General features: G+C 47.7%; 8 non-coding genes across 8 annotated transcripts; all 8 read left to right on the top strand.

Annotated features, from left to right (window-relative positions):
- Positions 1 to 42,738: 42,738 nt before the first annotated feature.
- LOC147111648 (U4 spliceosomal RNA) lies at positions 42,739 to 42,879 on the top strand. Its single transcript, XR_015079884.1, has one exon. It is a non-coding gene; the product is annotated as a U4 spliceosomal RNA (small nuclear RNA).
- A 462-nt stretch (positions 42,880 to 43,341) lies between these two features.
- LOC147111647 (U4 spliceosomal RNA) lies at positions 43,342 to 43,482 on the top strand. The gene has a single exon (XR_015079872.1). It is a non-coding gene; the product is annotated as a U4 spliceosomal RNA (small nuclear RNA).
- Positions 43,483 to 45,429: 1,947 nt separating this feature from the next.
- Positions 45,430 to 45,570, top strand: LOC147111646 (U4 spliceosomal RNA). Its single transcript, XR_015079868.1, has one exon. It is a non-coding gene; the product is annotated as a U4 spliceosomal RNA (small nuclear RNA).
- A 4,945-nt stretch (positions 45,571 to 50,515) lies between these two features.
- On the top strand, positions 50,516 to 50,656 carry LOC147111645 (U4 spliceosomal RNA). Its single transcript, XR_015079873.1, has one exon. It is a non-coding gene; the product is annotated as a U4 spliceosomal RNA (small nuclear RNA).
- A 1,926-nt stretch (positions 50,657 to 52,582) lies between these two features.
- Positions 52,583 to 52,723, top strand: LOC147111644 (U4 spliceosomal RNA). Its single transcript, XR_015079883.1, has one exon. It is a non-coding gene; the product is annotated as a U4 spliceosomal RNA (small nuclear RNA).
- A 462-nt stretch (positions 52,724 to 53,185) lies between these two features.
- LOC147111643 (U4 spliceosomal RNA) lies at positions 53,186 to 53,326 on the top strand. Its single transcript, XR_015079871.1, has one exon. It is a non-coding gene; the product is annotated as a U4 spliceosomal RNA (small nuclear RNA).
- Positions 53,327 to 55,239: 1,913 nt separating this feature from the next.
- On the top strand, positions 55,240 to 55,374 carry LOC147111642 (U4 spliceosomal RNA). The gene has a single exon (XR_015079869.1). It is a non-coding gene; the product is annotated as a U4 spliceosomal RNA (small nuclear RNA).
- A 462-nt stretch (positions 55,375 to 55,836) lies between these two features.
- On the top strand, positions 55,837 to 55,977 carry LOC147111641 (U4 spliceosomal RNA). The gene has a single exon (XR_015079870.1). It is a non-coding gene; the product is annotated as a U4 spliceosomal RNA (small nuclear RNA).
- Positions 55,978 to 71,614: the final 15,637 nt, after the last annotated feature.

Raw genomic sequence — 71,614 nt, 5'->3', positions numbered from 1 at the left:
CCGGGCTGCAAGCGGGGCTGCAAGGCAAAGCAGCGTCGGGGAGTGAGAACCGCTGGGGAGGCGAGAACAGCAGCAGCAAGGCAATCGCCATTGCAGCCAGCGAAGGAAGAAGGCAAACGCGGGAATCCGCCATTGTAGTCGGTGGGGGAAGAAGACGAGCGCGGGAAAGACCACCAAGCGCGGGAAGCCGCCATTTTAGTAGGCGGGGGAAGAAGACAAGCGCGGGAAGCCGCCATTTAAAAAAAAAAAAAAAAAAATTTTTAACTTGCAAGGATGCCTAAACATGGGAGCATTAATACCTTTGATAGTGATGTCGAAGATTGGACCACGTATGTAGAACGCATGGAAGTTTATTGTAAAGCAAATAAGGTACCAGATGATGAGAAAGCATTAACCTTATTAAGCTCAATGGGGGCGAAGACATACGGGCTATTGAAGCACCTTCTATCATTAAACCGGCGGATCAGACCTTCACGAATATTGTTACTGTCCTGAAAAATCATTTAAACCCCACGCCGCTGATGATAGCGGAACGATTTAAATTTTACAGAAGAACGCAGTTGAAAGACGAAAGCAACGCTGAATTTTTAATTGAACTACGTAAGCTATCGAAGTACTGTCAGTTTGGGACAGGACTAGCAGATGCGCTGAGAGATAAATTTGTGTGTGGATTGTTAAAAGAAGGAACACAAAAGCGACTGCTTGAAGAGAATGGTCTTACGCTTGATAAAGCTGTCACTATTGCAGCATCGCAAGAAGCCGCAGCAAGAGGCACTGTGGAAATGCAGCTATGGTCACCGGAACTCTGTACCAATCAAATGGTCTTGAGTACAGTAAAATGTTATCGTTGTGGAAAGACAACACACGATCAGAACCAGTGCTGGTTCAAAAATCAGGAATGCAGAAAATGTGGCAGGCTTGGTCACATAGCTAAAGTATGCCGGTCAGGAAAGAAGACCAGCAACAAAAAGTCACCGCAGGAAAAGTACAAAAAGGTACACAAGGTGACAGAGAACAGTTCGAACGAACAGAAGTCAGATTCAGACGCCAGCAGTAATGAACTGGGTAGTCTAAGAGTACACAATGTTGGTAAGGAAGCAGACCTCCAAACAATTTGGGTCACACTTCAGATAGCAGGAGTCCAAGTGAAGATGGAATTGGACACTGGATCGGCATTGACGGTCATGAATAAGAAAGATTACAAAAGGTTATTCCCACATATTCCCCTACGGGATACGGAGATTGTATTGAAAACATACACGGGGCAAAGAGTATACCCCATCGGGAAGATAGAGGTAAAGGTGGTCCACAAGGGCAAAGAAAGCCGAGGAATGGACTTATATGTGCTACCTGAGGGAGGTCCACCACTACTGGGACGGGAGTGGATTAGGAAAATAAATATGGACTGGCATTCCTTAAAAGCACTAACGGTAGATCCCGGTACAAAAGATGTCAAACCTAAACGATTGTCCAGAATATTGGACGATGCTAAAGAGGTGTTCGAACAAGGACTGGGAACACTGAGAGGAATTACGGCAAACATCAAGATTGAAGAACATGCAAACCCGAAATTTTTCAAAGCCAGACCGGTACCTTATGCAATACGACCTGCTGTGGAAGCTGAGCTGGAAGGGCTAGAACGTTCAGGAGTACTGTCTAAGGTAGACTGGAGTGAGTGGGCCACGCCCATTGTCCCAGTCATGAAGCGTTCATCGAGCAACAAGCCGGGGGAACCGGGGAAGGTTCGCATCTGTGGTGATTTCAAGATCACTGTTAATCCGGTGCTTCACACGGTGCAGTATCCACTTCCACGGATTGAGGATATCTTCGCTTCATTGTCTGGCGGGAAACACTTCACCAAGATAGACCTGGCGCAGGCATACTTACAGATGGAAGTTGAGGAAGAGTCACGCCAGTATCTCACGATCAACACGCATAGAGGCTTGTACCGGTATAATAGACTGGTTTTTGGAGTGGCATCGGCTCCAGCAATTTGGCAGAGGGCCATGGAGCAGGTGTTACAAGGAATTCCAGGTACACAATGTTACCTGGACGATATTCTGATTACAGGAGATGATGACGAGGAACACCTTGCAAACTTGGAACTGGTGCTCACCAGATTGAAAGAATATGGTCTTCGAGTTAATCGCCAGAAATGTGAATTCTTTCAGAAGCGGATCTCGTACTGTGGTCATGTCATTGACCAGGAGGGGCTTCATAAGTCTCCTGACAAGATCGAAGCTGTTCTGAAGGCTCCCGCTCCGGATAATGTATCCCAATTGAGGTCGTTTCTAGGGTTGATTAACTATTACCATAAGTTTCTGCCAAATTTATCCACGGTGCTGCACCCGCTGAATGCTCTTTTGCAGAAGGGAGTACCATGGAAGTGGAGCGAGGACTGTAAGAGGGCCTTTCGCAAAAGCAAGGCATTGATCGCCTCAGAGGAAGTGCTGGCTCACTTCAACCCAACGCTGCCTATTCGTTTGGCTTGTGATGCTTCTCCATATGGTATTGGGGCAGTACTCTCACACAAGTTGCCAAATGGCCAGGAGAGGCCAGTTGCGTTCGCATCCAGATCATTGACCTCCGCTGAGCACAATTATGCTCAGATAGATAGGGAGGCTCTCAGCCTTGTGTGGGGAGTAAAGAAGTTTAATCATTACCTGCAGGGCCAAAAGTTTACGCTTCTGACAGACCACCAGCCGTTGGTATCCATTTTTAACCCTAAGAAGGGTGTTTCGGTGATGACAGCACAGAGACTCCAGAGATGGTCCCTTTTCCTAGGGGCACATCAATATCAGATAGAATTCAAAGGTACAAAGCAGCATGGTAATGCTGATGGGCTGTTGCGCCTGCCACTACCTACAGAGGAGGAGGCACCGACGGTTGACCCTGTTGAGTTATTTCACTCGACCATCATCGAATGTTTATCAGTCACCAATGCAAGTATTGAAAGAGAAACCAGGAACGACCCGACACTGTCCAGGGTCTACGAAGTGACAGTGAAGGGATGGCCAGCACATGGTGATCCACTGTTACCGGCATTCTCAGCAAGACGAGAACAGCTGTCCGTCTGTCAAAGAACATTGATGTATGGAACAAGGGTGATTATTCCTCCTAAGTTAAGAGAGAGAGTTCTAAAGGAACTGCATGAAGGTCATCTGGGGGGAGTCAAGATGAAAAGCCTTGCTAGGGCTTATGTGTGGTGGCCGGGTATCGACCAACAGATAAAGGAGCTGACGAAAAGCTGCTCAGGGTGCCAAAAAGTGCAAAATGCACCTCCGATTGCACCGCTGCATCCATGGGAATGGCCTTCAACCCCATGGCAACGTGTACATATTGACTTTGCTGGTCCTTTCATGGACTCCATGTTTTTAATTGCGGTGGACGCACATTCTAAATGGCCAGAAGTGATTAAGATGACTACCACTACCTCGGAAAAGACGATCGCGGTGTTAAGAACGATATTTGCGAGAAATGGATTGCCAGAACAAATATGTTCAGACAACGGACCGCAGTTCGTGTCAGAAGAATTCCAGGGATTCATGAAGAAGAATGGGGTGAAACATTATACCTCTGCCCCATATCATCCGGCTACAAACGGGTTGGCCGAGAGATTTGTACAAACGTTTAAAAAAGCAATAAAGGCCATGAGCGAAGATCAGATTCCACTACAACACAAGGTGGACAAATTCCTACTGGCATATCGAAACGCCACTCATGCAGTGACAAACCAAAGTCCTGCCATGATGTTCTACAACAGGAGGTTGCGGTCCAGGTTGGACTTGTTAAAACCAAATGTGCGGAGGGAAGTTGAAAACAAACAGTTCCAGCATATAAATAACAAGACCACTCGGAGTTTCGAAATAGGACAACCAGTGTTAGCCCGGGACTATAAAAACGAGAAATGGCAATCTGGAACAATTCGGGCCAGACAAGGACCCCTGATGTACACGGTAGATATTGGTGAAAATGTAATACGGCGTCATGCTGACCAACTGGTAGAATCGAGAACAAGGGTCGAACCCATGGTTACGGCAGAGACAACCGTGAAAGAAGTTAGTGAACCTGAAGCATCTACCTCAGAAGTGAATGTACCTGATGATGATGTCCAATCCATAAGAGACCAACTAGATGAGTCACCCCAGCAACGAGAATCAGAGACCCCTGAAAGGCGTTATCCAACTCGAATCAGGAGGCCTCCTCAGAGACTGAATCTTTGAACTGTTTTGCATGAAGTTGTATATATATATATCTATATGTTATTATGTTATGTTAAATGGGGATATAACTGTTAAGCTAAAAAGGGAGGATTGTGGTGTATGTAACCTGTTCCACCTTAAGAGAACTACCTTAAGAGATGTACTACTTTCTCTTGGCTGCTGTATACTGTAATACTGTAATACCGGTGGTGACCACACCGGTATATAAGTGTTGTGCAAGGATTTGCTGGGCAGTTCAGCCCTGACCTTCGAATAGTAAAGACCTGTTAAAAGTTATTCTTGTTGTCTGTGTCCGGTGATTGATCCTAAACCTAACTGGAACATACAGACTCAACAAATGTTACAAAATATTTTTCTTTAGACTTCACGAGTAAAACAATGTCCTCTGGGGGGGGGGTTGGTCTGAGACACAAGCACTAATTCTCAATCTAATTAAAGTCTTTGCACAATAAAGCACTTAAAGTCTGGTCCTTGTCTTTGCTCCTGTCCTGTTCACGTCACTGGATAAGTTTTCAGTGGCCACATTACCGTGGGGTGCAGCCAGTACCTGGTTTGCTCAACATCAGAAATCCAGAGAGGCTTAATGCTGTGTGAGTCTTTTCATCATCCTGGCACAGTGCCAGCACTTGTTGAGTCTTTTTTCAGTTCTTGTGAGCAGTCAACAATAGTTCACATTCAACAGTCTCATCCGTCAGCTGCTCACGGATGCTGTTCAATTGTGCAATTACATTTAGAAACCTATTAGTAAATGCCAAGAATCTGTAGCTTGATACTTGGCTTTACACAGGATGGAAGGTTTTTAGATTCTTTGATTCTCAATTCCATAAATGGCAGTCTTTTCATCTGTAAAAATGTTTTGATGCAGGACCTTTGAAGGAGGGAAAAATGTGAATGCATTCTGCCCCCCTCCTCTCCCTCCATTAGATACATGAATACCCAAGAGCAAATTCATCAGAGGGAGCTGAAGAGTGGTGCCTATTACATCACTGTCACTACCAATGACATGTCTTAAATGATATCAGGCTAGGTAAAATTGTGCAAGAATTTGCTATACATCACTTTTGACTCATGATATAAAACAGGGATGTTCAGCTGCTTGGATTAAAATCAAAGATTGAATTCCAGGTGGTGATGTAATCTAGGATTATAAAGGGTAGATAAGAAAGGTCACACTGCCAAGTAGTTTGCAGAGTAATTGCAGTGCTTCCCTGATTAGTGCTATTAAAGTGTGATTGGATCCATCCTTGACACACACTGCTTCATCATCTATATGTTGACTCTTTGCAACAGCATCCAAAGCCACAGAATCAGTTTCGACATGTATGCTGCTTTGCACCACCTCTCTCCACTGCCTCTGTATTGTCATACTGCTTATCTGACTTCCAGCCTTGTATGAGCTGTAACTCTTCCTGTTAAACACTGGGAAACCTGTAACCATTGTCTTCGGCCCCGTCACAAACTCCATACATTTGCTACTGACCTCACCCCACTCCCTGACCATGTCTCAGGATGAACTGGGCTGTTTGCAACCTTGGTATTCTGTTCAATCCCAAGCTGATATTCCAGCCTCATATCCTCACCATCACAAAGAATGCCTATTTCCATCTGTGTAACGTTGCCTGCCTCGGAACATACCGCAGCCCATCTATCACTGAAACCCTCATTTATCTTTTTCACTTTCAGACTCCAATACTCTCCTTGCCAAGCTCCCATCTGTCACCCTCCATAAATTTTGGCTTATCCAAAACTCTGCTACCTGTATCCTACCTCACTCCAAGTCACACACAGTCACTGCACCCAAATTTAAAATTCTCACCCTTGTATTTAAATTCTTAAATGGCCTTGCCCCTCCCTATCTCTGTAACCTCCTACAGTCCTACAACCCACTTCCCCATACTTGCGCATCCCCTGGCTCTGGCCTTGTGCATTCCTAGCCCACCCTTCACCCTATCATTGGCGACTATCTCTTCTGCTGCCTGGGCCCCACACTCTGAAATTTCCTCCCTAAATCCTACCACCTCCTCACTTCACTTTCCTCCCTTAAAACTCAACTCTTTGACTAAAATTTTGATAATCTCTCCCTAAACTCTTCGGGGGAGAAATCGGCATCACCCCATTTGGGGCGCAATTATCGGCTGGGCGCAAAGTTTAGCACCCATCGCAAATTATCGCCGCCTACTGCGAAATTGGTCTGTTTCGCCCCTGGAGCTGATTGCAGCGCTAAATCAGGCGCTGCACGACTCTCTTAAGGCGCTAAGCCAGAGGAACGAGGCGCGGCGCAGCGCAGGTGCTGTCAATTAACGATTGCACACAGACACGCTGGCGCCGGTCAGCTCTTAAAGGGGAGAGTCAATCTTGATTTGCAGCCGCACCCTGCGCATCGGAGCCCTGAATCTTGGCCTGGACAGACCTATTGCCAAATCCTGCAGCCAAGGACCATGGAGAGGGCCAGGGAGCGAGCGCAGCGTTTCAGCGAGGGGGCCTTGGAGGCTCTGGTTGGCGCGTTGGAGCGCAGGCGATCTCTCCTGTACCCGGACAGTGGCAGGAGGCCGCTGCCCAGTGACTATCGAAAAGCTTGGAGGGAGCTGGCTCACAGAGTGACCTCCAGCAGCATGGTGCCTAGGACCCCTGTGCAATGCAGGAAGAAGTTCAACGACCTCACTCGGGTTGTCAGGGTGTGTACCTTTTTCAGAAACCTCTTCATCCCTCCATCTCGACCTCGCTTTATGGCCAAAGGGTCTTGAAAGCCCCAATACCCAGCACTCCTCCAACACCTTTGGCCCTTTCAGGAAACTCACACGCACATTCAGCACTTTGCATACAGTAAGGGTTATTTGACCATGGGAGGCATTTCAGCCAAGATCATGGCTGCACACAGTAAGGGCTATTCGACCATGGGAGGCATTTCAGCCAAGAGCATGACTGCACACAGTAAGGGCTATTCGACCATGGGAGGCATTTCAGCCAAGAGCATAGCTGCACACAGTAAGGGCTATTCGACCATGGGAGGCATTTCAGCCAAGAGCATGGCTGCATCTTTACTCAGACCCCGTCCTTTTTCTTGCAGGGCAAGCTGGCGCATAATAGGAGACAGCAGCAATGGATCGGGGGAGGCTGGCCTCACCTTCAAGCCCTGACCGATCTGGAGCACCTGACCAATCTGGAGCAGTGAGTCCACCAGATTGTGGCAAGCCGGATGCTTGGCCCCGTCGCCACTGGAGACGCCGACCTCGTTCTGGCCAGCAATGGTAAGGTCATCATCTTTTTGACCTCTCTCCTTCCCCTTGTTCCTCACAACAGCAACCTTTGACACTCTCGATCCAAATCAGTACATCACTGCACTCATGCCTCCCTTGCTGTCACCCTGTCCTCACGCTAAAGCCACTCTTGTGCCTCCCTGCTTTCAGATGCTGATTCACCAGGTGAGGAGGTGGGCCCTCAAGCTGTCACTGGGAGTGAATCTGAAGGCGAGGAGGAAGAGGAAGCCCAGGGCCATAATGGGGACACACCTTCCCTGGAGGGGAGCGGGAGGGAATGGTCTGATGAGGGTAAAGCTCCAGGACCCAGCGGGCTGCAGCAACGCGAGCGGGGTAGGGAAGCTCGGGGGCCTTCTCCCCGGAGGGAGAGTATGGCCTCGAGTCCTGCTACAGTGAGCGCAGACAAGGTGCGGCTCCTCACTGAAATGAGCGCCCAGGTGGAGCAAAGGCACACTGAGCTCATGGCTGCAGTGGCAAGGATGCCCAAATCCATTGAATCACTGGCAAGGAGTGTGGAGCACTTCGCAGTAGCACAGGCGGCTGCCACGCAAATGCTAAGTGCTGCAATACAGTCAGTGGCTGGTCTCATGCAGACGCAGATTGAGGCCACGCGAGCACTGACTGCTGCCGCCCTCGCTGGATCGGGCAGGTTTCCCCGGGGCCCTCCCCGCGCCGCAGCAGGCCAGCAATCTGTGCTCCCGCAGATTGCTCCGCATGCTGAAGTGCTGCCCCGTGGGAGTGCCAGTGTGTCGGTCAAGTGGGGAGTTGCTGTCCTCTCTCAGGATGACAGCATTCCTGCTGCCAGCACTGTCACTTCTCCACTGCAGTTGCCACCACCTGTAGGACAGACTGCTGCCGCCCATGCAGAGTTGGAGCAGTCAGCAGCCGGGCCCTCCAAGCCCAGAGCTGGTCCAGGCCATCCCTCAAGGGCATCTGCAGTCTCAGTTTCTGACACTCAGCAGCCTTCCCCAAGCCTTGCTCCAGCCACTGGGGTCCCAGTGCGGAGGAGCTGCAGGGTGGGAAAGGGGGCAATTTCGCAAGGGAAGCAGATCACCCTCGAAGGGCAAAAAGTAGAAAGTGTGGCAAAATGTTGTTCATTGTTTTATTGAAGGCCGAAGATCGTGGTCATATTTTTGTTACTGTTTTGGACATTGTCTCCAAGTTGTGAGAGCCAGTTATGTGATTGACTGGTTTTTTGTGTGTTTCTTTCTATTACTTTGTCATGCGGGAAGGATACACAGTTTTGTAAATAAAGAAGTGTCTTTATTCAAAATGTGCATGTTTGCTCTTTGCACTCATTGTTGCCTTGACCGGCTTAGGGGTTGCGGCATGGTTCCATTCAGGTTCTTTGAATGGCAGAAGCCATTCCCTCAGAGGGGGCCTAGAAGCGACTTGCTATAAGCCTTTGACGGACGGCCCTTGCACTTTGTGCCTCCCTCCCGTCTTGGTGCTGCTGCTCCTCCTTCTCCTCCTCCTCTGCTGGTGCTCCAAGGCCCGGTGGCATTGGCTGGGTCCTGAGGATTGCCAGGTTATGCAGCATGCAACACACAACAACGAAGTGGGAGACTCGCTCAGGCGAGTACTGCAGGGCTCCTCCAGAGTGGTCCAGACAGCGGAACCATTGCTTGAGCACGCCAATTGTGTGCTCAACGATGTTCCTGGTAGCTTGATGGCTCTCGTTGTATCGTTCTTCTGCAGGGGTACTGGCCGAACGGAGCGGGGTCATCAGCCAGGTGCACAGAGGATAGCCCTTGTCCCCGAGAAGCCAGCCTCCTGGGTGAAGCAGGGCCTCGAAAAGATCTGCCACAGAAGTCTGGCGCAGGATGAAGGCATCGTGGCTGCTGCCTGGAAAGTGGGCATTGACAGCGAGTATCAGCTGTCTGGATGTGGTGTATTTGGACTTTCAGAAGGCTTTCGATAAGGTCCCGCATAAGAGATTAGCATGCAAAATTAAGGCACATGGGATTGGGGGCAAGGTATTGACTTGGATAGAGAACTGGTTGGCGGATAGAAAGCAAAGAATTGGAATAAACGGGTCATTTTCCGAGTGGCAGGCAGTGACTAGTGGGGTACCGCAAGGATCGGTCCTAGGACCCCAGCTGTTCACAATATATATTAATGGTCTGGACGAAGGAATTGGATGTAATATCTCCAAATTTGCAGATGACACAAAGCTGGGTGGGAGGGTATGCTGTGAGGAGGATGTCATGAAACTCCAGTACGATTTGGACAGGTTGGGTGATTGGGCAGAAACATGGCAAATGCACTATAATGTGGATAAATGTGAGGTTATCCACTTTGGTGGCAAAAACAGGAAGGCAGATTATTATTTGAATGGCAATAGATTGGGAGAAGGGGAAGTGCAAAGAGACTTGGGTGTTCTTGTGCACCAGTCGCTGAAGGTAAGCATGCAGGTGCAGTAGGCGGTTAAGAAGGCAAATGGTATGTTGGCCTTCGTGGCAAGAGGGTTCGAGTACAGGAACAAGGATGTCTTGCTGCAGTTGTACAGGGCCTTGGTGAGACCGCACCTTGAGTATTGTGTGCAGTTTTGGTCACCTTATCTGAGGAAGGACGTTCTTGCCATCGAAGGAGTGCAGCGAAGATTCACCAGGCTGATACCTGGGATGGCAGGAATGACGTATGAGGAGAGATTGTGTTGATTGGGCTTATACTCACTGGCATTTAGAAGATTGAGAGGGGATCTCATCGAAACCTATAAAATTCTGTCAGGCCTGGACAGACTAGATGCAGGAAGGATGTTTCCGATGGCCGGGGAGTCCAGAACCAGGGGTCATAGTCTAAGGATAAGGGGTAAGCCATTTAGGACTGAAATGAGGAGGAATTTCTTCACCCAGAGAGTGGTGAACCTGTGGAATTCTCTGCCACAGAGGGCGGTGGAGGCCAGTTCATTAAATATATTCAAGAAGGAGTTGGATATATTTCTTAAGGCTAAAGGGATCAAGGGATATGGGGAGAAGGCAGGGACAGGGTACTGAATTTGGATGATCAGCCATGATCTCATTGAATGGCGGAGCAGGCTCGAGAGGCCGAATGGCCTACTCCTGCTCCTATCTTCTATGTTTCTATGTCTGTGGTCACAGACCAACTGGACGTTCAAGGAATGGAAGCCCTTTCGGTTGCAGAAATCCTCGGCATTCTCTTGCGGTGCCCGCAAAGCCACATGGGTGCAGTCAATAACGCCCTGCACCATGGGGAAGCCCGCTATTCTTGCAAAGCCCGCTGCGCGTTCTTGCTGCTTGTCCAGGGTCATGGGGAAAGAGATGTACTCTCGTCTCCTTTTAAAGAGGGCATTTGTGACTTGACAGATGCAGCACTGCACCGCGAACTGGGAGATATTGGCAATATCCCCAGTAGCAGATTGAAAGGAGCCGGTGGCATAAAAGTTGAGGGCCACTGTTATCTTCACTGCCACCGACAGAGACATCCTGCTCCTCAGTTGAGGCTGCAGATCTAGCTGAAGCAGGCGGCAGAGCTCAGTGACCACCTCCTTGCAGCCTTCGCAAACACTGCTCCTCAGACTTATTGATGTATGAGAACTGTTGTCGAAAAACCCTGGGAGGGTAAGGTCTCCTGTACCGACGCCTGTTGGCCCTCCTCCGTCTGGCCATGATTGCCACTCTTTCTCTGCGTCTCTGTGCCCTCTTAATGTGATGGAGAAGCACGACGTTCCCATCCATTGCAGCCCCCATAGTACCTGGCCAATCAAAGTTATGCTGGTGACAAAGCAAAGCAGCTACAAAGTTATGGTCAGAAGCCAAAACTACCTCAGACAGCGTTGACTCAATGCAGAAGTCTCTCTTTCTTCCTTTGTCTCTCTGCAAATCTCTCTCTCTCTCTCAGAATGAGTGGTCCAAAAATGGCTACCACACAGAAGACAGGAAGAGCCCCCTTTAAATAGCGCCCCCCCCCAGCCCCACAGTGACTGGGAAGCGTTCCAGTCAACCTGTCGTTGGTAGTGACAGGCGGAAAGGAGGGGGGCGCCACTGAATTTCCGGTCCGGGGCGCCCCAAGGGCGTTGCACTCTGGAATGACGTCAAGATCTGCGTGCGCAGGAGAGCGGGCGGTATGGTTTAGCTCCGCCACTAAATGTCCACTCAATTTCGCGAGAGGCGCAGGTATCGCCGCGCCCGGGCGCTAGTTGGTTAGCATCCCACTTATCACCCTCTTAAGGCACTAATGGGTGGCGCTAACAACTGAATTTCTCCCCCTTCTTCTTTGGCTCAGCATGTTTTCCTTACTTCTCCATGAAGCGTCTTGAGACGGATTTCTACATTAAAGGCACTATAGAAATGCAAGTTATTGTTGTTGATTGTAAGGCTACCCGATGTTCTAGCACTCTCCCAGCAGTCTGAAAACACACTAGACCACGCTCTCCCTAGTCTCATGTGAAGGTTGGTTAAGTTCTGAAAGGAAATGAAAGTCAGCACATATTATTTCCCTACTTCAAATACAGTGCTTTGAAATGTTGCCCTTCATTAGCAATTACAAACTATAGGTCTGGCCTGGAAGTCAGAACATAATTTTCATTAATATCCTCCTCTGTCCCATGGGCTTTTGCATAAGCTTCTCATGATTGATCTTTAACAAGAGCTTAACAAGCAAATTTTTATTTTCACTGATTTTCATTTAGTAGAGGTAAAAACAGAAAAGTTTGTTACTGGTTATATTAGTCTTGGTCCCACGGCACTATTTCGAAGAAGAGCAGGGGAGTTATCCCGGTTGTCTGGCAAATATTAATCCCTCAGTCAACATCATAAAAGCAGATTATTTGGTCATTGTCACATTTCACGTTTATCAATATTTATTCATCATTATCATGTTTCCTACATTACAACAATGACTACACTTCGAAAGTACCTTCATTGGCGGTAAAGCACTTTGGGACGACCAGGTCATGAAAGGTGCAATATAAATGCAAGTCTTTCTTTCTTTTTCTGTTATAATTAACACACAGAAAAATATAGGTCTTAGTCTTTATTTACAATAATAGCTTACTGGCTCAGTCATTGCTCCCCAACTTCCATAGAGACTGTTGCCATACACGCTTGCCACATTTCAGGATTTTTTGAGCATTTTTCCACAGAAAGGATTTGAAAAAAATGTTACTTTTAATGTTGGGTTGTTTAAGCAAAGTTTATTCGTGCAAGTTTTTAAAAAGGCACCTGGATGGAAGGTGGTTAATGTATTAAATGGAAGTTGTCTCCCCCAGTGACTAAACAATAATCAATTTGTTCATTTATTTAGGTAATCAAAACCTCAAACCTTTGTGTTGGAAAGTCATTTGATCTCTGTTGGTCTATGAACAGAAGAAAATAAAGAAAGAGAGAGAGACCAGATCAGCGACAGGCAGACTTTTAGCAACAGCCTGTGGCGGTCGTCAGGTTTGTAAAAGAGAAAGCTGTGAGGGCTTTCACCGAGGTAAAGAAGTTAAAAATGCTGAAAGATAACTAAAAACCATCATTTTTAAGTCAAGTAAGCGAACCCACTGATGTGGGCTAGTATGGCATGTTCTTTATTTTGTATTATTAAGTGAAGATAAATTATATGGATTGAATTAAGGGAGTCTAGTCATAATAGCTGTTCTTTTTATTTACTTTAGTGTGAAATAAAGCAGTTTAACAATTTGTATCTAGCCTTGTCGCACCAAGGGCCCGATAATAACGCAGAGGCTAGTTTTGAGCGGGTGGGGGTGGGGTTGGGGGGAGGGCGATAGCAGGCACGAAAGATCATGGGACACCTGGGAATGTCCGATTTCAACAGGCAAAGCTCATTATCATCTTACTTCCAGGTTTCGGGCCTCCAATTCGCATGTACGGGCGTGATGCGCACCCACATGATGTGATTTCACCTGGACTATTTAAAGGGCCAATACAATAATGGAATTTGGAGGAGTTCAGAGCATTTCAGTAGAGAGGAAAAAATTAGAAATGGATTCAGGACAGTCAAAGGCTGCACCCTGTTTTAACAATGCCTCACTTGATGTATTGTTGGGTGCAATCAGGACCAGGAAGGAGGTAATATTCCCAAGCAACGTCAAGAAGAAACCTGTTGCTGTCACCAAGAAGGCATGTTTATAGGTGGCTGCAGAAATATAGTGCTCCGTACCTATATCCAGTGCAGGAAGCGATTTAACCATGTCAGAAAAGGTGAGCACAGTTGAGAATTCATCTACATCCTATAGTGCATCTACCCCTACTCACTCTGTCTTGTCAAGTGTACTCTATCACATCACTCCTCACACTCACTTAAGTTTCAAGAGCACCCATCGTTCACTCCTGATGCACTTCCTCACATCCCCATTTATCCATCCATCACTGCCACTCACCCTAATCCTTATGTAGTGTGTTGCCACCTTAGTCAGCTCACCTGATTCTCAGCACATGTCCTCAAATGCATGCCAGTGGTACTCGTGGTGCATCTGCCAGATAGGCACCTTTACCAAATGCACTGCATCCATCGGGTGAACACATACCTTACAAACACTCATAGGTCTGTCACTCCTCCTTGGGGTGGGGGGTTTAAAATTACTCCCAAGTGTTTACTCAGTCCATCTGAGGAGAGATAGAAGAAGTATACATGCAAAAGACACAAGTGTTTGATCCAGGACACAAGGGGATATTATTGTTACACTTGCCCACCCACCCCTCCCGGTTCACACTATTGTGCCAGTCGACCTAGGGCAGTATGCGTCAACTTCCATAAAAGTAAGACGCTCAGACCACTTATGGCTGTGACTGATGCCACTGAACCTGGGAAGGTACCTACAGCAGTCCCGAATTATAACTACACTGTCTATACATATATATTCCATCTGTGCTTTAGACGGCTCTGTAATTGGAGCTGTTTTAGCCTGGCAATTTACTTTGCTATAGGTTTAGCAGCGTTTGTTAGGATTTGGTCTACTTGTGAAACTCTGAAAGGAAAAGTTACAGGAATTTCATGGACAGTTGTTGTACAACCTCTTCAATTACTTATTACATGTCAACTTAGCATGTGTTACAATTAAAAGGCAGTGACTATCATAAACACCCTCTGTGTTTCCCCAAATGTCACTGGATTTCCACAATAATCCATTAATTTGTATAACTAATCTTCAGTTTCCACAACTATGCCTGGATCTCCTGAACTGCCCTCAGATTCTCACAATTATAACAATAACCCCTACATTTTCACAAAGTGAAATTGTTGCACCGTAATTTGGGAGAAGAACATAATGACTTGCGGACTGTGCACCAGAATCAAAGGTTTCAACCGGAAAATCAGAAGTTACTACAGAGGAAGTTCAAAAGTCAAAACATCTGCATTAACAATGCACATATGGGTGAAGCTGAGGAACTTACAGAACTTGCCGCTGCAAGAACACTGAAATAGCCCAGAAAGGAAATCCTTCACATATTGAAATAAAACTACTTCAATTCCGTTCAGTATAAGAAGGAGAGACTAATACAACTCCTTCATTCTCTGAAATAAGTTACTACCACCATTTTAGAAGCGGCAAATATTCTTATCATTTCATTAAGTGTTCAAAATATCTTTCTCTCAATAATATTTCCCAGTGTTGATCCTTCTAACAGAAAAATGACCTGTGGTCTAGTATGAAAGGAAACGTATTAGTACTGATGGCATTTTTTTTGGTCTGGTGTTGCCATGGCATATAATGTGTCTTATGTCATTGGCATGTGTTGGCATCCTAACTGAACAATGTTATCTTTCCTTCTGCCTATTTTGTGGGGTGAGAATGGAGAATCAGTGTTGCACTTAATCCTATACTAATTCTCTCAATGTACCTGCAAATGTACTTATATTACTTTGAAGTACCGTGATTTGTGTAGGCAAAACTAGTGACATATTTTACAGTCGTTAATGGAATTAATTTTATTAGGCTGTTTTCTCTTTTCTACTTTATCTTACGTGTCCACATTTTTAAAAGATTTCCACAGATTTTTTTACTCTAGAGAAGAAAGCTGGGTACGCATTAGGAAAAATATGCTACAAATTTATGACTATTGTTGGACTGTAAAGTCGGAAAAAAGGTTTATAAATCAAATTCAGAAGTTTGCAATACAAAATGATTTTCCAGACATACCAGGGGTTGAAAATTCCACAGGTCTGAGGTGCAGGACCTGTTTTTTTGAGAATGGGCCAAGGAATCATCTTTGTGCTGAAGTTTCTATTAACTGCCACTGGAAGCCGCTGTGTTATAAAATGGCTCACTCGGTGCCTCTCTTGGCACAAAGCCAACTGCAGTAAACAGTGTTTGAAATAGATCCCAGCAAAAAAAATTCAATCCTCTGCACCTTTCAAAGGATTCATTGTTCATCTTAATATATGCATTTCTTTTTGTAGTGAAAATACCCAGAAAAATAGAAATGTTACTTATAACTATGTTACATAATTGTTTCTTAAATTAAATCTTTAATAAATGACCTATCAGCACAAGTTTACAGAAAATTGTAAAAAAAATTTAAACACATATTGTAATGTTTTATTTTGCACTTTTACTAAACTGCAATAATAGTTAACTGCACCATGTAGTGCTTTGAGGCTGGTGACAGATTTAAGCTTAACCCTTAGAGTGCTATTTTTCATGGACCTATATATGCAAGTTCTGCTATTTAGGACTTGTGTGTTTGTATATCCATACTGTAATTTTATAAATGTATGCAAATATTATAATACAATAGAAATGGTAGTACACAGTGGAGATCAGCCGTGTGGTCAGTTGGTAGCGCCTCTGAGTCAGAAGGTTGTGGGTTCAAGTCTCACTCCAGAGACTTGAGCACAATAATCCAGGCTGACACTCCAGTGCAGTACTGAGGGAGTGCTACACTGTCGGAGGTGCCATCTTTCAGATGAGAGTGAAATCGAGGCCCTGTCTGCCCTCTCAGGTGGACGTAAAATTTCCATAGCACTATTTTGAAGAGGAGCAGGGGATTTATCCCCGGTGTCCTGGCCAATATTTATCCCTCAATCAACATCAAAAAACAGATTATCTGGTCATTATCACATTGCTGTTTGTGGGAGGTTGCTGTGTGCAAATTGGCTGCTGCATTTACTACATTACAACAATGACTACACTTCAAAAAAAAGTAATTAATTGGTTGTAAAATGCTTTGGGACGTCCTGAGGTCATGAAAGGCGCTATATAAATGCAAGTCTTTTGTCTTTTTCTTTAGATGCAACATACGGTGTCGTAGACTGATATGTTCAGATCTCTGATTCTCCACATGGCAAGTCAGCACATGGTAAGGAATAACGAATCAGGTAGATGAGTTATTAGGACTTCGGGAGTAGTGACCATAATCTGATAAGGTTTAAGGTCCAAATAAAGAAGGAAAAAGTTAGGACAAAAGCACAAGTTTGGAATAGGGTAGATTTTGTTTATTCATTCTCAGTATGTGGGCATCGCTGGCAAGGCCGACATTTACTTCCCATTCCTAGTTGCTCTGAGAAGGTGGTGGTGGGCATCCTTCTTGAACCACGGCAGTCAGTGTGGTAAAGGTGGCCCCACAATGTTGTTAGGAAAGATAAAGATTGAGGTAGCTGAGGTGAGGCAGAAAGAAATTGGCCCACAGGGCTGTAGATCAACAATGGGATATTTTTAAACAGGAAAGTACAGGAGTTCTTTGAGTCAATGTGGTGTATTTGGATTTCCAGAAGGCATTCGATAAGGTGCCACATAAAAGGTTACTAAATAAGATAAGAGCTCACAGAGTTAGGGGTAATATATTAGCATGGATAGAGAATTGGCTAACTAACAGAAAGCAGAGAGTCAGGATAAATGGGTCATTTTCTGCTTGGCAAACAGTAACTAGTGGGGTGCCACAAGGATCGGTGCTGGGGCCCCAACTATTTACAATCTACATTAATGACTTGGATGAAGGGATCGAGTGTAATGTAGCCAAGTTTGCGGATGATACAAAGATGGGTGGGAAAGCAAGTTGTGCAGAGGACTCAAAGAATCTGCAAAAGGATATAGACAGGCTAGGTGAGTGGGCAAACATTTGGCAGATGGAGTATAATGTAGGAAAGTGCGAGGTTATCCACTTTGGCAGGAAAAATAAAAAAGCAAATTATTTAAATGGAGAGAGGTTACAAAATGCTACAGTTCAGAGGGGCCTGGGGGTCCTTGTGCATGAAACACAAAAAGTTAGCATGCAGGTACAGCAAGTAATCAAAAAGGCAAATGGAATATTGGCCTTTATTTCAAGGGGGTTGGAGTATAAAAGCAGGGAAGTCTTGCTACAACTGTACAGGGTATTGGTGAGACCACACCTCGAGTACTGTGTACAGTTTTGGTCTCCTTATTTAAGGAAGGATATGCTTGATTTGGAGGCAGTTCAGAGACGATTCACTAGGTTAATTCCAGAGATGAGGGGTTTGACTTATGAGGATAGGTTGATCAGGCTGGGCCTATATTCATTGGAATTTAGAAGAATGAGAGGTGATCTTATCGAAACATATAAGATACTGAGGGGGCCTGACAGGGTAGATGCAGAGAGGATGTTTCCCCTCATGGGAAAATCTAGAACTCGGGGGCACAGTCTCGGAATAAAGGGGTCGCCCTTTTAGAACTGAGATGAGGAGGAACTTCTTCTCTCAGAGGGTCGTAAATTTGTGGAATTCTCTGCCCCAGAGAGCTGTGGAGGCTGGGTCATTAAATACATTTAAAGTGGAGATAGACAAATTTCTGCAAGATAAGGGTTATGGGGAGCGGGCTGGGAAGTGGCTTTGAGCCCTAGATCAGCCATGGTCTTATTGAATGGCGGAGCAGGCTCGAGGGGCCAAGTGGCCTATTCCTGCTCCTATTTCTTATGTTCTTATGACAAAGTTGCAGAATAAACATAAACCACTAAAAATAGGAGACTGCTTAAAGTCTCAGAATGATGTGGATAAATTAAGAGATTAGAAACAAACTAAAATTGAAGAAGAGAGAATAAAGGCCCAGATAGGATAAGAGAGAATACAAGAAAATAAGAGAAAAAATGCAATAAAAAAAAAGGCAGAAGGAAAGCAAGGAAAGGGTATGAGGAGGGAATTTCAAAAATATGGACCGGATCTTGCTGGAGCATGCCCCAATAGTTAGACTATTTTCTGCACTCTTGGGATTGAAGGATTGAGAAACAGAGGAATGACTGAGAAGGAAATAGGCTGAATTAGAGTCAGGTGCAGAAGAGAAATGAGAGAGCAAGAAAGGTTGGATTAAGAGAGAAAGAAAAAAGACAGAAAGGAAAAGTAAGATTTTTTTTTTACTTTAACGTTTTAAAATCTCTTAGAACAGTTTACTACCTGAAAGAATGAGACTCCACATTTTAAATTGTCAATTTCTGGGCCAGAGAGGTTGATTGGCATTGCCAACAATTAACATGTTGTTAAAAAGATACTTACACTGCTAATTACCGGACATAACTTTCTATGGTGAATTTAATGAGAAATTAATGTGAAATTCCAGCAAGTTCTTAAAAATAACGGGGAGGCTAAGGGCGAGATATTGTTTGTGAGCAGCAAATGGCAGAGCGGCGTAAATCGACCAACAAGTTCTGGAGATTCGCAACTCATGGCATATCTCTTAATCCCCTGAACTTTCTGGCTGAGTTCTGCATTAATAACGACGTGCATCGTTAACATGCCATTATTTTTCCAGCAAGATCGGGCCATTAAAAAGAACAGTAAAATATTCTACAAGTATATCAGTCAACAGAGAATTGATAAATACAAGGTGGGACGCCCGAGATAAGAGGATAGTGTCAGCTGTGCCACACAAGAGGTTATTACACAAAATTAGGGCTCATGGGATTGGAGGTAATATATTAGCATGAATTGAGGATTGGTTAACGGACAGAAAACAGAGAGTAGGAATAAATGGGTCATTTTCGGGTTGGCAGGCTGTAACTAGTGGGGTACTGCAAAGATTGGTGCTTGGGCCTCAGCTATTTACAATCTATATTAATAATTTGATGAAGGGACCGAGTGTAATGTATCCAAGTTTGCTGACAACACAAAGCTAGGTGGGAAAGTAAGCTGTGAGGAGGATGCAAAGAGCCTGCAAAGGGCTATAGACAGGTTAAGTGAGTGGGCAAGAACATGGCAGATGGAATATAATGTGGGGAAATGTGAAGTTAACGACTTTGGTAGGAAAAATAGAAAAGCAGAATATTTTTTAAATTGTGAGAGATTGGGAAATGTTGGTATACAGAGGGACCTGGGTGTCCTTCTGCACAAATCACTGAAAATTAACATGCAGGTACAGCAAGCAATTAGGAAAGAAAATGGTATGTTATACTTCAATCCTTTTGTAATAAAGGCTAAGAGTAAAGAAGTCTTACTGCAATTATATAGGGCCTTGGTAAGACCACACCTGGAGTATTGTGTACAGTTTTGCCTTAGAGGGAGTGCAACAAAGGTTCACCAGACTGATTCCTATGAGGAGAGATTGAGGAGACTAGGCCTGTACTCCCTAGAATACAGAAAAATGAGAGGTGATCTGATTGTAACTTATAAAATTATTTCAGGGCTTGACAGGGTAGATGTTGGGAGGATGTTTTCCCTGGCTCGGAAATCTAGAACTAGGGGTCACAGTCTCAGAATAAGGGGTCGACCATTTTGGACTGAGATGAGAAATTTCTGCACTCAAAGGGGTGTGAATCTTTGGAATTCTCTACTCGAGAGGGCTGTGGATGCTCAGTCATTGAGTATATTTAAGGCAGAGATGGATATCAAGGGAATCAAGGGATATGGGGATAGTGCGGGAAGGTGGAGTGGGCTCGAAGGGCCGCATGGCCTACTCCTGCTCCTATTTCTTACGTTTTATGTGACTCAGTGGTAGCACTCTCGCCTCCGAGTCAGAAGGTTGTGGGTTCAAGCTCCACTCCAAAGACTTGAGCACTGAGGGAAAGTTGCGCTGTTGGAGGGGCCGTCTTTCAGGTGAGATGTTAAACCGAGGCCCTGTCTGGCCTCTTAGATAGACGTAAAAGATGCCACGGCACTGATTGAAGAGAAGGGGAGTTCTTGTTGTGTTCTGGCCAATATCCCTCAACTAACACCTAAAAACAAATGATCTGGTAATTTATTTTATTGCTGTTTGTGGGACCTCACTGTGCGCAAATTGGCTGCTGTGTTTCCTACATTACAACACTGACTACACTTTAAAAGTACTTCATGGGCTGTCAAATGATTTGGGACGTCCTGAGTTTGTGAAAGGCATTATATAAATGTTTGTCGTTTTTGTTGTTAGTAGATGGTAAGCAGGAACTGGCTGGGATACTTTACAAGTATTTTGCTTCAGTGTTTACAAAAGAGAAGGATATTGGGGACATTATAATTCCTGAATTGGTTAAAAGTGAGGTGAGAGATATTATAATAAATAAATAAATAAATAGATTATTAGAGAAGTTGGTTAAGTTAAAGGAGGACAAAGTTCTGGGACCTGACGGGATACATCCAAGGATCCTGAGAGAAATGGGGCAGAAATTACATTCAGAGTGGATTTGTGCTGGAGGACTGCAGAGTGGCCAATATAATAACTATTTTCAAAAAGGGAGACAGAGCTAACCCGAGTAATTACCGGCCACAGTATAGAAAAGATGTTGAGGCTTTAGAGGGGGTATCATGCAGATTTACTAGGATGCTGCCTGGTACAAGGAAATATATATATAAAGAAAGATTTGAAAAACTGGGACTATTTTTATTGGACCAGAGAAGATTAAGGGGTGATTTGATAGGAGTGTTCAAAATTATGAAGGGATGGGACAAAGTAGATAGAAACAGATTGTTTCTAGTGAATGAGATGTCTAGAATAAGGGGAAATAGATAAATGTAAGAGATTTAGGACAGAGAGCATGAGAAACTTTTATATACAGAGGCTTGTGGAATTCATTACCAGAGATGGTAGTTGAAGCGGAGATCAATTTATCGTTTAAGAATAGGTTAGATAGGTGGTTGAAGGGATATGGCACTACTGCTCACATGAAGGATAAACAACGAGATGGACTGGTTAGGCCGAATGGCCTGTTTCTGTGTTGTAATTTCAATGTAATTCTATGCAAAATGGGAAGCTGATCTGTGGCAATAGCAGTGTAAGATCTTCTTTTCCAGGTTGTCTAGTGAGACTGGTGCTAAACTGTCACTTCTGTGAGCTTAGCAGCATTAAACTGCACATTTGTCATTGTGGCATTGGCATTACGTATTCAGAATAAAAATTATAGATCTCATAATGCAACTCTCACATGGAATTTGTCAATAGGAGCTGGATGCCCCAGCGGCGAGCGCCTGGTCCCAAACACTGGGATTGAAGCAGAACTCGTGCAGGAGGCACAGAGAAAGGTAGTATGTAGGGAAAACTTCTTACAGGCATTTAAAAAATTAATTTACTAGTTGTATGGGTAAGTTTAGAAAATTAGTTTCAGAACTGTTCATTTTTAAATGTTATGCTTTAAATGTTATTTTTAGCTGTCTGTACTGAGTGGAGTGAGGAAGGAAAATAATGGTCAAACGCAGTTTGTAGAAATTATTTGAGCAATTTGGCTGGTTTCATGATGGTAGATTCCTCATCTCTGATTGATAGTGATAGCAGTCAGATGTTTGAACAGATCAGAATGGTTAGCTAAGCCCATCATTAAATAGACTTAAAGTGGGATGCATAGCTAATTATTAAACTGTGATACATGCTTTATGCAAAATTTATAATTATGTTGATATATATATTTCTCTTCATTTTCTTCCATCTCCGGCCCATGGCAGTCACTACTCCAACCAAAGCAGCGGCCAAATGATCTGCTACAGCACCTTCTCTGAAGCTGTCCCCATCTGAGTGTGAGGAGCTATGCAGATTTCCCCTTCCAATACACCTGGGGGTATATAAACAGAATTCTGGCCTCTGAACATAAATACTAATAAGTGTGACACATTTCTTTGCAGAAGTTTAAAAGTTTGCTATTACAAGTTTAGAATGGTGATTTACTTCAAGTGAGTAATCAGAATGTTTTACATACGCGCAATGTTTTGGGAATCTTAGTATTTGGGCAAACTTTCCAAATTATGTAACGACATTCCATCAGCAAAACACTTGCCAAATAATCTATTCTCTGTATTATCATTGCACAAAAGAATGCGATGAGGTGTATCTAAGAATAAAAGAATGTTATTTGTATGCGAAAGCCTGTTTTGGGGGCTTAGCAATATTTAAAACACTTAAGGGCACGATGCAATCCTGTGATTCAATTTACATTGAGGAGAATTTTAACCCCCAAGGACGGGGTGTGTTGGGATTACAAAATTTTAAAATCTCAAACCCGACCCCAAACCGCCTCCAAACAATTCCAGTTTTAACGGAGGCGGATCTTAGGTTGGGGGGCGGGCGACCAATCCACTCTCGAGAGGCAGGTCGGTCAGTAAAATCTTTTAAGGAGGCTGCGTGCCTCCATTTTAACAGGATTTTTATTTTTAACGCATGGAGGATGGGATTCCTGGGGCTTGGAAATCCTGGCAGGTAAAAGGAGGCGAGAAGGGTTGGATCCATAAGGTAAGTGCATTTACAGCACTGCTTGAGGGCCAGGAGAAGCAGGAGTTCCAGGTTCCCCCCTGGCCCAACAAGCTAACCTCTTTGCACATCCCCCCAACCCCAAAGTCCGACTCCCCGTGAGCTACGACTCCCCCCTACCCCCCTGTGATCAGCCGACCCGCCCCCGCTCCGCAATCTCCTACTTGCCCCCCATCCCCCCCAGCAATGTCAGACTTACCTGCCATCTGCTCCCTGGATGCTTTCCCTCCAAACAGGCTGTCGGACGGGAATCCTGCTGAAAAAGTTTAAAAGACATCCTTCAGTTCATTTCTGCAGGACATCCGGAAAACCCGTAATTCTGGGTATTTCCATTCGGAAATCCTCCCCCGCCCCCCACCCCAATTTCTTCACAGCCCGATTAAATATCCGGGCTAATGAGTTCCTGATCTTAGCTGAGCTGCTACAGGGAGTCACTAAGAGATGAGGGACTTCTCCACAGAGAATCTGGGCAAAACCAGATAATCCTTCTAGTGGCCAGCCTCAGTAGACACGTCTGAATAAGTTTCCTACTTATTATTTCAGCTATGGAAGGTGCATTTCATAATAATAGAGATTAGCGTGCAAAATTAAGGCACATGGGATTGGGGGCAAGGTATTGACTTGGATAGAGAACTGGTTGGCGGACAGAAAGCAAAGAGTTGGAATAAATGGGTCGTTTTCCGAGTGGCAGGCAGTGACTAGTGGGGTACCGCAAGGATCGGTCCTAGGACCCCAGCTGTTCACAATATATATTAATGATCTGGACGAGGGAATTGGATGTAATATCTCCAAATTTGCAGATGACACAAAGCTGGGTGGGAGGGTAAGCTGTGAGGAGGATGTCGTTGTGATGAAATATATGCCTTCATCAGCCTATGTGTTTTACCTGTGTGTTTCACCTGCTTGTACTGTGTGAACCGCCCCCTTTTGTTCCTATTGTGTGTATTGGCTACGCCCCTGTCTTTTGCCATATAAAGGTCTCAGGAGCTGTATGAGTCATTCCTACCAGACGCCCGATGTGGGAAGACCTGTAATGCTGCTATGTTCTTAGTGATTAAAAGCCTTAGTTGAATCCTTTAAATTCCTTGTCTTTGAGTTATTGAAGGCACATCAATTTTAATCACTAAAACACCAGGATGGATCGACTCCTGAAACCAGAGCGCTTGGATCTGGACCCCCATGCCTCAGACGCAGCCACACAGTTCGGACACTGGTTCCAATGCTTCGAATTTTTCATTGCAAACTCATCCACTGCCATAGCCGCAGCCGAAACCGCTACTGGAGACATGAAACTGGGAATCCTGCGAAACTGGGTGAGCCATCGGGTCTCCCCCCTCATCCAAGATGCCACCAGCTACGAGGAGGCCTACACCATCCTGAAGGCCCACTACGCACGGCCAATAAACGTGGTGTACACCAGGCATCTTCTGACTACTCGCATGCAGCGGCATGGTGAGTCACTAGAGGACTTTATACTAAACCTAAAAGTACTGGGCAGAGACTGTAACTGTAAGGCCGTGTCTGCCATCGTGTACACGGAGGAGCTGATTCGAGACTCCCTTATTGCGGGCCTCAGTTCAAATTATATTCAGCAGAAACTGTTTGAAAAGGAGGGACTGGACTTAAAACAGGCTATAGATATAGCGCGATCGCTGGATATGGCCCAGAGGAACTCTGAATCCTGTTCCCCAGGCCACGCGGCCCACTCCGCCTCGTGCACGCCATAGGGGCCGCCATCTTGGAAGCCATCTTCACCTCCCAGGTCTCAGGCCAGCCCAGCACCATCGGAGCCCCAGCCTCCACCCAGGAGCCCCACTACTGCCGCAATGCATTGGGGCCCGAAATGCTACTTCTGCGGCCAGGACAAACACTCCAGGCATCTGTGCCCAGCGAAGGGCACCACCTGTTTTAAATGCGGGAAGAAAGGACATTTCAGCAAAGTCTGCAGAGGGAACCCCGCCTCCAACTCCACCACCGCCGCGTGCGCGCTGTGGGAGCGGCCATCTTGGAAGCCATCTTGTCCACCCTCATGGAGTCCACCATCTTGCCCCGACTACACGGACCTCCAGGACCCACTGGTGGCCTCAATCACAGTGGATCAGTCCAGGCCGCATCCGTTGTCTAAATCGATGATGGACATAGAGGTAAACGGGAACAAGGTTAAATGCTTGATTGACTGCGGGAGCACCGAAAGCTTTATTCATCCTAGCCTGGTAAAACGACTTTCACTAACGATAGTCCCCACACAGGGCAAAATCGCCATGGCCGATAAGACTCATACCTCAAAAATTACAGGTTTCTGCGCGGTTATGTTGTCGGTAAAAGGCAATGATTACAGAGATTTTAAACTATTGATAATGCCAGATCTCTGTGTGAGCGTGATCTTGGGTCTGGACTTCCAGTGCCACCACCAAAGTATCACGCTTACCTACGGTGGGTCCCAGCCGCCCCTCACAGTGTGCGGTCTGGCTACCCTGAAGGTCAAGCCGCCCTCTCTGTTCGCCAACCTCGCACCCAACTGTCGACCCATAGTGACCAAGAGTAGGCGGTACAGCTGGGAGGACAGACGGTTCATTGCGTCGGAAGTAGAAAGACTCAAGCGGGAAGGTATCATCGAATGCAGTACCAGCCCGTGGCGCGCCCAGGTAGTAGTAGTTAAGGGTAGCGAAAAGAAGCGGATGGTGATAGATTATAGCCAGACGGTTAATCTATACACCCAGCTAGACGCCTACCCTCTGCCCCGCATAGCGGATATGGTTAACCAAATCGCGCAATACCGGGTGTTTTCCACCATCAACCTAAAATCGGCATACCACCAGCTCCCCATTAGGCCGGAGGACCGTCCATACACCGCCTTCGAGGCGAACGGACGTCTCTACCACTTCCTCAGAGTCCCCTTTGGGGTAACGAACGGGGTCTCGGTCTTCCAGCGGGAGATGGACCGCATGGTCGATGAGAACCAGTTAACAGCCACCTACCCATACCTAGACAACGTCACCATCTGCGGCCATGACCAGCAAGACCACGACTCGAACCTCGCGAGATTTCTGAAAACCGCCCTCAGACTCAATCTCACCTACAACGAGGATAAGTGTGTCTTTAGCACCACGCGCCTCTGTATCCTGGGCTGCGTGGTGGAAAACGGGGAAATCGGTCCGGACCCCGACCGATTGCGCCCCCTACGGGAGCTACCCCTATCAAACACCCCCAAGGCCCTGAAAAGGTGCCTGGGGTTCTTCTCCTATTACGCCCAATGGGTCCCCAATTATTCCAACAAGGCCTGTCCCCTCCTGAAATCAACGTCCTTCCCGCTCACGGCCGAGGCCCACGCCGCCTTCAACAGCATTAAACACGACATTGAGAAGGCCGCGCCGCGGGCAGTGGACGAAAACATCCCTTTCCAGGTCGAAAGCGATGCGTCCGACTTCGCTTTAGCAGCCACCCTCAATCAGGATGGGCGGCCCGTAGCCTTTTTCTCAAGAACCCTCCAAGGGCCCGAGATCAGGCACTCCTCGGTAGAGAAGGAGGCCCAGGCCATAGTGGAGGCAGTGCGGCACTGGAGGCACTACCTAGCCGGCAAACGCTTCACCCTGCTTACCGATCAGCGGTCGGTGTGGTGTATGTAACCTGTTCCACCTTAAGAGAACTACCTTAAGAGATGTACTACTTTCTCTTGGCTGCTGTATACTGTAATACCGGTGGTGACCACACCGGTACATAAACGTTGTGTAGGGATTTGCTGGGCAGTTTAGCCCTGACCTCCGAATAGTAAAGACCTGTTAAAAGTTATTCTTGTGGTCTGTGTCCAGTGATTTATAATAAGCATAACTGGGACACACAGACTTAACAGTGGCGACGAGTCCGATCTTACCCTGCGGCAGTTTTACATCCAAGGCAGCTTCGTCCTCAGAACGGGCGTCGAGAAGAGGCATCCGCCCTCATCATCCTGCTGAGCACCATCGCACGGGAGGCATCGAGAACCCGGGTTAAAAAGAAAAATTCTGACCACGAAGCCCTCCATCAGCGACAGGCAGTGATCATCCCTTCTACCACGGTGGTGGGTAAGCCGATCAGCGACACGAGCAGAAAGTCGGCCGCGTTGACTGTGGAGTGGGGGAGGGAAAACGGAGGAAAAAGGGCGTAGAACTTGACCACGGCCGGTGAAAAGGGCCGGGCTGCAATCGAGGCCGAGAGGCGCAGCGACTGGGGCAGCTTAAGGCACGAGAGCCGCGGAGAACTCAAACGCAGCCGGTGTAAAGGACCGGGCTGCATGCGGGGCTGAGAGGCGCAACAGCAGGGGAAGTGTGAATGCCCACGGGAACCGCGGGGGAGTAAAAGCAGCGTCAGGGAATTGAGAACCGCTGGGGAGGCGAGAACGGCAGCAGCACGGCAATCGCCATTGCAGCCAGCGGGGGAAGAAGGCAAACGCGGGAATCCGCCATTGTAGTCGGCGGGGGAAGAAGACGAGCGCGGGAAAGACCGCCAAGCGCGGGAAGCCACCATTTTAGTAGGCGGGGGAAGAAGACAAGCGCGGGAAGCCGTCATTTTGAGAAAAAGAAAAATTTAAAAACTTGCAAGGATGCCTAAACATGGGAACATTAATACCTTTGATAGCGATATCGAAGATTGGACCACGTATGTAGAACGCATGGAAGTCTATTGTAAAGCAAATAAGGTACCAGATGATGAGAAAGCACTAACCTTATTAAGCTCAATGGGTGCGAAGACATACGGGCTATTGAAGCACCTTCTATCACCAGATAAACCGGCGGATCAGACTTTTGCGAATATTGTTACTGTCCTGAAAAATCATTTAAACCCCACGCCGCTGATGATAGCGGAACGATTTAAATTTTACAGAAGAACGCAGCTGAAAGACGAAAGCAACGCTGAATTTTTAATTGAACTGCGTAAGCTATCAAAGTACTGTCAGTTTGGAACAGGACTAGCAGATGCGCTGAGAGATAAATTTGTGTGTGGATTGTTAAAAGAAGGAACACAAAAGCGACTGCTTGAGGAGAATGATCATACGCTTGATAAAGCTGTCACTATTGCAGCATCGCACGAAGCCGCAGCGAGAGGCACTGCGGAAATGCAGCTACGGTCACCGGAACTCAGCACCAATCAAATGGTCTTGGGTACAGTAAAATGTTATCGTTGTGGAAAGACAACGCATGATCAGAACCAGTGCTGGTTCAAAAATCAGGAATGCAGAAAATGTGGCAGGCTTGGTCACATAGCTAAAGTATGCCGGTCAGGAAAGAAGACCAGCAACAAAAAGTCACCGCAGGAAAAGTACAGAAAGGTACACAAGGTGACAGAGAACAGTTCGAACGAACAGAAGTCAAATTCAGACTCCAGCAGTAATGAACTGGGTAGTCTAAGAGTACACAATGTTGGTAATGAAGCAGACCTCCAAACAATCTGGGTCACACTTCAGATAGCAGGAGTCCAAGTGAAGATGGAATTGGACACTGGCTCGGTATTGACGGTCATGAATAAGCAAGATTACAAAAGGTTATTCCCACATATTCCCCTATGGGATACGGAGATTGTATTGAAAACATACACGGGGCAAAGAGTATACCTCATCGGGAAGATAGAGGTAAAGGTGGTCCACAAGGGCAAAGAAAGCCGAGGAATGGACTTATATGTGCTACCTGAGGGAGGTCCACCACTACTGGGACGGGAGTGGATTAGGAAAATAAATATGGACTGGCATTCCTTAAAAGCACTAACGGTAGATTCCGGTAAAAAAGATGTCAAACCTAAACGATTGTCCAGAATATTGGACGATGCTAAAGAGGTGTTCCAACAGGGACTGGGAACACTGAGAGGAATTACGGCAAACATCAAGGTTGAAGAACATGCAAACCCGAAATTTTTCAAAGCCAGACCGGTACCTTATGCAATACGACCTGCTGTGGAAGCTGAGCTGGAAGGGCTAGAACGTTCAGGAGTACTGTCTAAGGTAGACTGGAGTGAGTGGGCCACGCCCATTGTTCCCGTCATGAAGCGTTCATCGAGCAACAAGCCGGGGGAACCGGGGAAGGTTCGCATCTGTGGAGATTTCAAGATCACTGTTAATCCGGTGCTTCACACGGTGCAGTATCCACTTCCGCGGATTGAGGATATCTTCGCTTCGTTGTCTGGCGGGAAACACTTCACCAAGATAGACCTGGCGCAGGCGTACGTACAGATGGAAGTTGAGGAAGAGTCACGCCAGTATCTCACGATCAACACGCATTGAGGCTTGTACCGGTATAATAGACTGGTTTTTGGAGTGGCATCGGCTCCAGCAATTTGGCAGAGGGCCATGGAGCAGGTATTACAGGGAATTCCAGGCACACAATGTTACCTGGACGATATTCTGATTACAGGAGATGATGACGAGGAACACCTTGCAAATTTGGAACTGGTGCTCACCAGATTGAAAGAATATGGACTTCGAGTTAATCGCCAGAAATGTGAGTTCTTTCAGAAGCGGATCTCGTACTGTGGTCATGTCATTGACCAGGAGGGGCTTCATAAGTCTCCTGACAAGATCGAAGCTGTTGTGAAGGCTCCCGCTCCGGATAATGTATCCCAGTTGAGGTCGTTCCTAGGGTTGATTAACTATTACCATAAGTTTCTGCCAAATTTATCCACGGTGCTGCACCCGCTGAACGCTCTTTTGCAGAAGGGAGTACCATGGAAGTGGAGCGAGGACTGTAAGAGGGCCTTTCGCAAAAGCAAGGCATTGATCACCTCAGAGGAAGTGTTGGCTCACTTCAACCCAATGCTGCCTATTCGTTTGGCTTGTGATGCTTCTCCATATGGTATTGGGGCAGTACTCTCACACAAGTTGCCAAATGGCCTGGAGAGGCCAGTTGCGTTCGCATCCAGATCATTGAGCTGCGCTGAGCGCAACTATGCTCAGATAGATAGGGAGGCTCTCAGCCTTGTGTGGGGAGTAAAGAAGTTTAATCATTACCTGCAGGGCCAAAAGTTTACGCTTCTGACAGACCACCAGTCGTTGGTATCCATTTTTAACCCTAAGAAGGGTGTTTCGGTGATGACAGCACAGAGACTCCAGAGATGGTCCCTTTTCCTCGGGGCACATCAATATCAGATAGAATTCAAAGGTACAAAGCAGCATGGTAATGCTGATGGGCTGTCGCGCCTGCCACTACCTACAGAGGAGGAGGCACCGACGGTTGACCCTGTTGAGTTATTTCACTCGACCATCATCGAATGTTTACCAGTCACCAATGCAAGTATTGAAAGAGAAACCAGGAATGACCCGACACTGTCCCGCGTCTACGAAGTGACAGTGAAGGGATGGCCAGCACATGGTGATCCACTGTTACCGGCATTCTCAGCAAGACGAGACCAGCTGTCCGTCTGTCAAGGAACATTGATGTATGGAACAAGGGTGATTATTCCTCCTAAGTTAAGAGAGAGAGTTCTAAAGGAACTGCATGAAGGTCATCTGGGGGGAGTCAAGATGAAAAGCCTTGCTAGGGCTTATGTGTGGTGGCCGGGTATCGACCAACAGATAGAGGAGCTGACGAAAAGCTGCTCAGGGTGCCAAAAAGTGCAAAATGCACCTCCGATTGCACCGCTGCATCCATGGGAATGGCCTTCAACCCCATGGCAACGTGTACATATTGACTTTGCTGGTCCTTTCATGGACTCCATGTTTTTAATTGCGGTGGACGCACATTCTAAATGGCCAGAAGTGATTAAGATGACTACCACTACCTCGGAAAAGACGATCGCGGTGTTAAGAACGATATTTGCGAGAAATGGATTGCCAGAACAAATATGTTCAGACAACGGACCGCAGTTCGTGTCAGAAGAATTCCAGAAATTCATGAAGAAGAATGGGGTGAAACATTATACCTCTGCCCCATATCATCCGGCTACAAACGGGTTGGCCAAGAGATTTGTACAAACGTTCAAAAAAGCAATAAAGGCCATGAGCGAAGATCAGATTCCACTACAACACAAGGTGGACAAATTCCTACTGGCATATCGAAACGCCACTCATGCAGTGACAAACCAAAGTCCTGCCATGATGTTCTATAACAGGAGGTTGCGGTCCAGGTTGGACTTGTTAAAACCAAATGTGCGGAGGGAAGTTGAAAACAAACAGTTCCAGCATATAAATAACAAGACCACTCGGAGTTTCGAAATAGGACAACCAGTGTTAGCCCGGGACTATAAAAACGAGAAATGGCAATCTGGAACAATTCGGGCCAGACAAGGACCCCTGATGTACACGGTAGATATTGGTGAAAATGTAATACGGCGTCATGCTGACCAACTGGTAGAATCGAGAACAAGGGTCGAACCCAGGGTTACAGCAGAGACAACTGTGGAAGAAGTTAGTGAACCTGAAGCATCTACCTCAGAAGTGAATGTACCTGAGGATGATGTCCAATCCATAAGAGATCAACTAGATGAGTCACCCCAGCAACGAGAATCAGAGACCCCTGAAAGGCGTTATCCAACTCGAATCAGGAGGCCTCCTCAGAGACTGAATCTTTGAACTGTTTTGCATGAAGTTGTATATATATATATCTATATGTTATGTTAAATGGGGATATAACTGTTAAGCTAAAAAGGGAGGATTGTGGTGTATGTAACCTGTTCCACCTTAAGAGAACTACCTTAAGAGATGTAGGCCTAGAAATTCGGTAGGCTTAGCGCCGCATTTGAGGCGCTAGAGGGCCTAGCGCCGGAGTTATGGCCAGTTGAGAAATTCCCTGGGGCCCTAAATCGGCGTTGCACCGGTAGCGCTGCGCCGGCACCGATGACGTCATCGGTGTGCGCAGCGTCCCGGTTGCCGTGGTAACCCGGCCCCAAGCCGAAATTCAGTTGCGCCCGCCTCGCCCGTGGCAGGCGCAACTAAGACTCTGGCAACAGAGTCTTCCCCCAGTGTGCGCCGGCGCATAAAGGTGGAGCGGCGGCCGGCCGCGTTCCCGGCGGCCGCCTGCCCGCACCTCCCTTCCCGGACTCCTGCATTCCCCCCCCGCGGCCCTGATCAGTGTCTCATGCGAGCCCGGCACTTCCCCGAGGTGCCGGGCTCAGATGTCGGGTCAATCCACCGGACAGTTGTCAGCTGCAGGCAGCTCCTCCTTAACAGGAGGAGGAGGCCTGCAGTTCCCCCGCCTGCCGCACCGCATCGGGTGCCGCAGCGGGGGATTAGCGCCGGGAAACCCAAGTTCACGCCCGTTTTGAGGCGCTAAAGGAGGGTTTTAGCGCCCGCCGCCGTCTGGGCCCGGCGCACCCGAATTTTCGTCGCACGCTGCCGCATTACCGCTGGCGCAAACTTTCTGGCGCTACAGCCCTGGCAAGACCAGAACCCAATTTCTAGGCCGTACTACTTTCTCTTGGCTGCTGTATACTGTAATACCGGTGGTGACCACACTGGTATATAAACGTTGTGTAGGGATTTGCTGGGCAGTTCAGCCCTGACCTCCGAATAGTAAAGACCTGTTAAAAGTTATTCTTGTGGTCTGTGTCCAGTGATTTATAATAAGCATAACTGGGACCCACAGACTTAACAGTCGGTAGCCTTCATGTTTAACAACAAACAGAGGGGGAAGATCAAGAACGACAAAATTCTCAGGTGGCGGATCGAACTCTCCACGTTTGAGTACGACATAATATATAGGCCGGGGGCCCTCAACGAATCCCCCGACGCCCTAGCACGAGGGATGTGTGCCAGCATCCAGGGGGACAGGCTACAGGGCCTCCACAATGGCCTTTGCCACCCGGGGGTCACCCGGCTATTCCACTTTATAAAATCCCGTAACCTGCCCTATTCCATCAAGGAGGTCCGGTCTATGACCAGGGACTGCCGCACTTGTGCGGAATGCAAGCCCCGTTTTTTCAGGCCCGACCGAGCCCACCTGATCAAAGCTACACGGCCATTCGAGCGCCTGAGCTTAGATTTCAAGGGACCACTCCCCTCCACCGACCGCAATGTGTACTTCCTCAACATTGTGGACGAGTACTCCCGCTTCCCATTCGCCTACCCCGCCCAGATATGACCAGTGCCACGGTCATCAAGTGCCTCGGCAACCTGTTTTGCACGTTCGGCATGCCCAACTACATCCACACTGACAGGGGGGCGTCGTTCATGAGCGATGAACTGCGCCAATACCTCCTGTCAAAGGGGATAGCCACGAGTCGGACCACTAGTTATAACCCCCGGGGTAATGGGCAAGTGGAGAGGGAGAACGCGACAGTGTGGAAGGCGGTCACCTTAGCACTAAGGTCTAAAGGCCTCCCCACCTCCCGCTGGCAGGAGGTCCTCCCAGACGTACTCCACTTGATAAGGTCGCCACTGTGTACTGCTACTAACGCCACTCCTCACGAGAAGATGTTTGTTTTTCCCCGCAAATCAACCTCAGGAGTATCCCTACCCTCGTGGCTCTCCGCCCCAGGGACAGTCCTGTTACGGAAACATGTGAGGGGCCACAAAATGGATCCCCTCGTGGAGGCAGTACACCTACTCCACGCAAACCCACAGTGCGCGTACGTCAAGCACGTCGACGGGCGTGAAGACACCGTGTCCATAAAGGACCTCACCTCGGCAGGAAGCGACGACGACGACCCATCACCACCACCCCCAGAAGAACCTCCACCATCCCCAGAGGTATCCTCACCACCACCAGCAGTACCTGCAACAACCCCAGCACATGGGTATGCCCAGGAGGGCACCACGGACTCCCGGTCGGAACCCGAGGTACTGTTGCGACGTTCAGGAAGGACTATCACACCCCCGGACAGACTAAATCTGTAGAAAGGGTGAATGTGATGAAATATATGCCTTCATCAGCCTATGTGTTTTACCTGTGTGTTTCACCTGCTTGTATTGTGTGAACCGCCCCCTTTTGTTCCTATTGTGTGTATTGGCTACGCCCCTGTCTTTTGCCATATAAAGGTCTCAGGAGCTGTATGAGTCATTCCTACCAGACGCCCGATGTGGGAAGACCTGTAATGCTGCTATGTTCTTAGTGATTAAAAGCCTTAGTTGAATCTTTTAAATTCCTTGTCTTTGAGTTATTGAAGGCACATCAGTCGTGAAACTCCAGTACGATTTGGACAGGTTGGGTGATTGGGCAGAAACATGGCAAATGCACTATAATGTGGATAAATATGAGGTTATCCACTTTGGTGGCAAAAACAGGAAGGCAGATTATTATTTGAATGGCAATAGATTGGGAGAAGGGGAAGTGCAAAGCGACCTGGGTGTTATTGTGCACCAGTCACTGAAGGTAAGCATGCAGGTGCAGCAGGCGGTTAAGAAGGCAAATGGTATGTTGGCCTTCGTAGCAAGAGGGTTCGAGTACAGGAACAAGGATGTCTTGCTACAGTTGTACAGGGCCTTGGTGAGACCGCACCTTGAGTATTGTGTGCAGTTTTGGTCACCTTACCTGAGGAAGGACGTTCTTGCCATGGAGGGAGTGCAGCGAAGATTCACCAGGCTGATACCTGGGATGGCAGGAATGACGTATGAGGAGAGATTGTGTCGATTGGGCTTAAACTCACTGGAGTTTAGAAGATTGAGAGGGGATCTCATCGAAACCTATAAAATTCTGTCAGGTCTGGACAGACTAGATGCAGGAAGGATGTTTCCGATGGCCGGGGAGTCCAGAACCAGGGGTCATAGTCTAAGGATAAGGGGTAAGCCATTTAGGACTGAAATGAGGAGGAATTTCTTCACCCAGAGAGTGGTGAACCTGTGGAATTCTCTGCCACAGAGGGCGGTGGAGGCCAGTTCATTAAATATATTCAAGAAAGAGTTGGATATATTTCTTGAGGCTAAAGGGATCAAGGGATATGGGGCGAAGGCAGGGACAGGGTACTGAATTTGGATGATCAGCCATGATCTCGCTGAATGGAGGAGCAGGCTCAAAGGGCTGAATGGCCTACTCCTGCTCCTATCTTCTATGCTTCAATGTTTCTATGTTTCTATGTTTTCAGCCGTTATGCCGGAGCCTGTGGAACTACCTTCCATTAACACTTTGCCTTCATTTTGCTTTCCTCTTTCATTCTCTATACACTTTCATAGTCATCTCTGGTTTTTTGGGTTTGTCTAGAATTTTAATTCGCACTTACTCTCTCCCTTTATGTAAATCTCTTCTCTTTGTATGTCTCCTACCCAATCTGTGTAGTTATCAGACAATTTCTCTCTCTCTGTACATTTTTTCTTTTTCTTTCTATAAGCCTTTTGTTTTCCTTTTTTGTATTGCTGCCTGTCACACAGGGGTTAATTTTAACTTTGAGCTACAGTGTTAAATGGCTGATATGGTAACAGCCACCCATTATACACCCATTATACATCTCTCCCTACTGTAGAAATGAAAATCGGGAGAGATATATAATGGGTGGCTGATTCGATATCGCCCATTTTACATTACAGGTTGAGCGTCCAAAATCTGGAGTTCCGGAATCTGGAATGTTCTGGAATCCGGACTCCGGGACGATTGGTGGCAGGGTCATCCGGAATCCGTAAAATGTCCCAGAATCCGGAACTCCGGATTTTGGACGCTCAACCTGTACTTTGAAAAATCCTATGAAAAATGCGAGTGATGCAATAAAACTTTAGTGTTGTGTTTTATCCTCCTTAATCTGCACAGCTCCACTAAGTGTTTCCGCCAGGCTGCGGCCATGGCACCACGCCGCCCTGGTGGCCTAGTGTGGGCTATCGGATGCTCTGCAGAGCTCGCAGCGTCCCTCCCCTTTAACAGAAGGGGAGGGGTGGAGAAACGCGTCAGCACTACGCAGAGCGGCCCAGGCATTTCCGGACTCGGAACGTGTTTCTGATGTCCGAAGTCCGGAAACGCCTGAGCCCAGGTTGCGATATTTCCGGACTTCGGACATCAGAAACACGTTCCGAAGTCCAGAAAAACACGAAAACTGGCTCAGCCTTGGTCCCAAGGTTGCCGGATTCAGGACGCTCAACCTGTATTGGCAAAACTCAGAATTACCCTACTGTCTTTCTATATATCTGTGTTTCTATCTATCTTTCTATAAATTTGCACTTTCTTGTACTCTCTCCATTTCATCTCACCTGCTATGGAGACCTGGAGGTGAACTTAGTTCCAAATCTCTGATAGCTGCAAAAAATTATGTCATCTGTCTCTGGGAATGGGCGTTGGAGTATGTGTTATCTTTAGCATATTGCATGAGGCACTAGGACCTGGGAGGAAGTAGGAATTTGCAGCCTGGGGCTTGGATAGGAAAGAAAGGTGTTTGGGAGAAGGATTGCTCCGTTATTATTTTTGCTGTTATATGCATTACTATTACTAGGCTGAAGTTTTGGCAATACAGCAATAACAACTTACATTTACAGAGTACTTTTCATGTGGAAAACAATAATTCAGAGAGATTTATAGTAAGGTGGATACTAAGCAGAAGAGGAACATTGGAGAGGGAGAAAACAGGTTAGCAAAGAAGGTGAAGGCATGGTCAATATTAAGGGTTTTAAGGAAGCTTTTCAAAGCAGATATGGAGGTCACAAGGCAGAGGAATTTTGGGAAGGATCTCCAGAGGTAGGGCATAGTGGCTGAAGGAACAGTCACTAATAATGGATTGGTGGGGGGAAGGTAAAGGAGGAGCAAAGGGTGTGTGCAGGAATGCATTGCCAGAGGAAGTCAGAGAGATAGGGTGGGGCGATGCCACGGCGGGACCTTATTATCAGTCTGTTTGTTGCAGGATACCAGTGGAACTTAACCAGGACATATGTGATGGGTCTTTGTGCAAAAGAGGATGTGGCCTACAGCATTTCAGACAGTTGTAGTTTGTGGAGGGTAGAGGCAGAGAGGCTGACGGGTGGAGTGCTCAAGCGTTCAAACTTTGAGGTTATAAGGCATAGATTAAGTTCTTGCTACAGTAGGGGAGAAGTACAGACTGAAGTAGGCAATATTTTGGCGGTGGAAGCAAATGGTTTTGCCAGATGTGGGTGAAAGAAACTCAATATGGGGTCAAGCAGAACACTGAGGCTTCACATCTCTCAGTCAAGCTTGAGATGCAGCCCCTGCCACAGCACTGAAACAGCTCTTATAAAAGTCACAAATGACATCCTATGTGACTGTGACAAAAGTAAACTATCCCTCCTCATCCTACCTGCAGCCTTTGATACGGTTGACCAACGTCGTCCAGCTGGGTGGAATTACACTCACCTGGTTCCATTCTTATCTATCTAATCATAGCCAGATATTCAACTGCAATGGCTTCTCTTCCCGCTCCCACACATTACCTCTGGTGTCCCCCAAGGATCTCTCCTTGGCCTGCTCCTATTTCTCATCTACATGCTGCCCTTTGGCGACATCATCCGAAAACACAATGTCAGTTTCCACATGTATGCTGACAACACCCAGCTCTACTTCTCCACCACCTCGCTTGATCCCTCCACTGTCTCTAAATTGTCAGACTGCTTGTCCGACATCCAATACTGGATGAGCAGAAATTTCCTCCAACTAAATATGGGGAAGACAGAAGCCATTGTCTTCGATCCCTGCCACAAACTCTGTTCCCTAGCCACCAACTCCATTGCTCACCCTGACAACTGTCAGAGACTGAACCAGACTGTTCACGAACTTGGTGTCATACTTGACCTTGAAATGAGCTTCCGACCACATATTCGTGCCATCACTAAGACCGCCTATTTCCACCTCCAGAATATCGCCCGACTCCGCCCCACCTCAGCTCATCTGCTGCCGAAACCCTCATCCATGCCTTTGCTACTTCTAGACTTGACTATTCCAATGCACTCCTGGCTGGCCTCCCATGTTCTGCCCTCTGTAAACTTGAGGTCATACAAAACTCTGCTGCCCATGTCCTAACTCGCACCAAGTCCCGTTCACTGACCTACATTGGTTCCCGGTTAAGCAACGCCTCGATTTTAAAATTCTCATCCTTGTTTTCAAATCCCTCCATGGCCTCGCCCCTTCCTATCTCTGTAATCACCTCCAGCCCCACAACCATCCGAGATATGTGTCCTCCTCCTCTAATTCTGGCCTCTTGAGCATCCCCGATTTTAATCGCTCCACCGTTAGTGGTCGTGCCTTCAGCTTCCAAGGCACTAAACTTTGGAATTTCCTCCTTAAACCTCTCCACCTTTCTACCTCTCTTTCCTCCTTTAAGACGCCCCTTAAAACCTATCTCTTTGACCAAGCTTTTGGTCATGTGCCCTAATATCTCTTTCTGTGGCTCGGTGTTAAATTTTGTTTGATAACGCTCCTGTGAAGCGCCTTGGGATGTTTCACTGCATTAAAAGTGCTATATAAATACAAATTATTGGTCTGCTTGCAATATAAGTGCATTAATTATTGGACTGTAGGAGTTCTCAACTCCTAACGAAAGTACTGAGATTGAAACTAGCAGTTAACCAAACGTGGTTTAATGCACTGGTAAAAGTTACAAACAAAAACGCAGGAGAAACTCTAAACAGGTCTGTACAATACTTGGTTCCACGAGGACTGAAAGGACACGCCTCTCCCCTCTGACGTCATGACATCATCACGTTTCCCGCCGTTGGGTACGTCACGTGACCTGCGTGATGACGTCATCGCGCTGGATCGACATTTTACCGAACCCGCGCTATTTATACAGAGCAAACATTTAAAGGTAACAAACCCCTGTTAAAGGCAATTATATACATTACTGCAAGAGTCTCTTGGTGGCTTTGCCACAGGACTGGATGTTACTCTCAGCAGTGAACAAACTGCGCCATCTGTTCATTTCACTTATACTTGCCCACATAGTTTCTGTGGGATTTTGCACTAAAACTTGCTGTGATTAGAAAGCCATTTTGGCGCTGCGCCCTCTACAGGGGATCTGAGACCTGTGTGAACGGGGGAAGCAACCGTGGAAGTCCTTAACCACTCAGACTGAAGAATCATTAATCAGAAGCGCAGAATCTGAACCTGGAAGTGTAAGTTAGAATATTTAATTGAATGTCAAATCATGTACAGAAAGTGAAATTAAAGAGAGGGAAAGAAAGATGGGATTAAGAGTGAGAGATAAAAGAGAGGGAAAGAAAAAGTTTAAAATATTTATTTAAACTTTTTAATTTTGTTAAGTCTCCAACAATTAATTAAAATCTGAAGGAATAAGACTCCACACTTGTAAAAGTTAATTTACAGTGCCAGAGAGGTTGTTTAGCAGTAATTAAGACTTAGCACACAGTTAAAATTTACTTACACTGGAATGGACAAGCCCTAACTTTTTCTGGTGAATTTAGTGTGTATCTATCACACAAGTACAGCAACTTCACGCCGCTCCATGTATTTCAATGCCGAGTCTCTCGGCAAGGTACTGGTGTAGCGAAGTCTCTGGAGGAGCAGTGCAACATAGACACAGCAACTTCCTGATCACAGAATCACAGAATCTACAGTGCAGATAGAGGCCATTTCGGCCCATCGAGCCTGCACCGACACATATCCCACCCTATCCCCGTAACCCCATGTATTTAATCCCCTAACACTAAGGGGTCGCCCGAGGCCAGATTTGAACCCGGGTCCCTGGCGCTGTGAGGCAACAGTGCTAACCACTATGCCACCGTGCCCCCCGATCTCCACGTTTAACTGCGCATGTGCGGGAACCAGAAGTTGCTGTCTGATTTGCACTTTAATAACGCTGTTAGCCTCACCGTTATTTCTATAGCAAAATTATTAGTAGTAGTAGTATTTCTGTCTGGAAGGGACAAAGTGTAGGTAATTGAGGTTGGTAAATGTGCCCTGGTAAAGCTAGAATGAATACAAGGCTAGGAACTGGGAAGTAGCAAAGTCATGGATGGACCTCAGATGCAGTGAGTCAGGGCTGGGTTCATAAACTGAAACGCTGGGCCAATGGCTAGAAGGCAGAAAGATCACTGCTGAAATAAATAAATAAGAATGTCAGAAGTTTGGCCATGTTATAGTTTTTCTTATGGTGTTTGTTACCTTTAAAACAAACTCACCAGTGAAGTAATAAAAACCTAGCTTATTCTGCCCAGTTACATCTCCAGCTGCAACAATCTCCATTACAGTTGATGTCCAAAATGTCTGGAAAGGATCTCTCAAGTAGGACCCCTGTTACTAGGCTACTAAACACTGCCTGCTCTTATACTGAACACTGCTAATCCATTTTACTATTACAGTGCAGCCTGGCTTTATTCATTTATATATTTTTGCCAGAGTGAAGGATGAGATTTTGCCAAGAGTAAGATTTTGCCAGGTATAAAATGGCAGCTTTCTAATTGTCACAGGCTGCAAAAACAGACTGCTTATTGAGATAGACCATGGCCAGAACCTGGGAAATATCAGCAGGATATATCACTCCTGTGACCTTGCTATGAACTCCAGCCCAGATCCCAGAGAAAGGAGCAGAGCAAAGTTAATAGGCATACTTAATTCAGTGATTTCTTTGACAGGCTTTTTTTTAAATGTACTTAGGTAAGTTTAATGATTTTTGAGAGTTTTATTTTTGCAGTTATTATGTTATGCATTTCATTTTTAGATGTTTGTAGCCAATGGCTCAAACAGCAATATGACCACTGAAAGAACTTGGAGCAAAAATTTTCAGGGATTTGATTGCTTGGTTTTGTGGTACTCATTGATTTGTAAATAATAATAATTCAACTTTATTGTCATTGTACAATGCACAAGTACATGAACAACAAAATGTGATCTTGCAAGCTCCCATGAGTCCAGTACAAATAACATTAACATTAAACGTAAAAATAGCACCGTCCTGGGAGAAGCAAAGCCGCTGTGTCTGTGCGCGCCGCCATTCCATTTCCACCATTCCTCCTGTCCGACAATCTTCAGCCCAACGCCCGGGCCTGCTCACCAGCCGCCCCTCCCGGGGCTCCTTCCGTGACCTTCTCACCAACCGCCCCTCCTCGGGGCTCCTTCCGTGACCTTCTGCACCTGGTCTTCCCTGATGGTCACCCCTCCAGGTACTAACCAGGCCTGGCATCTAGCTTAGCTTCCAAGCCTTGACCAGTGACCCTGTCCCTAGTCCCAGGAACAGGGCAGTTTTGAAAATAAAATGAGTAATTTGGATGATTAGTTTTGCTGGTTGTTGTTAGTTCTCCCTACCTATCTAGTAAATGGAACTGCTTTTTTGATTTATTCACATTTATTTAATCAAACGAATATTTGTGGCAATCATGGGTTTTTTCCCCTCAGGGATGTATGATGGCTTTGAGGTATGATGCTTTAAAAATGTGATACTTTTAAGGTGTGATCCCTTTGAGATGTGAATCAGGATTCAGCAGAAACCCAGTATAAACCTACAGATGGACTTTGTGCCCATCCGTGTATCCTGTTGTTTACCAGGGTCAGCCTCTATTGAATGATCTTGGCAGGCTCCTGGCAAGTCTCTCACCTGCAATGGGGAACCTGCCTTGGGGAAGGAGGAAAATTTCAGCTGCCATTCTTGGGCACCTGCAGCAGCAAAGCACGGCTGGCCGCCGCCATGGCATCTTTTGAAAACAAAATCCTATCTATATATATAAAAGGATACTTCTGTCTGTCATTCCGTCTGTCTGTCTGTCTTGAATTAACTCGAAAGTTATAGAGCGTACCTACACGTGCGTTACGTCGAAAGAAAGCTGACGATTCCAGAACCGTCCTAAGCGTATTTACGTTTCAGCCGGACAATAATTGCGCCCGCGGTATCCAAAAAACGTTCAACATTCCGCTCATTATCCGCTCATTAGCATCGAGTGACGTCGAGGTCGACCAATCGTACGGCGGGTTCCTGTCGCGTGCGGCCGGGCCCTCCTACGGTCGAGTGACGGGACGATTGACCAATCCTACGTTTCGGTGACCTGACGGTCCACCAATCGGTGCCTGTGTGGGCGGGCCTTATCGTTCTGAACTGAGGTGAGTCGCCGCCATCTTGATTCCAAACTTTTCCTTTCTTTTTCCCGCTTTCTGCGTGTTTCTTTTCAAATCTACAATTCCAGCAAAAAAAAAAATTGCTTTTAAAAGACAAATTGTTTTTTAAAAAAGTTAATTAATTTGTAAATCTTTTGTCTAACCTCTATAATTTTCCTACCTTCCTCCCCCCTCCCCTTCCTCCCCCCTCCCCCCTCCCCCTCCCCTTCCTCCCCCTCCCCATCCCCTTCCTCTCCCCCTCCCCTTCCCCTCCCCCTCCCCTCCCCCCTCCCCTCCCACCCCTCCCTCCTCCCCCCTCCCTCTCCCTCCCCCCTCCCTCCCCCCCTTCCCCCCTCCCTCCCCCCTTCCCCCCAGTCGCTGTCTCTCTTCCCCCCAGTCGCTCTCTCTCTTCCCCCCAGTCGCGCTCTCTCTTCCCCTCCAGTCGCGCTCTCTCTCTCTCTCTCTTCCAACAACAACATGCCCTCGAAAAAGCCTCGGCACCGCCGGGCACTCCAGCTAGTGTTACTATAAACTGATGTTCAGAGCGCCAAAGAGCATCCTGTCCAATACCAAGTGCTGTACTTTCATATCATTAGTGTGTCAGAATATCGCACATTAATTAACATATTCCCATGTCATTATATTTTATATCCATTTCAATGTTTTGCTGATGAAATTTTTTTTGTCCAATTGTTTTAAGAAAACAATGTGGTTCCTAGTAGAAAAACAATCCAGCTGATAATTAAAAATGTTTAAGGTGGGTTACCGAAATCCACCACAACTGTGAACAGTATGCGACTGATACACCTCTGCTCTTCAGGGTTGCCTATTTTAGCTTTGCGCAGTGGCAGTATTGTAGCCAATGAGGTTTAACCGAGGCGTGATTATTGCTTATTGAAAACTTTTCCCAATACCCCGCTATGATGACTTGAAATATAGTCGGTAATGGCAATTTTTGATAGTCTCTGCGGAGACTGATTTTATAAGCAAAAATAGAAATCTTACTGTGTTTTCTTTAGTTTATGTAGTTATGGCACAGGGATATCAGAGGATTGTAGGGTTGAAGCAGCAGACATACAATGCAAAAGGTAAAACTAACATACAAATAAAGGTTAATAAATTTTTAAGCTGATGTTCAGAGCATCAAACACCCTGCCCAATAACAGGTACTTGCTATCAATTCTGCTGTTTTTATATCAAAGCAGCCAGAACATCGCACAGTGATTAATATATTTCCATTATATTATCCTTTACTGCCATTTCAATGTTTTGCTGACAAAATACTGTTTTTTTGAATTTGTTTAACAATATGGTTCTTGGTAGAAAAACAATCCTAGCTCATAAGTAAAAAAGTTTTAAATGAGTTTATCTTGACCCACTACAACTGTAAACAGTATGAGTCTGATAGACCTCCGCTCGTCGGGGCCGATTTCTTCAGCTTTGCGCAGTAGTGGTATTGTAACCTATGAGGTTTAACCTAGGTGTGATTATTGCTTATTGAACACTTTTTCCAATACCCCGCTATTACGACTCGAAATATAGTCGGCAGTGGCAATTTTGATAGCATCTTAAAGGAGGAAAGCGATAGTTGATAATTTGATAAACTGATTTTATAACCAAAATTAGAATTCTTATCGTGTTTTCTTTCATTTATGTAATTGTATATTAGCTTAAATATTCTTGCAGTTGTTTCCAAGCCGCATCTGTTTCAGCATCGCGTTTCCACGGTGCAAATGAAGGGTGTTTTGCATTCAGTAGCGAAAAGGATACCTTACACATAAAGGGCAGTCAAGAGTGTGCAGGACCAATGATTGCAGTGGGACTCATAAAGGATAATCTATCTATATATATAAAAGGATACTTCTGTCTGTCATTCCGTCTGTCTGTCTGTCTGTCTTGAATTAACTCGAAAGTTATAGAGCGTACCTACACGTGCGTTACGTCGAAAGAAAGCTGACGATTCCAGAACCGTCCTAAGCGTATTTACGTTTCGGCCGGACAAAAATTGCGCCCGCGGTATCCAAAAAACGTTCAACATTCCGCTCATTATCCGCTCATTAGCATCGAGTGACGTCGAGGTCGACCAATCATACGGCGGGTTCCTGGCGCGTGCGGCCGGGCCCTGCTACGGTCGAGTGACGGGATGATTGACCAATCCTACGCTTCGGTGACCTGACGGTCCACCAATCAGTGCCTGTGTGGGCGGGCCTTATCGTTCTGAACCGAGGTGAGTCGCCGCCATCTTGATTCCAAACTTTTCCTTTCTTTTTCCCGCTTTCTGCGCGTTTCTTTTCAAATCTACAATTCCAGCAAAAAAAAAGTTGCTTTTAAAAGACAAATTGTTTTTTAAAAAAGTTAATTAATTTGTAAATCTTTTGTCTAACCTCTATAATTTTCCTACCTTTCATGTTTTTCCAGGCCTCAAAGCCTGGGCGTCTGTTGACCAGCCACGCCCGAGCTAGGCGCCTCCCGTCGCGATCGACAAAAGGCCAGCGATCGCCGCCATCTTTGTGAAGGCTGGAGGGGGCGGGCCTGAGCCGAGCGTCGCCACCGCCGCCATCTTAGTAAAGACGGGCGGGGCGGGAGTCAGCGTCCGCGTCACCTTCTGCCCGGAGCGCGACTTGAGTCCGGCCGGGCCTCACGCGGTAGGTTGTGCAGCGGCGTCTCTCTGGTCTTGAAGCCGGCTCGGGCGGGGACATCGGGAGATCGCGGGGGCGGGACATCGGGAGATCCAGGGGCAGGACATCAGGAGATCGGGGGGCGGGACATCGGGAGATCGGGGGGCGGGACATCGGGGGGCGGGAGATCGGGGGCGGGGCTCGGGGACTCCCCCTCCTCTTCCTCCCCCCTCCCCTTCCTCCCCCCTCCCCCTCCCCTTCCTCCCCCCTCCCCTTCCTCCCCCCTCCCCCTCCCCTTCCTCCCCCTCCCCATCCCCTTCCTCCCCCCCTCCCCCTCCACTCCCCCCTCCCCTCCCACTCCTCCCTCCCTCCCCCTCCCTCTCCCCCCTCCCTCCCCCCTTCCCCCTCCCTCCCCCCCTTCCCCCCTCCCTCCCCCCTTCCCCCCAGTCGCTGTCTCTCTTCCCCCCAGTCGCTCTCTCTCTTCCCCCCAGTCGCGCTCTCTCTTCCCCTCCAGTCGCGCTCTCTCTCTCTCTCTCTTCCAACAACAACATGCCCTCGAAAAAGCCTCGGCACCGCCGGGCACTCCAGCTAGTGTTACTATAAACTGATGTTCAGAGCGCCAAAGAGCATCCTGTCCAATACCAAGTGCTGTACTTTCATATCATTAGTGTGTCAGAATATCACACATTAATTAACATATTCCCATGTCATTATATTTTATATCCATTTCAATGTTTTGCTGATGAAATGTTTTTTTGTCCAATTGTTTTAAGAAAACAATGTGGTTCCTAGTAGAAAAACAATCCAGCTGATAATTAAAAATGTTTAAGATGGGTTACCAAAATCCACCACAACTGTGAACAGTATGCGACTGATAGACCTCTGCTCGTCAGGGTTGACTACTCTAGCTTTGCGCAGTGGCAGTATTGTAGCCAATGAGGTTTAACTGAGGCGTGATTATTGCTTATTGAAAACTTTTCCCAATACCCCGCTATGATGACTTGAAATATAGTCGGTAATGGCAATTTTTGATAGTCTCTACGGAGACTGATTTTATAAGCAAAAATAGAAATCTTACTGTGTTTTCTTTAGTTTATGTAGTTATGGCACAGGGATATCAGAGGATTGTCGGGTTGAAGCAGCAGACATACAATGCAAAAGGTAAAACTAACATACAAATAAAGGTTAATAAATTTTTAAGCTGATGTTCAGAGCATCAAACACCCTGCCCAATAACAGGTACTTGCTATCAATTCTGCTGTTTTTATATCAAAGCAGCCAGAACATCGCACAGTGATTAATATATTTCCATTATATTATCCTTTACTGCCATTTCAATGTTTTGCTGACAAAATACTGTTTTTTTGAATTTGTTTAACAATATGGTTCTTGGTAGAAAAACAATCCTAGCTCATAAGTAAAAAAGTTTTAAATGAGTTTATCTTGACCCACTACAACTGTAAACAGTATGGGCTAGATTTTCAGTATAGGCAGTTTTGGGGCGCTAACCTTAGCGCCCGCCCGAAGTTAGCGCCCGCCCCAAAGTAGCGCCCCGTTGCCGGGAATTCAGTGGCTTCGCCCTAAGAGGTTGGTGGAGCGCTAAAAGAGGCGTTCCACTACTCTCTTTAGGCGCTAAGCCGGCGGTCCAGAGGGATAGCGCCCAGGCGGGGCGCAGCACGGGTGCGGTCATTTTTGCACTGACAGCAGACCCCGTGGTGCCGACCAGCTCTTAAAGGGGGAAGGGACGAATTGGTCTGCTGCCACGCCCTGCACACTGCAGCCTTGCAAAGAGGCCTCAACACTACTGCTCAGCCCCAGGGAGTCATGGCAACGCCAGAGAAGGCCCGTCAGCGTGCCCTGCGCTTCTCAGAGGGTGATCTGGACATAATGGTCACAGCTCTGGAGGTGAGGCGCAAGATCTTGTTTCCAGAGAGTGGGAGGAATCCAACCCACCACGACTACACCAAAGCCTGGAAGCAGATCGCCCAGAGGGTGACGTTCACCGGCGAGGCCCCCAGGACCCACACACAATGCCGTAAGAAATACAACGATCTGACCAGGATTGTGAGGGTGAGTAGCCTTTCCAGTCTCCTCCTCATTCTTGCATGTACACCTGACATGATGGGCAAAGGGACCTGAAAGTCCTTTTGGCCAGCCCTCAGCCAGCAGCATTGGGACAGTCATGAGCATCAAATGGCCATTCGGCACTCTACACTTTGGCCAAGCTATTCCACCATGGGAGGCAGTGGACAGTACATCAGGGCTTCACTCTGTCCAAGCTATTCCACCATGGGAGGCAGTGCACACGACATCAGGGCTTCACTCTGTCCAAGCTATTCCACCATGGGAGGCAGTGCACACGACATCAGGGCTTCACTCTGTCCAAGCTATTCCACCATGGGAGGCAGTGCACACTACATCAGGGCTTCACTCTGTCCAAGCTATTCCACCATGGGAGGCAGTGCACACTACATCAGGGCTTCACTCTGTCCAAGCTATTCCACCATGGGAGGCAGTGCACACTACATCAGGGCTTCACTGCGCACTTACAGCCCGTCCTTTCTCTTGCAGGCTAAAGTAGCGTTTAATCGCCAGGCCCGTGCCAGGGGTGGCCGCGCCAAGCTGCAGAAGCTCACTCGGCTGGAGGAGCGCGTGTGTGTGCTCATGGGAGCCCGTGTGATTGTCCCCACAGCGTGCGGTGTATCCGACCCTCCACTGCCCGGCAATGGTAAGGACCTCGCCTTTTGGCCCTCTCGCGTCGCACTGGCCCATCCGAGCTACCTCCTTTGCCACTGTCCCACCAATGCGCTGAATCCCACCAGTCCTAACTCCCTCGCTGACGCCGTCTCCTCACTCTGAAGCTACTCTTGTGCATTCCTGCTTTCAGCTGGTGACGACCAGGACCCTGAGGCTGCCAGTGACAGCACCTCCAACCAGGAGGAGGAGGAGGAGCAAGCCGGACCTTCGGGGGAACAGTCACGTCCCGCAGGAGAGGAGGAAATGCTCGACACCTCCTCACTGGACGAGTGCCTGGAGGAACTGTCACAGGGCAATGCAGCTTCTGGGACCAGTGGCGTCCAGCCACCCAGCAGCCGTGCGCGTGGCCCGCGGCCTTCCCCCCAAAGGGGGGAAGGATCAGAGGGGAGTGCTGCTGCTCGGCACACTCGCCGTCACCAACGCGGCAAGGGTCCCCTAGTTCGGCCCCCTCCTCCCCAGTGGGAGAGTCGCGACTCCAGTCCGGACACCTTCACTTCGGAGGAGGTGCGGAAGCTCGATCAGATGGCCGACGACTCGGACCGGCGCCACACGGAGCTCATGAGCGTGGTGGGGCGCATGCCTGAGGCCATCGAGTCGCTGGCGACCAGTGTGCGCGAGTTCGGGGCAGCAACTGCCGTGACTGGCCGCATGCTAACTGATGCCGTCAAGACCCTGGCGGATGTGATGCGCGCGCACACCAGGACCACAGGGCCACTCACTGCTGCCACACGCGCTGTCTCAGGCAGGCATCGCCAGGGCAGGCGCTGCGCTGGACCATCCCAGCAAGCCGGCCGTCGGCTGATTGCTGCGGATCCTGCAGTGCGGGCCCGGCCGAGTGCCACCGCGCCACAGCACCAGCCAGCGCATCCCAGACGCCAGCTGGCCCACATTGCGCCATCCGTCGCCGCCATTCCCCCTCTGGGGCGTCAAGGGCAAGCGGCTGCAGCTGATGGTGGCCAGGCTCAGGTGCGCCACTCAGGAGACGGCCCCTCGAGGCCCAAACGCCGTGTAGGCCGCCCCCCAGCGGCATCTGGCGGAAGGGCATCTGAGCCTCAGGCGCCTTCCCCCAGCCTCGCAGCAGCCACTGGGCAGAGCTTGCGAAGGAGCAGCAGGCAGGGCAGGGGAGGCAAAATGCTGGCCAAGGTCTCGCCCTCGCGGGCCACTCAGTAGAGGGTGTGGCCAGCTTTCCTTTAATATGGCGGTGGCCATCTTTATTTTGCCCATGGTTGTGCTTTTGGAGGGCTTTTTTTTTGCGTTAGGCCGACGTTGAGGCCCGGTTTCAATAAAGGTGGAGTGGCTCCTCCCCAGTTTGTGGGAGTGAGTCGTTTGTTGGGCTTTTTGTGGGGCCCGTTTATTGTTTTGGGGGATTCATGTGGGAAGGGCTTTTCATTTTTGTTTAATAAAAAATTATCTTTATTCATGCAGTCTCCATGGTTGTTCTTCTTAGTGTTTGTTGGCTTCGCCGGCTGAGGGCTTGCGGAGCGGCTGCATTCATCTTCCCTCATGGCCCCTGGCCATTCCCTGACAGGGGGCTTAGAAGTACCGTGTAATAAGGTGGCGTCGTGCGGCCCTTGGCCCTGGTCGCTCCCTCCTGGGAACGTACTCCTGCTCCTCCTCCTCCTCCTCCTCCTCCTCCTCATGCTCCTCCTGCTCCTCCTCCTGAGGTGCTGGTCCAACGTCAGGTGGCAGTGCCTGAGTCCTGCGGATAGCCAGGTTGTGTAGCATGCAGCAAACCACCACAAATTGGGAGACCCGGTCCGGCGAATACTGGAGAGCTCCTCCGGAGCGATCAAGGCAGCGGAACCGCTGCTTGAGGACCCCAATAGTTAGCTCGATGATGTTGCGGGTGGTTTGATGGCTCTCGTTGTAGGCCTCTTCAGCAGCGGTCCTGGGCGCGCGGAGCGGGGTCATGAGCCAGGTGCACAAAGGATAGCCTTTGTCCCCGAGTAGCCATCCTCTTGGGGGAGGCTGTGCCTGGAACATGTCATGCACAGTACTCTGCCGCAGGATAAAGGCATCGTGGCTGCTGCCTGGGAAGCTGGCATTGACTGCCATGATGCGCTGCTTGTGGTCACAGACCAGCTGCACATTCAGAGAATGGTAGCCCTTCCTGTTGCGATACTGCTCGCCATGCTCCAGAGGGGCCCGCAAAGCCACATGCGTACAGTCAATGGCGCCCTGCACCAAGGGGAATTCCCCGAGTCTGGAAAATCCCAATGCGCGCTGATGCTGGCTCTCCAGGGCCATGGGGAAGGAGATGAATTGGCTTCTCCTTCTGAACAGTGCTTCGGTCACCTGGCGGATGCAGCGATGCGCGCCGTACTGGGAGATGTTTGCTATGTCCCCAGCAGCGTATTGGAAGGAGCCGGTGGCATAGAAGTTCAATGCCACCGTCACCTTCACTTCCACCGACAGAGACGTCCTGCACCTGAGCTTTGGCCGCAGATCTCGGCGAAGCAGGTGGCAGATCTCTGCAATCACCCCCTTTCGGAATCGGAGCCTTTTAACACATCGCGCGGCACTCATGTTTAGGTAGGAGCGCTGCTGGCGGTATAGCCTGACTGGGTAAGGCCTACGTGGCCGACGCCTGTAGCCCCCTCTGCCTCTAGCCAGGGCTGCCCCTCTCACAATGCGTCTGCGAGCCCTACGGACATGGAGCTGCAGCTCCGCGTTAGCACCCCATGCAACCCCCATCAAATCCTGGCAAACACTCTAATTTCCAAATGGCCACTTGCAGCGCTGTTGCCTGAGTCCAAAAATACCTGCCTCTTGCTGCTTGAAACCAGTTAGCTATCCTCCTTGTTGTGTCTCCAGAAATGCGTTGCACAAGACTGTTTTCTGAAAAAAGGATGGCCTTTATACTGGAGAGGACGTTCCCTTTAATTAGCGCCCCCCGGGGCCCGCGCTGGTTGTGTTGCGTTCCTTTTTCCAAACGCTCCGGCCGCCCGCCGCACAATGGGGCGGTCCGACTGAAGTTTGCAATCGGGGCGGCCAAAGGGCGTTGCACGAGGATGTGACGTCATTTTCTGCGCGCGCATCCGGGCGGGCGCGAAACTTTGCGCCGGCGCTAACGGGCAACTTAATTTGGGGCGGGGCGCAATCTGCGCTGCGCCCGGGCGCTACACGCATAGCGCCCGGAAATCACTTCTCTTAAGGCGCTAACTGCTGGCGCAAGCAACTGAAAATCTAGCCCTATGAGTCTGATAGACCTCCGCTCGTCGGGGCCGATTTCTTTAGCTTTGCGCAGTAGTGGTATTGCAACCTATGAGGTTTAACGTAGGTGTGATTATTGCTTATTGAACACTTTTTCCAATACCCCGCTATTACGACTTGAAATATAGTCGGCAGTGGCAATTTTGATAGCATCTTAAAGGAGGAAAGCGGCAGTTGATAATTTGATAAACTGATTTTATAACCAAAATTAGAATTCTTATCGTGTTTTCTTTCATTTATGTAATTGTATATTAGCTTAAATATTCTTGCAGTTGTTTCCAAGCCACATCTGTTTCAGCATCGCGTTTCCACGGTGCAAATGAAGGGTGTTTTGCATTCAGTAGCGAAAAGGATACCTTACACATAAAGGGCAGTCAAGAGTGTGCAGGACCAATGATTGCAGTGGGACTCATAAAGGATAATCTATCTATATATATAAAAGGATACTTCTGTCTGTCATTCCGTCTGTCTGTCTGTCTGTCTTGAATTAACTTGAAAGTTATAGAGCGTACCTACACGTGCGTTACGTCGAAAGAAAGCTGACGATTCCAGAACCGTCCTAAGCGTATTTACGTTTCGGCCGGACAAAAATTGCGCCCGCGGTATCCAAAAAACGTTCAACATTCCGCTCATTATCCGCTCATTAGCATCGAGTGACGTCGAGGTCGACCAATCGTACGGCGGGTTCCTGGCGCGTGCGGCCGGGCCCTGCTACGGTCGAGTGACGGGATGATTGACCAATCCTACGCTTCGGTGACCTTACGGTCCACCAATCAGTGCCTGTGTGGGCGGGCCTTATCGTTCTGAACCGAGGTGAGTCGCCGCCATCTTGATTCCAAACTTTTCCTTTCTTTTTCCCGCTTTCTGCGCGTTTCTTTTCAAATCTACAATTCCAGCAAAAAAAAAGTTGCTTTTAAAAGACAAATTGTTTTTTAAAAAAGTTAATTAATTTGTAAATCTTTTGTCTAACATCTATAATTTTCCTACCTTTCATGTTTTTCCAGGCCTCAAAGCCTGGGCGTCTGTTGACCAGCCACGCCCGAGCTAGGCGCCTCCCGTCGCGATCGACAAAAGGCCAGCGATCGCCGCCATCTTTGTGAAGGCTGGAGGGGGCGGGCCTGAGCCGAGCGTCGCCACCGCCGCCATCTTAGTAAAGACGGGCGGGGCGGGAGTCAGCGTCCGCGTCACCTTCTGCCCGGAGCGCGACTTGAGTCCGGCCGGGCCTCACGCGATAGGTTGTGCAGCGGCGTCTCTCTGGTCTTGAAGCCGGCTCGGGCGGGGACATCGGGAGATCGCGGGGGCGGGACATCGGGAGATCCAGGGGCAGGACATCAGGAGATCGGGGGGCGGGACATCGGGAGATCGGGGGGCGGGACATCGGGGGGCGGGAGATCGGGGGCGGGGCTCGGGGACTCCCCCTCCTCTTCCTCCCCCCTCCCCTTCCTCCCCCCTCCCCCTCCCCTTCCTCCCCCCTCCCCTTCCTCCCCCCTCCCCCTCCCCTTCCTCCCCCTCCCCATCCCCTTCCTCTCCCCCTCCCCTCCCCCTCCCCCCTCCCCTCCCACTCCTCCCTCCCTCCTCCTCCCTCCCCCCCTTCCCCCTCCCTCCCCCCTTCCCCCCTCCCTTCCCCCCAGTCGCTGTCTCTCTTCCCCCCAGTCGCTCTCTCTCTTCCCCCCAGTCGCGCTCTCTCTTCCCCTCCAGTCGCGCTCTCTCTCTCTCTCTCTTCCAACAACAACATGCCCTCGAAAAAGCCTCGGCACCGCCGGGCACTCCAGCTAGTGTTACTATAAACTGATGTTCAGAGCGCCAAAGAGCATCCTGTCCAATACCAAGTACTGTACTTTCATATCATTAGTGTGTCAGAATATCGCACATTAATTAACATATTCCCATGTCATTATATTTTATATCCATTTCAATGTTTTGCTGATGAAATTTTTTTTGTCCAATTGTTTTAAGAAAACAATGTGGTTCCTAGTAGAAAAACAATCCAGCTGATAATTAAAAATGTTTAAGATGGGTTACCAAAATCCACCACAACTGTGAACAGTATGCGACTGATAGACCTCTGCTCGTCAGGGTTGACTACTCTAGCTTTGCGCAGTGGCAGTATTATAGCCAATGAGGTTTAACCGAGGCGTGATTATTGCTTATTGAAAACTTTTCCCAATACCCCGCTATGATGACTTGAAATATAGTCGGTAATGGCAATTTTTGATAGTCTCTACGGAGACTGATTTTATAAGCAAAAATAGAAATCTTACTGTGTTTTCTTTAGTTTATGTAGTTATGGCACAGGGATATCAGAGGATTGTCGGGTTGAAGCAGCAGACATACAATGCAAAAGGTAAAACTAACATACAAATAAAGGTTAATAAATTTTTAAGCTGATGTTCAGAGCATCAAACACCCTGCCCAATAACAGGTACTTGCTATCAATTCTGCTGTTTTTATATCAAAGCAGCCAGAACATCGCACAGTGATTAATATATTTCCATTATATTATCCTTTACTGCCATTTCAATGTTTTGCTGACAAAATACTGTTTTTTAGAATTTGTTTAACAATATGGTTCTTGGTAGAAAAACAATCCTAGCTCATAAGTAAAAAAGTTTTAAATGAGTTTATCTTGACCCACTACAACTGTAAACAGTATGAGTCTGATAGACCTCCGCTCGTCGGGGCCGATTTCTTCAGCTTTGCGCAGTAGTGGTATTGTAACCTATGAGGTTTAACCTAGGTGTGATTATTGCTTATTGAACACTTTTTCCAATACCCCGCTATTACGACTCGAAATATAGTCGGCAGTGGCAATTTTGATAGCATCTTAAAGGAGGAAAGCGGTAGTTGATAATTTGATAAACTGATTTTATAACCAAAATTAGAATTCTTATCGTGTTTTCTTTCATTTATGTAATTGTATATTAGCTTAAATATTCTTGCAGTTGTTTCCAAGCCGCATCTGTTTCAGCATCGCGTTTCCACGGTCCAAATGAAGGGTGTTTTGCATTCAGTAGCGAAAAGGATACCTTACACATAAAGGGCAGTCAAGAGTGTGCAGGACCAATGATTGCAGTGGGACTCATAAAGGATAATCTATATATATAAAAGGATACTTCTGTCTGTCATTCCGTCTGTCTGTCTTGAATTAACTCGAAAGTTATAGAGCGTACCTACACGTGCGTTACGTCGAAAGAAAGCTGACGATTCCAGAACCGTCCTAAGCGTATTTACGTTTCGGCCGGACAAAAATTGCGCCCGCGGTATCCAAAAAACGTTCAACATTCCGCTCATTATCTGCTCATTAGCATCGAGTGACGTCGAGGTCGACCAATCGTACGGCGGGTTCCTGGCGCGTGCGGCCGGGCCCTGCTACGGTCGAGTGACGGGATGATTGACCAATCCTACGCTTCGGTGACCTGACGGTCCACCAATCACTGCCTGTGTGGGCGGGCCTTATCGTTCTGAACCGAGGTGAGTCGCCGCCATCTTGATTCCAAACTTTTCCTTTCTTTTTCCCGCTTTCTGCGCGTTTCTTTTCAAATCTACAATTCCAGCAAAAAAAAAGTTGCTTTTAAAAGACAAATTGTTTTTTAAAAAAGTTAATTAATTTGTAAATCTTTTGTCTAACCTCTATAATTTTCCTACCTTTCATGTTTTTCCAGGCCTCAAAGCCTGGGCGTCTGTTGACCAGCCACGCCCGAGCTAGGCGCCTCCCGTCGCGATCGACAAAAGGCCAGCGATCGCCGCCATCTTTGTGAAGGCTGGAGGGGGCGGGCCTGAGCCGAGCGTCGCCACCGCCGCCATCTTAGTAAAGACGGGCGGGGCGGGAGTCAGCGTCCGCGTCACCTTCTGCCCGGAGCGCGACTTGAGTCCGGCCGGGCCTCACGCGGTAGGTTGTGCGGCGGCGTCTCTCTGGTCTTGAAGCCGGCTCGGGCGGGGACATCGGGAGATCGCGGGGGCGGGACATCGGGAGATCCGGGGGCAGGACATCGGGAGATCGGGGGGCGGGACATCGGGGGGCGGGAGATCGGGGGCGGGGCTCGGGGACTCCCCCTCCTCTTCCTCCCCCCTCCCCTTCCTCCCCCCTCCCCCTCCCCTTCCTCCCCCCTCCCCCTCCCCTTCCTCCCCCCTCCCCCTCCCCTTCCTCCCCCTCCCCATCCCCTTCCTCTCCCCCTCCCCTCCCCCTTCCCCCCTCCCCTCCCCCCTCCCCTCCCACTCCTCCCTCCCTCCCCCTCCCTCTCCTCCCTTCCCCCCTTCCCCCTCCCTCCCCCCTTCCCTTCCCCCCAGTCGCTGTCTCTCTTCCCCCCAGTCGCTCTCTCTCTTCCCCCCAGTCGCGCTCTCTCTTCCCCTCCAGTCGCGCTCTCTCTCTCTCTCTCTTCCAACAACAACATGCCCTCGAAAAAGCCTCGGCACCGCCGGGCACTCCAGCTAGTGTTACTATAAACTGATGTTCAGAGCGCCAAAGAGCATCCTGTCCAATACCAAGTACTGTACTTTCATATCATTAGTGTGTCAGAATATCGCACATTAATTAACATATTCCCATGTCATTATATTTTATATCCATTTCAATGTTTTGCTGATGAAATGTTTTTTTGTCCAATTGTTTTAAGAAAACAATGTGGTTCCTAGTAGAAAAACAATCCAGCTGATAATTAAAAATGTTTAAGATGGGTTACCAAAATCCACCACAACTGTGAACAGTATGCGACTGATAGACCTCTGCTCGTCAGGGTTGACTGCTCTAGCTTTGCGCAGTATTGTAGCCAATGAGGTTTAACCGAGGCGTGATTATTGCTTATTGAAAACTTTTCCCAATACCCCGCTATGATGACTTGAAATATAGTCGGTAATGGCAATTTTTGATAGTCTCTACGGAGACTGATTTTATAAGCAAAAATAGAAATCTTACTGTGTTTTCTTTAGTTTATGTAGTTATGGCACAGGGATATCAGAGGATTGTAGGGTTGAAGCAGCAGACATACAATGCAAAAGGTAAAACTAACATACAAATAAAGGTTAATAAATTTTTAAGCTGATGTTCAGAGCATCAAACACCCTGCCCAATAACAGGTACTTGCTATCAATTCTGCTGTTTTTATATCAAAGCAGCCAGAACATCGCACAGTGATTAATATATTTCCATTATATTATCCTTTACTGCCATTTCAATGTTTTGCTGACAAAATACTGTTTTTTTGAACTTGTTTAACAATATGGTTCTTGGTAGAAAAACAATCCTAGCTCATAAGTAAAAAAGTTTTAAATGAGTTTATCTTGACCCACTACAACTGTAAACAGTATGAGCCTGATAGACCTCCGCTCGTCGGGGCCGATTTCTTCAGCTTTGCGCAGTAGTGGTATTGTAACCTATGAGGTTTAACCTAGGTGTGATTATTGCTTATTGAACACTTTTTCCAATACCCCGCTATTACGACTCGAAATATAGTCGGCAGTGGCAATTTTGATAGCATCTTAAAGGAGGAAAGCGGTAGTTGATAATTTGATAAACTGATTTTATAACCAAAATTAGAATTCTTATCGTGTTTTCTTTCATTTATGTAATTGTATATTAGCTTAAATATTCTTGCAGTTGTTTCCAAGCCGCATCTGTTTCAGCATCGCGTTTCCACGGTCCAAATGAAGGGTGTTTTGCATTCAGTAGCGAAAAGGATACCTTACACATAAAGGGCAGTCAAGAGTGTGCAGGACCAATGATTGCAGTGGGACTCATAAAGGATAATCTATCTATATATATAAAAGGATACTTCTGTCTGTCATTCCGTCTGTCTGTCTGTCTGTCTTGAATTAACTCGAAAGTTATAGAGCATACCTACACGTGCGTTACGTCGAAAGAAAGCTGACGATTCCAGAACCGTCCTAAGCGTATTTACGTTTCGGCCGGACAAAAATTGCGCCCGCGGTATCCAAAAAACGTTCAACATTCCGCTCATTATCCGCTCATTAGCATCGAGTGACGTCGAGGTCGACCAATCATACGGCGGGTTCCTGGCGCGTGCGGCCGGGCCCTCCTACGGTCGAGTGACAGCATGATTGACCAATCCTACGCTTCGGTGACCTGACGGTCCACCAATCAGTGCCTGTGTGGGCGGGCCTTATCGTTCTGAACCGAGGTGAGTCGCCGCCATCTTGATTCCAAACTTTTCCTTTCTTTTTACCGTTTTCTGCATGTTTCTTTTCAAATCTACAATTCCAGCAAAAAAAAAGTTGCTTTTAAAAGACAAATTGTTTTTAAAAAAAGTTAATTTGTAAATCTTTTGTCTAACCTCTATAATTTTCCTACCTTTCACCGTTTTTCCAGGCCTCAAAGCCTGGGCGTCTGTTGACCAGCCACGCCCGAGCTAGGCGCCTCCCGTCGCGATCGACAAAAGGCCAGCGATCGCCGCCATCTTTGTGAAGGCTGGAGGGGGCGGGCCTGAGCCGAGCGTCGCCACCGCCGCCATCTTAGTAAAGACGGGCGGGGCGGGAGTCAGCGTCTGCGTCACCTTCTGCCCGGAGCGTGACTTGAGTCCGGCCGGGCCTCACGCGGTAGGTTGCGCGGCGGCGTCTCTTTGGTCTTGAAGCCGGCTCGGGCGGGGACATCGGGAGATCGCGGGGGCGGGACATCGGGAGATCCGGGGGCAGGCCATCGGGAGATCGGGGGGCGGGACATCGGGAGATCGGGGGCGGGACATTGGGAAATCGGGGGGCGGGACATCGGGAGATCGGGGGACGGGAGATCGGGGACGGGAGATCGGGGGGCGGGACATCGGGAGATCGGGGGGCAGCACATCGGGAGATCGGGGGGCGGGACATCGGGAGATCGGGGGGCGGGACATCGGGGGGAGGGAGATCGGGGGGCGGGGCTCGGGGACTCCCCCTCCTCTCCCCCCTCCCCTCCCCCTCCTCCCCTTCCTCCCCCCCTCCCCCTCCCCTTCCTCCTCCCCTTCCTCCCCTCCCCTCCCCCCACCTCTCCCCCTCCCCCCTTCCCCCCCTCCCTCCTCCCTACCCCCCCTCCCCATCCCTCCCCCCTTCCCCCTCCCCCCTCCCTCCCCCCCTTCCCCCTCCCTCCCCCCTTTCCCCCAGTCGCTGTCTCTCTTCCCCCCAGTCGCTCTCTTTCTTCCCCTCAGTCGCGCTCTCTCTTCCCCCCGAGTCGCGCTTTCTCTCTCTCTCTCTTCCAACAACAACATGCCCTCGAAAAAGCCTCGGCACCGCCGGGCACTCCAGCTAGTAGAGAATAAATTGATTACCCTGCAATTAAATATCTTGGCAGGGTATTAAATGTTCAGCAGAAAACCATGAAATTGGCAGTGGGAGCCAGCAGAACTGTTCTCTGCCTGATTTTTTTTGTGCCTTTCCTGGAAACCAGTCGGTGTAACTGTAGTGGAAAATCAGCCCTGCGATGCCTTGATGGGCGGCGCCTTTCAGCGATGCAATGGTACACTCCAAATGCATGCCTTGCAATTATATGGATTTTTCTTCAAGTTGCAGTCATGTCAACGGGTGTGTCCTCTGGGAATGGGGGCAGGTGAGGCAATGGATGTGAAATTGGACATGGGCAGGGAGGCAAATAAGGTGGAATCGCTTTTGCCAACCGTTATACGACAGGCTCGATATTCAGTTCCATTCAAGTCAGTGGAACTGAATATTGGGCGGAGCGTAGAACAGGCAACCAATGCGATACTGCCTTTTTTGCATCCTCGCCCATGTCCAGTTTCACCCCCTGTGGGTCTACGTGTAACAAGGGATTTCAAAGGCTAGCTTGCGACATGTAAACTGATAAGTAACACATAAGATATGGGACTAAAATGAGCTGATAGGTATATTTGGGTGTTGGATTTTTTATTCAACTATTTAGGAGGCAAGTCTGTGGACAATGTTCGGTTTTGTGAAACTGTTGTAGCTGTAATCTTTGCAATAGCGTCATTAGGTTCAAACATATAAGAATGTATCACAGGTAAACATGTCTTTGTGCATGTGAGCACTCAAAGACCTTACCAGGAATCAACATCCAATGAGTCGAGTCACAAATCAGCAAGCCATTTTTGTTAAACTATGATGTCTGTAGTGATAGACACTGAAATGTGGCCACAAAGTTACTTAGCACACAGGTACACCGCCACCTCCAGCGTGATCCCACCACCAAACACATCTTCCCCTCACCTCCCCTTTCAGCATTTAGAAGGGACTGCTCTCTCCGTGATACCCTGGTTGACTCCTCTATCACCCCGAACCCCACTTCCCATTCGCCCGGCACCTTCCTGTGCAAGTGCAGGAGATGAAACACCTGCCCTTTTACTTCCTCCCTTCCCACTGTCCAGGGCCCCAAACACTCCTTCCAGGTGAAACAGCAATTTACTTGTACTTCTTGTAATTTAGTATACTGTATTCACTGCTCACGATGGGGTCTCCGCTACATTGGGGAGCCCAAACACAGATTGGGTGACCGCTTTGCAGAACACCTCCGTTCAGTCCGTAAGGGTGACCCTGAGCTTCTGGTCGCCTGTCACTTTAATTCTGCGCTCCACTTCCACTCTGACCTTGGCCTCTTACACTGTTCCAATGAAGCTCAACGTAAGCTCGAGGAACAGCACCTCATCTTTCGATTAGGCACTTTACAGCCTTCTGGACTCAACACCGAGTTCAAACAATTTCAGACCATAACCTCTGCCCCTTTTTGTTTTTCACATGGCAGCTGTTGATGATTCTGCCATTCTCATTTACACCTCATCTAGACTCATCTTTTGTTTCTTAACTTGTCCCATTACCATCTCTTTTTGCCTTGCACCATCATCCCTTTTGTCTCTTAATCTCTCCTGCCTTCCATCCTATCACAGACCTTCCCTTTTGTTCCTTCCTCTCCTCCCCTCTCTCCCTGCCCCTACACTTGATTAAAAACATTTTACATCTTCAACCTTTTTCCAATTCTGACGACAGGTCATCGACCTGAAACGTTAACTCTGTTTCTCTCTCTACAGATGCTGCTTGACCTGCTGAGTATTTCAGCATTTTCTCTTTTTATTCCATACAATATAAGCTCAAAGAGTGGCAAACAGGCCATTCTCATACCACTAGTTGACCTGTTTCCTACCACAATTTAGGTTTTGTTTGAAAGAATCGTTCTAAAATCGGGCAGAGCGTAAAGCAGGCTGCCAATGTGCCAGGGCCTTTTTTGCGCGACCACCAAAGGTGAATTTCACCCCCATTGTCTCGCCTTCCACCATCGCATTGACTTCAAGGTCCTCACCTTCATTTTCAAATCCCACTGTGGTCTTGCTCCACTTTATCGGTGTTACGTCCGTGTAATAATAAGAAAAGGACTGCAGAGAACGGTACAACAGGTGTTTACTCAACGTGGTTCAAACTGCAACTGAAACAACAGATTACTACTCAGCGTTATATACAGGTGTGGTCACTGCCGGTACTACAGTATACATGGGCTGTAGAAAGTAGTTCCCCCCTTAAAGGTATATACATTACAATTCCTCCCCTTTTAGATTAACAGAACCATAACACTCATTTAACAATTAAATATCAAACTAATTACAATTAACACTTTTAACATGCAACATTAGCTGAAAATAGTCTATTTATAAATTCAGTCTTTGGGGAGGCTTCCTGATCCTTTCTGGATAGCGCCTCTCCCGAGTGTCTTGCTCTTGATGTGGAGGCGATTCTGGCCCCTGCCGTCAGTTGGTTCATCAGCTTCCGATGCTACTGTTTCTGGGGTAGATGCTACCTGTACGTCGGATTCATCACCAGGTACGTATGGGCGAGGCATGGGGTTGACTCGTTCCTGTGACTCTAGGATCTGGTCAGCATGGCGTCTCACGATGCTCTCCCCAACGTCCACTGTGTACATTAGTGGCCCCTGCCGTGCGCATATCGTTCCTGGTTGCCATTTCTCTGTTTGGTAGTCGCGGGCCAAGACTGGTTGCCCTACATTGAAGCTCCTTGTCGGCTTCTCATTGATGTGCTGGAATTGCTTATTCTCAACATCTCTTCGTACATTTGGTCTGAGCAAATCCAGACGAGATCTCAACCTCCGGTTATAGAACATCATGGCCGGGGTCTGGTTGGTGACTGCATGTGTCGCATTTCTGTAGGCTAACAGGAAATTGTCCACCTTATGCTGCAGTGGAATGTCATCATCGCACATGGCCTTTACTGCTTTTTTAAAGGTTTGTACGAACCTCTCAGCCAATCCATTTGTGGCTGGATGATACGGGGCGGATGTGTAATGCCTTACCCCATTCCTTTTCATAAATCTTCAAAACTCTTCGGACACAAGCTGTGGTCCGTTATCAGAGCAAATCTGCTCTGGCAAGCCGTTCCTGGCAAAAATCGTCCGTAGGACTGCAATAGTTTTCTCCGTGGTGGTGGAGGACATTTTGATCACCTCAGGCCATTTCGAGTGCACATCCACGGCTATTAAAAACATTGAGTCCATGAATGGACCAGCAAAATCAATATGCACCCGTTGCCATGGAGATGAGGGCCACTCCCATGGGTGTAGAGGGGCATGTGGTGGTACATTTTGGACCTTCTGGCATCCTGAGCAGCTCTTTGTCAGGTCCTCGATTTGCTGATCGATCCCCGGCCACCACACATAAGCCCTAGCAAGGCTTTTCATTTTCACCCCTCCCAGATGACCTTCGTGAAGCACATTGAGCACTCTCTCCCTTAACTTGGGTGGAATTACCACTCGGGATCCACACATCAAGGTCCCCTGGCATACTGACAGCTGTTCTCTTCTGGATGAGAATGCTGGCAACAGTGAATCACCATGTGCTGGCCATCCCTTCACCGTCAAATCATATACCCAAGACAGTGTCGGATCATTTCGAGTCTCCTTCTCTATACCAGCGTTAGTTACTGGCAAGCATTCAATTATAGTCGAATGAAATATTTCGACAGGATCCTCTGCTGGTGCTTCCTCCGCAGTAGGCAGTGGCAGGCGTGATAGCCCATCAGCGTTTCCATGCTGTTTCGTGCCCTTATACTCGATTTCATATTGGTGCGCCCCTAGAAAAAGGGACCATCTTTGTAGCCGTTGCACAGTCATCACCGGAACCCCCTTCTTTGGATTAAAGATGGAGACAAGTGGTTGGTGGTCAGTCAGCAAGGTGAACTTCTGCCCGTGCAGATAGTGATTGAACTTTTTCACTCCCCACACTAGGCTGAGGGCCTCCCTGTCAATCTGGGCGTAGTTACACTCAGCTGAGGTTAGTGACCAAGACGCAAAGGCTACTGGCCTCTCTGAGCCGTCTGGGAATTTGTGCGACAGCACCGCTCCAATGCCATAGGGTGATGCATCACACGCCAACCGAATTGGTAGTGCTGCGTTGAAATGAGCCAACACCTCTTTTGATGTGATCAATGCTTTGCTCTTCTGGAAAGCTCGTTTACATTCATCACTCCACTTCCATGGTACCCCCGTTTGCAGCAGGGTGTTCTGTGGGTGTAGTATGGTAGACAAATTCGGCAAGAACTTATGGTAGTAGTTCACCAGCCCGAGGAACGACCTCAGTTGTGACACATTTTCCGGTGCTGGAGCCTTGACTACTGCCTCAATCTTTTCAGGGGACTTATGTAACCCCTCTTTAACAATAACGTGGCCACAATACGAGATCTGCTTCTGGAAAAACTCGCATTTGTGGCGTTTAGCTCGGAACCCATATTCCTTCAATCTAGTGAGCACCTGCTCCAGGTTGGTGAGGTGATCACTGTCATTTTTGCCCGTGACCAGGATGTCATCCAAATAACACTGGGTCCCTGGAATCCCTTGCAGGACTTGTTCCATTGCCCTTTGCCAAATAGCCGGAGCTGATGCTACCCCGAACACCAGCCGCTTGTATTGGTAGAGACCTTTATGAGTGTTGATCGTGAGGTACTGTTTCGAGGCTTCTTCTACCTCCATTTGCAGGTACGCCTGGGCCAGATCAATCTTAGTGAAGCGTTTCCCTCCAGATAGCGAGGCGAAAATATCTTCAATCCGCGGAAGCGGATATTGTACAGTGTGAAGGACTGGGTTCACTGTCACCTTAAAGTCACCACAGATGCGAACCTTCTTTGGTTCCCCAGGCGTATTACTCAACGACCTCTTCATTACAGGAATGATGGGTGTAGCCCACTCGCTCCAGTCCACTTTGGACAGTACTCCTGAACGTTCCAAACCTTCCAGCTCTGCTTTGACGGCTGGGCGGATCGCATAAGGGACCGGTCTGGCCTTAAAAAACTTTGGGCTTGCATTTTCCTCTATTTTGATCGTCGCTGTTATGCCTTTTAGTGTTCCGAGTCCCTGCTGGAACACTTCTTGTGCATCAGTTAGCATTTTTGACAGTCGTCCGGGTGTGACGTCGTCATCCTTTTTGGCATCTACAGTCAGTGCTTGTATGGAATGCCAATCTAGCTCTATCTTCCGGATCCATTCACGTCCTAGTAGTGGTGGTCCTCCATCTGGCAATACATATAGGTCCATTTTTGGTGTTTCCTTGCCGTTATATATAACGTTCACCCTTATTTTCCCTTTGGGGTAGACTTTTTACCCCGTGTACGTCTTCAAGACATTCTCTGTATCTCTCAAGAGTATATGTGAGAATAGCCGCTTGTAGTCATAGTCATAGAGTCATAGAGTTATACAGCACAGAAAGAGGCCCTTCGGCCCATCGTGTCTGCGCTGTCCATCCATCCCTGTCCTGTCTAATCCCATTTTCCAGCATTTGGTCCATAGCCATGCATGCTATGGCATTTCAAGTGCTCATCCAAATGCTTCTTGAATGTTGTGAGGGTTCCTGCCTCTACCACCCTTTCAGGCGGTGAGTTCCAGATTCCAACCACCCTCTGGGTGAAAAAGTTCCTCCTCAAATCCCCTCTAAATCTCCTGCCCCTTACCCTGAATCTATGCCCCCTTGTTATTGACCCCCCTACTAAGGGGAAAAGTTCCTCTTTATCTACCCTATCTATGCCCCTCATCATTTTGTACACCTCAATCAGGTCCCCCCTCAGCCTTCTTTGCTCCAAGGAAAACAACCCCAGCCTGTTTAGTCTTTCTTCATAGCTGAGGCGCTCCATCCCAGGTAACATCCTGGTGAATCTTCTCTGCACCCTCTCCAAAGCAATCACATCCTTCCTATAGTGAGGCGACCAGAACTGCACACAGTACTCCAGCTGTGGCCTCACCAGCGTTTTGTACAGCTCCATCATAACCTCCATGCTCTTATATTCTATGCCTCGGCTAATGAAGGCAAGTATCCCATATGCCTTTTTAACCACCTTATCTACCTGTTCCGCTGCCTTCAGGGATCTATGTACATGTACACCAAGGTCCCTCTGACCCTCTGTACTACCTAGGGTCCTACCACTCATTGTGTATTCCCTTGCCTTATTTGTCCGTCCAAAATGCATCACCTCGCACTTTTCAGGGTTAAATTCCATTTGCCACTTTTCCGCCCATCTGACCAACCCGTTTATATCGTCCTGTAGCCTGAGGCTTTCCTCCTCGCAATTTACCACCCCATCAATTTTCGTGTCATCCGCGAACTTACTGATCATACCTTTTACATTCTCATCCAAATAATTTATGTAGATCACAAACAGCAAGGGACCCAGCACCGATCCCTGAGGTACCCCACTGGACACAGGCTTCCAGTCACAAAAGCAACCTTCGACCACCACCCTCTGCCTCCTGCCACTCAGCCAGTTTAGGATCCAACGCGCCAAGGCACCCTGGATCCCATGGGCTCTTACCTTCTTGACCAGTCTCCTATGCGGGACTTTGTCAAAAGCCTTACTGAAGTCCATGTAAACCACATCCACAGCATTTCCCTCATCCACACACCTAGTCACCCCCTCGAAAAATTCAATCAGATTTGTCAGACATGATTTACCCTTGACAAAGCCATGCTGACTATCCCCGATTAATCCTTGCCTCTCCAAGTGGACTCTAATTTTGTCCCTCAGAATTTTTTCCAATAATTTCCCTACCACAGATGTTAGGCTCACTGGCCTGTAATTCCCTGGTTTATCCCTGCTACCCTTCTTGTATAATGGTACTACGTTAGCTGTTCTCCAGTCCTCTGGTACATCCCCTGTGGCCAGAGAGGTTCTGAAAATTTGTGTCAGAGCCCCTGCAATCTCCTCCTTTGCCTCATACAACAGCCTGGGATACATCTCGTCCGGGCCTGGGGATTTATCCACTTTTTGGCCTGCTAAAACCGCTAGTACCTCCTCCCTCTCGATGCTAATATGTTCAAGTATGTCACAGTCCCCTTGCCCGATTTCTATGTCTACATCGTCTTTCTCCATAGTGAACACAGATGCAAAAAATTCATTTAAAACCCCGCCTACATCATCTGGCTCTACACACAGATTGCCACTTTGGTCCCTAATGGGCCCTACCCTTTCCCTGGTTATCCGCTTGCCCTTAATATACTTATAAAACATCTTAGGATTTTCCTTTATTTTGCTCGCCAGTGTTATTTCATGGCCCCTCCTCGCCCTCCTAATTTCTTTTTTAAGTATGCCCCTGCACTTTTTATACTCCTCTAGGGCTTCCTCCGTCTTTAGTCTTTTGTAACTGCCAAAAGCCCCCCTTTTTTTCCTAATGCATTTTTGTATATCCCTTGTCATCCAAGGTTCCCTTTGCTTGTTGGTCCCACCCTTGACCTTTACAGGAACATGTTGGCGTTGTACTCTCTCTATTTCCCTTCTGAAAGTCTCCCACTGTTTTGATGTGGATTTTCCCATAAGTAGCTGCTCCCAGTCCACTTTGGCCAGATCCTGCCTTATCATATTAAAATCGGCCTTCCCCCAATTTAGAACCCTTATTTCCGGGCCGTCTTTGTCTTTTTCCATGACCACCTTAAATCTCACCGAATTATGGTCACTGTCGCCAAAATGCTCTCCTACTGACACTTCCACCACTTGCCCGGCTACATTCCCTAGAATTTGGTCCAGTACCGCCCCCTCTCTTGTAGGACTTTCTACATGTTGGCTCAAAAAGCTCTCCTGGATGCACTTTAAGAATTCTGCACCCTCTAAGCCTTTCACATTCTGACTATCCCAATTAATATTGGGGAAGTTGAAATCCCCCACTATTATTACCCTATTATTTTCGCACTTCTCTGAGATTTGCCTACATATCTGTTCCTCTATCTCCCCCTGACTGTTTGGGAGCCTATAGTACACTCCCAGCAAAGTGCTTGCCCCCTTTTTGTTTTTAAGTTCTACCCATATGGCCTCATTAGAGGAACCCGCTAATATATCATCCCTCCTTACAGCAGTAATTGACTCCTTAATTAATATTGCAACACCCCCTCCCCTTTTACACCCCCCTCTGTCTCGCCTGAAGATTCTATACCCCGGAATATTGAGCTGCCAGTCCTGACCCTCCCTCAACCATGTCTCCGTGATAGCAACAATATCGTACTCCCATGTGTTCAACAACAACTTCAGTTCATCCACCTTGGTTGCAAGACTCCTTGCATTAAAATAAATGCCTTCCAGCCTTGCCATATTCCCTTTTGCCTTCACATATTTGCTCTGCCTTCCCAGCTGACTTGTTTTTTCCTCCGTATTTGGCTGTAAATCACCCCCTACTATAGCTCCACTCTGTATCCCATCCCCCTGCCAAGTTAGTTTAAACCCCCCCCAGCAGTGCTAGCAAACCTCCCCGCAAGGATATTGGTCCCCCTCTGGTTCAGGTGTAAACCGTCTGACTTGTACAAGTCCCACCTTTCCCAGAAGCAGACCCAGTGATCCAGGAAACTAAAGCCCTCCCTCCTGCACCATCCCTTTAGCCACGCATTCATCTGTTCTATCTTCCTATTCCTATACTCACTAGCACGTGGCACCGGGAGTAATCCAGAGATTACAACCTTTGAGGTCCTGCCCTTTAATCTTCCACCTAGCTCCCTAAATTCTTGCTGCAGGACCTCATCCCTCTTTTTACCTTCGGTTTATGACTGTTAGGGCTGATCCTGTGTCCAATTCCATTTTCACTTGGACTCCTGCTATCTTGAGCGTGACCCAGATAGCTTGGTGATCCTCCGTTTTGATCACATTATGTAGTTTCAGACAACCCAGCTCCTTGCTTCCGGAGTCTGTATCACTCTTCTGTTCGTCTGAACTACTCTCCGTCACCTTATGTACCTTCTTGTACTTCTCCAGTGGAGATTTCTTGCTGCTGGTTTTCTTTCCCGACCTGCAGACTCTTGCTATGTGTCCTACTTTTCCACACTGTCTGCACACTTTGTCCTTGAACCAGCAATCATTATGGTCGTGTGTTGTTTTGCCGCAGTGATAGCACTTCACTGTTCCGTATGACATTTCATTTGTGCCATATTCTTGCGGTCTCCGTTGTATCTCTGCAGCGCCCCGTGCTGCTGCTTCGTGTGATACTGCAATGCTGAAAGCCTTGTCCAGCGTAAGATCCTTTTCTGATAGAAGCCGTTTCTGGGTTCCTTCACTTTGAAGCCCATACACAAACTTGTCCCTTAAAGTATCTGCTAGTCCCGTTCCAAACTGGCAGTATTTCGATAGCTTGCGCAGTTCCGTTAAATACTCAGCATTACTTTCATCTTTATGCTGGTTCCTTTTGTGAAACTTAAATCTTTCTGCTATCAGCAGTGGTGTGGGGTTTAAGTGGTCCTGTAGGATTGACACTATGTTTTCAAAATCCTTTTCTACTGGCTTCTCTGGGGTTACTAGATTTCATAGTAAGCCATACGTTTTTGCACCCATTGAATTCAACAATACCAGCGCTTTCTTGTCATCTGGCACTTCATTTGCCTTGCAGTATACTTCTATACGTTCGACATATGTCGTCCAATCTTCGACTTCATTGTCGAACGCTGTGATACTGCCACTCTTCGGCATTTTTGGGTGTGGTTAGACTGGCTTAAAATGGCGTCTCCCGTGCTTTCCTTCCCCGCTGCGGCTTAAAATGGCGTCTCCCGCGCTGCTGCCAACGCCGCTCTCAGCGGTCCTCGTGGCAAATGGCGACGCCCTGTGGGTTTCGTGCGCTGCTCCTGCGCTGCTGCCAATGCCGCTCTCTGCGGTCCTCGTGGCAATGGCAGCGCCTCGCATTTTCCTGCCCGCCTCTCTCCCCCGTTGACGCTGCTCGGCCCTTGACCACCGGCTGCGCTCTGCTCTCTCTCGCCTCTCTCCCCCGTTGATGCTGCTCGGTCCTGAACACCGGCTGCGCCCTGTGCACTCTGCCCTCTCTCTCTCCCCCGTCGACGCTGCTCGGTCTTTTTCTGTGCCCTCGGTCGGGCTCTAGCCTGACGCTGTCCGGGAAGGGTCTGCGCAGTACCTGTTGCCAGCCCGTTTCGCTGGACCACCGTGACTGGAAAGCCAAGCCTGGCTCTCGACAGCCTCCCCTGCGATGCTCAAATCTCCGCTGGATGACTGGGCGGTTGCCCGTGGTCGACGCCCGTGCTTCTGGACTCGACCTTCTTCCACTGTTCTCCAGGAGCGAATCCCTGGGAGGTGATGCAGAGTTGCAGGTAGGTTCAAACTTGCTCGTCGCCACTGTTACGTCCGTGTAATAATAAGAAAAGGACTGCAGAGAACGGTACAACAGGTGTTTACTCAACGTGGTTCAAACTGCAACTGAAACAACAGATTACTACTCAGCGTTATATACAGGTGTGGTCACTGCCGGTACTACAGTATACATGAGCTGTAGAAAGTAGTTCCCCCCTTAAAGGTACATACATTACAATCGGAGTCATCTTTTCTACCCATATACCCCAGCCCATATCCTCCACTCCTCCATCCCTGGATTACTGATCGTCCCTGCTCCTCGCATAGGCTATTCTTTCGGTCTCTACGCTCTTGCTCTTGCTCTTTGGAATTCTTCGGCTGTACTTTTGATGGATCTCCTTAATTCTTCCCATCTCCTGCTCCGAGTCCTCCTGTCCCCCAATGTAAAACGCCCCAAGCCATTTTATTACGTGAAGGATGATGTTTAAAGCAATCATAATTGAAACAATATTAAAATAATATTTTGAAAGAAAACAAACACCAAAATGGAAAAAAAATAATTGATAATAAATGAAAAATTGATGACGTGAAAAACCAAAATCTCTATAGTTAATTTAGAACAAAAATGATCAAGCCAGTGGAGGTGATAACAGCCACTCATGAAATTACAGTGTTCCAAAACCACAGGTTTTGGTAAAATAATAAAAACTTTCCTATTTGCATTTTTGGGAACAGGAACTGCATTCTTACAGTGATCTTCTGAGACCTGCTAATGCTGCCATTGAGCCCTGCCCTCCTATACAATGGGCATGGGGATATTGTGATTTTTTAAAATTAACCAGATTTATAAAGTCTGATATGCTTTTAAATTCTGTAGTTACAGTATGTCTGAAGTTTAATTTATTGTCTCTCAGTGGTACAATACAATATGTAAGTATGGTGATTTAGTCTTTAAACCTTAAAAATACAAAAAATGAGGTACAGCAGCATGATAAATACAGTGCAAAATTAATTGGAGCATGCTATATTTATAAAAATTGCTTTTAACAGAAATGCTTATTATGTTAAGAATAAGAGCTAGTAGTCATTAGTATGTGTGTGGAAGTTGACCCCATGTCTACAAAGGATGTAACCAAGGGACAGCATATAGATGAGAAAGAGGAGAGGGCCAAGGATGCACGATCATGTGGGAACTTGTTGGAGATGTACTGGCTGCATTGGGATAGGTAGGATTGAAACCATGCAAGGGCTTTCCCACTAAAGTGGACAACAAAGGAGAAGTAATAGAGCAGGATGTCATGATCAGCCATGTCGAACACAGCAGCGAGGTCAAGGAAGATGAGGAGAGGTAAAGCACCACGGTCACATTCACAAAGATGTCATTGGTGGCTTTGATCAGGCCGCTCTTGGTGCTGTGGCTAGGGCTGAAACTGGACTGGAGGGATTTGAACAGGAAGTTGTGGAAGAGATAAACTTTTTTCTCTCTCATTATACCTCTGGGATGTTTTTTCTATGTTAAAATGCTCTATAAGTTTCTATGTTAAGTTGTTGTGACCATGCAGCTGGCTAGCAATGGCACTTTTGAGAAGATGTTAGAGATTGGAAAGTAGTTGGAGGGGGCACTTTTGAGGAGGTGATGATAGCAATTTTAAAAGGTTGATGGATAGTGCCTAAATAAAGGGAACTATTAATAATGTCAGTGAGCACTGGGACCAGAAGAGATAATTGATAGGTCAGGAGTTGGATGGAGAAGGGATCAAGGGGGCAAGAGGTGGGTCTCCTAGAAGAGATCAGCTTGGAGAAGACAAGGGGGAGATGAAAGAGAAGCTGCAACATGACAGGGGTCAAGGTGACGAAGAGTTAAGGGATTGGGAGATGATTGGCAGAAGGAGGGCTATTTCACCTGAGACTGCATGGATGGCATTAATCTTTCAGATGAAGAAATTCATGAGCTCCGGGGACTCATTTAAGAAACAGTTGGATGTTATAATGAAAAGGGGATGCTAGATAAATACATGAGGGGAAAAAGAAACAGAAGTATATGCTGATAGGATAGCAAAATACTGCAGGTTCTAGAAATCCGAAATAACAACAGAAAATGCTGGAAAAACTCAGCAGCTCAGGCAACATCCGTGGAGAGAAATTAGAGTCGACGTTTCGGGTGAACACTTTTTCAAAACTGGAAAGGAAATGAAATAGATCGAAGGCAGGGCTGCGATAGAACAAAAGAAGTAAAGAGACATTAAGAGGTATTCAAAACCAGATGAGATGGTAATAGGACAAGTGGAGACAAAAGACGGCTGAGATTAGGTGTGAAGTGTACTGGCAGGATGAGAGACAGCTGCCATGAGGGAGAGAGAGAGAAAAAAAGGAAAGGGGGGGGGAGGGAAAACCCAAAACCCGAACCCAAAACTCCCTGGACTCAGCAAAGGTCCCGGCAGATTGGAAAACTGCTAATGTAACACCCTTATTTAAAAAGGGTAATAGACAGAAGGCTGGAAACTATAGACCAGTTAGCCTAACATCTGTGGTTGGTAAAATTTTAGAGTCGATTATTAAGGAGACAGTAACGGACATTTGGATAAACATAATTTAATAGGACAAAGTCAGCATGGTTTTGCGAAGGGGAAGTCATGTTTGACAAATTTGCTTGTGTTCTTTGAGGACGTAACATACAGGGTGGATAAAGGGGAACCAGTGGACGTAGCGTATTTAGAATTCCAAAAGGCATTTGACAAGGTGCCACACAAAAGATTATTGCTCAAGATAAAAAATCACAGGATTGGGGGTAATATTCTGGCATGGGTGGAGGATTGGCTATCTAATAGAAAGCAGAGAGTTGGGATAAATGGTTCATTCTCAGACTGGCAATCAGTAACTAGTGGTGTTCCGCAGGGGTCAGTGCTGGGACCCCAGCTCTTTACAATCTATATTAACGATTTGGAGGAAGGGACCGAGTGTAACATATCAAAGTTTGCAGATGATACAAAGATGGGAGGGAAAGTAGTGAGTGAGGAGGACATAAAAAACCTGCAAAGTAAGTGGGCAGAGATTTGGCAGATGGAATATAATACTGGCAAGTGTGAGGTTATGCACTTTGGCAGAAAAAATCATCGAGCAAGTTATTATCTTAATGGCAAGAAACTGGAAAGTACTGCAGTACAAAGGGATCTGGGGGTCCTGGTGCATGAAACACAAAAAGTTAGTATGCAGGTGCAGCAGGTGATCAAGAAGGCCAATGGAATGTTGGCTTTTATTGCTAGGGGGATGGAATATAAAAACAGGGAGGTATTGCTGCAGTTGTACAAGGCATTGGTGAGACCACACCTGGAATACTGCATACAGCTTTGGTGTCCATACTTAAGAAAAGACATACTTGCTCTCGAGTCAGTACAAAGAAGGTTCACTCGGTTAATCCCGGGGATGAGGGGGTGGTCATATGAGGAGAGGTTGAGTAGATTGGGACTCTACTCATTGGAGTTCAGAAGAATGAGAGGCAATCTTATTGAAACATATAAGATTGTGAAGGGGCTTGATCGGGTGGATGCGGTGAGGATGTTCCCAATGATGGGTGAAACTAGAACTAGGGGGCATAATCTTAGAATAAGGGCTGCTCTTTCAAAACTGAGATGAG

Source organism: Somniosus microcephalus, chromosome 10 (assembly GCF_052327205.1).
Source record: "Somniosus microcephalus isolate GS21.2 chromosome 10, FLI_Smic_1.0, whole genome shotgun sequence".
Lineage (NCBI taxonomy): Eukaryota > Metazoa > Chordata > Chondrichthyes > Squaliformes > Somniosidae > Somniosus > Somniosus microcephalus.
This window is presented reverse-complemented; position numbering and strand designations above follow the sequence as displayed.